Source organism: Vitis riparia, chromosome 19 (assembly GCF_004353265.1).
Source record: "Vitis riparia cultivar Riparia Gloire de Montpellier isolate 1030 chromosome 19, EGFV_Vit.rip_1.0, whole genome shotgun sequence".
NCBI lineage: Eukaryota > Viridiplantae > Streptophyta > Magnoliopsida > Vitales > Vitaceae > Vitis > Vitis riparia.
The window spans coordinates 157613-229001 of NC_048449.1; the positions used below are offsets into that span (position 1 = coordinate 157613).

The 71389-nt window shown below is 34.1% G+C and overlaps 6 protein-coding genes and 1 long non-coding RNA gene across 9 annotated transcripts in view; 4 read left to right on the forward strand and 3 right to left on the reverse strand.

Moving 5' to 3' along the window:
• Positions 1-3078: 3078 nt before the first annotated feature.
• On the reverse strand, positions 3079-6295 carry LOC117908476 (peptide methionine sulfoxide reductase B1, chloroplastic). The gene is made up of 5 exons (XM_034822073.1): positions 6075-6295; positions 4484-4595; positions 3972-4037; positions 3680-3877; positions 3079-3595 (listed from the first exon to the last, which is right to left on the reverse strand). Exons 1-5 carry the CDS (start codon positions 6262-6264, stop codon positions 3568-3570), a joined length of 594 nt encoding a protein of 197 aa, XP_034677964.1. The 5' UTR covers positions 6265-6295; the 3' UTR covers positions 3079-3567.
• A 621-nt stretch (positions 6296-6916) lies between these two features.
• Positions 6917-12924, forward strand: LOC117909637 (ribokinase). Its single transcript, XM_034823723.1, has 4 exons — positions 6917-7641; positions 11697-11882; positions 12306-12501; positions 12588-12924. The coding sequence occupies exons 1-4, from the start codon at positions 7000-7002 to the stop codon at positions 12677-12679; spliced, it is 1116 nt and encodes a 371-aa protein (XP_034679614.1). The 5' UTR covers positions 6917-6999; the 3' UTR covers positions 12680-12924.
• Positions 12925-31899: 18975 nt separating this feature from the next.
• On the forward strand, positions 31900-33961 carry LOC117909017 (putative F-box/LRR-repeat protein At5g54820). Its single transcript, XM_034822915.1, has 3 exons — positions 31900-32808; positions 33046-33105; positions 33656-33961. The coding sequence occupies exons 1-3, from the start codon at positions 31900-31902 to the stop codon at positions 33959-33961; spliced, it is 1275 nt and encodes a 424-aa protein (XP_034678806.1).
• Positions 33962-38249: 4288 nt separating this feature from the next.
• On the reverse strand, positions 38250-43635 carry LOC117908556. The gene is made up of 4 exons (XM_034822201.1): positions 43492-43635; positions 40601-40967; positions 40374-40457; positions 38250-40270 (listed from the first exon to the last, which is right to left on the reverse strand). The coding sequence occupies exons 2-4, from the start codon at positions 40918-40920 to the stop codon at positions 38374-38376; spliced, it is 2301 nt and encodes a 766-aa protein (XP_034678092.1). The 5' UTR covers positions 40921-40967; positions 43492-43635; the 3' UTR covers positions 38250-38373.
• Positions 43636-46882: 3247 nt separating this feature from the next.
• Positions 46883-56042, reverse strand: LOC117908857 (ubiquitin carboxyl-terminal hydrolase 23-like). Of its 3 annotated transcripts, none has more exons than XM_034822650.1 (11): positions 55561-56042; positions 54582-54696; positions 53522-53632; positions 52361-52533; positions 51826-52152; positions 50728-50853; positions 49510-50154; positions 49325-49411; positions 48563-49247; positions 47840-47933; positions 46883-47437 (listed from the first exon to the last, which is right to left on the reverse strand). In XM_034822650.1, exons 1-11 carry the CDS (start codon positions 55876-55878, stop codon positions 47278-47280), a joined length of 2841 nt encoding a protein of 946 aa, XP_034678541.1. In that variant the 5' UTR covers positions 55879-56042; the 3' UTR covers positions 46883-47277. The 3 variants fall into 3 exon arrangements, with proteins under 3 accessions (XP_034678541.1, XP_034678540.1, XP_034678542.1); XM_034822649.1 differs by having other exon boundaries at positions 49483-50154; XM_034822651.1 differs by lacking the exons at positions 53522-53632; positions 54582-54696; positions 55561-56042 and adding an exon at positions 52627-52846 and having other exon boundaries at positions 49483-50154.
• A 1948-nt stretch (positions 56043-57990) lies between these two features.
• Positions 57991-58971, forward strand: LOC117909482. The gene is made up of 3 exons (XR_004650381.1): positions 57991-58375; positions 58484-58533; positions 58624-58971. It is a non-coding gene; the product is annotated as an uncharacterized LOC117909482 (long non-coding RNA).
• Positions 58972-68409: 9438 nt separating this feature from the next.
• The window catches only part of LOC117908779 (mitogen-activated protein kinase 19), a 9957-nt gene continuing 6977 nt past the window's right edge, over positions 68410-71389 (forward strand). Inside the window, exons 1-2 of the mRNA XM_034822509.1 lie at positions 68410-68726; positions 69893-70301. Of these exons, the coding sequence (XP_034678400.1) occupies positions 68703-68726; positions 69893-70301 (433 nt within the window). The 5' untranslated portion in view covers positions 68410-68702. The remainder of the gene's footprint in view (positions 68727-69892; positions 70302-71389) is intronic.

Genomic DNA, 71389 nt, shown 5'->3' on the forward strand with positions numbered 1-71389 from the left:
TATTTTAAAAAATGTATATACAAACAAATGTAACTTTAGCATGTCATAAAAAATAATTTTCGTTGCTCCTTTTGATTATTCTAACCATTGTCAACAGTAAGATTATTTTAAGATAGGCACTAATAAACAAACAGTGAATTGAACTAAGATATGAAGACCCAACTTCTCTTTTCTCTTGGAGTGGTAAATACTACCTAACTTAAAACAAAACTAATAATAATAATAAAAATAAAAAACAAAAATGAGAAATGTAAAACTGAAATGGAAATTAAAAGATTGAAATTAATAGATTAAAAAAAATCATTAAATTAAGAACTAAGAAAGGCTATAAAAGGAAAAAAAAAAAATGAAAGATTACAACTAAAAACTATGTTACTTCTACTCCTACTTCTAAAAAAAAATCTCTAACTTATTTTCCCTATCATTCTCCTTTACTTATATATTCATAGTTCACATTTTTATAACAAAAACTTCTCTTTCCAACTACTTTAGTGCTACCCAATTTGACACTATTGCTTACCTATGCTAATAATCTAATTGTGTCAGTACTTGGAACTTTAAGACAGAACATCATAACAATATCTAGTAAAGTAGGAGGATTTTGTGTCTGATTCGACATAATACTCCAGAACATATATATATATATATATATACACCAAAAACATTGGAATTATGGAACTATAAGACATTCAATAGGAAATAATCCTTCACATTTTATTAAGCTCTGGCCTATACTTACACTAGGTAGAAAACAAATTCTCATTCTCACTCAAACCCTTAGACAATTTCTGTTGGTACTACTATATCAGACATGCCTACAAACTTATTCAAAGAGAATGGAGATATTTAAATATTAATTATAAAGCGTTGCTTTGCAAAATAATATGAAGAGATAATAGCTTAAAAAATGCAAAAAAATACAAAATTCTTTTCTAAACTATCATGTCCTACTTTAGATGATTCATACAAAACCATAAACAATAGTTTAACACATTTAAGGTTTAAGGATCAAAAAAACTAATAGATAAAAAGAGATAAATCTGTTACTTGTGCCTACATCTCAAGCCAAGGCACCATAAGAAAACTTTAGGGGGTCTTTTTAGGTTTTCCATTTCCCTTTTCCATTTTTCCTCTCCCGGTTTTCTAGCAACCAATTAAACAATTATAAATTATTTTCAAGTATATATGACAATTTTTCACAAATATTTTTTTGAATTTAAACTATACAAATAGCATGAAAAAAAATCTAAAAAAAATTACAAAAATAAAATCAGATTGATTAAGCCATGAATCATGAGTTGCAGGTAAAGTGCATTTTCTGTATTCTCAAGGCTTAAAGAAAAAAATATGGTTCAAAATTGTTCCTTCTTTTTCTCATTATTTTCTCAGCATCTGAATAATAATAGCAAACCAAGAAGTCAATTATTGAATGGGAACAATAACTTGAACTCCGGAGATCAAGTTGAACACAGTTTAAAGATTTGGACTAAGAAAATCTAGGCCTTTAGGCAATCTACTAACCTCAAATATGCAATAAGAGACACCCAATTGAAATCGAGAGCTTATTCAAATTTTTGAGAGAGACGAATGCGAGAAAAAATGAAAGAGGCACAGAGATTGAGATGCAAGCGATGGAGGAACTCGGGAGGAAGAGAAGAAAACGACTTCTAGGCTTGAAATGTTGAAGAGAGAGCAAAATTAGGGCAAAATTCCAACATGGATTTTTTTGTTTATTAATTTTTCTTTTCATAATCAGCAAAGGTTATTTTTGAAATTAATAAAAGTACATATCCTTCTTTTTAATTTTGACACTTCCTATGAGTTTTCAGCTTAAATGGGTCAGTTACATGGACCTTCTCTTAATTTTTGGGCCCAGTTGGGCCCAAAACACAATTCTCCCCATGAACAATGAAGGGTGAAGACTAGGATCTTACTCAGATTAGCCTTGTCTGAATTGTTAAGCCTTAACTCAAACTAGAGCTTTCTTAATCAATGAGTGCAGCTCCATGTGTATTGCTGAAGCAATCGTCTGAATTGTATGCTTCTGCTTGGACAAGAAATTCTTTTGAAGTACTTGCCGAGATTAGTATTCCTGTTTCATCAAATTAATGTTTTTTCAAAGAAATCGATTATCCTGAACCATTTTACATTTTACTCTTGAAACTAAGCTTCACTATCTCCAATTCCCAGCTTCCAACACCAGGCCATGGCTCCATGCTGGTATCACTGCAGCAACCAACCGAATCAACCATGTATAACTTCCTCTGATGAGGTACCATCTCTTTCTTACAATCAAACCATACATATTCGAAACAACGAAAGACAGCTGACTCCCTCAACACCCCAGGAATCATTGTCAAATGAAAAAGAAACAGAACTATATCTCCTAAAGATGACAGACTGGGAACAGTTAAATTGCTTGAATTTGAGTTCCAGGACCTGAACTGGCTCTCCCCGGAAAATTTGGTCCCAAAGATACCAACTTCTTTCTAATCTCACCCAGAAGATGTAAGAGAATCAGTTAGTGGATTCAGTACATGACAAACAAAAAATTGAAGAGGATACTGCTGGGAATGAATCAGACAATCCCATTGGAACAAAAGTTAACATGTTCAGTGTTTTGAATTTTGTAGTCTTCAATGCCAATCATTGAGCAGCCCTATAATCATATCAGCTTTGATACCATGTGAAATCCACGACCTATCTACGGCATCATCAACCAGAAAGGAACTTTGTCCAGCCAGGGATTCTTGGTGAAACCTTTAGCAATCATAGAGATTAAAGTGAAGGAGACCAAGGAAGAGCCATGTCCTAAATACCATATACTCTCTAAACAAGTTACGGTCAACAATTTTGTGCTCAATAAGTAAATTGAGTTAGATAAGTTGGTAATTCGGCTGCCCAATATGATTGAAAGTGAATGATTTTATAGGTTGAAAATATATGTGAAAGAAACGAAAAGAAAAAAAAACAAAAAGATTTATCTGCCTCATACATTGATAGTGATAATAAAAAAATGACATTTCTGAGAAGCATGTGCATAGCCTTCCTACTGAATTATTTGGTGGGACTCATGAATGGCGAAACAGAAACATTGCAAGTGCATAGAGTTACAAAAAGAATAAGAATACAATATGTTAAAAACGGGAGGAAAAAAAAAAAAAAACCCATAGGAAGAAGTTGAAATCTAGTGGTTAGAAAAGAGAAGAACAAAAAAGGCTCAGCAGTCTAATAGAAGACAAGAATATCCATTCAGTTTGTTGCTTCTTTGCAGCATTCACTCAAGGGCATCTCAGATATGCCAGTGTTACAAACATCAGATATTCTCCACTAGGCGTATGTTGAGTTTACTTGATTGTTCCATCATATGAGCATTATTCTTATTATTCTCACAAAGCTTGGACATCAATCTGATAGATGTGGAGATAGAAAAATACCAAACAAGGGGTTACAGAGCAAACACTTAAGATCAAGTAGTGTAGAAGGTGCATATGCATATACATACAAGTGGCTCATCCAATTTCAATAGAAAACCCATCATTGCTACACATTGCTTGAAATCATCTCTCACTTTGGTTTCAGTTTCAGGGAAGCACTGCAGATATAGCCATATTTTAGATCAAATCCAACATAAAAGAAATTTGAAAGGGGAAGAGAGCCCCACAATTGAAATATTTACCTATTGATACAGTAACGTTTCCCAGTGGGTGGTGGGCCATCATCAAAGACATGGCCAAGATGAGCATCACAAGCTGCACAAAGAACTTCCTGACGAGGCATGAAAATGATTGACAAGTCTAACTTTGACTTCACATTATTTCCTATGGGCTGATAGTAAGATGGCCAACCAGTTCCACTGTCAAACTTAGTAGATGATCTATACAAGAGTATAATATCCAATCAGTTTTATAGAAAGTTGTTCGAGGGCTTCCCAGTACTCATGAGAAGTCCAATAGAAGTAGAACACTTACTCAAATAGTGGTGTTTCACAACAGATGCAATGGTAAGCTCCAGGGGTTTTGGTGTTCCAATACTCCCTGAAAAAAGGAAGGAAACTAATATGAAATGAAATAGATCCATGATATGACAAAAGTTACAGATCCATAATTATTTCTAGGTTCAGATTCTCAGTTTATTTAGCATAATCACATTCAAAGCTCTTCTAATCTGCACATAATTTTATGTGGCATCGGTATGGCAGAAACCAAACCACATGAGGCACAGATGCCGTCTTGATGCATTAGCAAGCCCACAAATGCATCAGGATAGACCTCTCTTGTACTTGTTCCCCTCATATTTCAGTAGTTCTATATGTTCCCAATTGGAATCAAATTATTCAATGATCATGTCATGTGATATTTTTCAGATATATCTTGCAAGTTTCAACAAATGGGGAAAAATAAAAAAGAAAAGAAGAAGCAGAAAAATTGTTGTGTGAACAACATTTGAGCCTACAGAATGTCAGAGATCCATATAGCCATACCCTGTGAAAGCCCTCTCAGTTCCCTTTTGTCTAGTAATGTAGAATTGTTCTCCTGTGAGGCGTTTCTTCCATTCTTCATCACTAATAGAAGTATAATCTACTTTGCCCGGCTCTGCATGATACAGAAAAAGTTATACCCTTTTTTTTTACTTGGCCTAAGTTCAAAGTTTGAAGAAGAACTACCTAAAAGCAAGGTAGACACACACCCAACAAAAACTTGGTGGGAAGAAATTCTCTTTTCTTTCATTATATCCTTTCAAACTATCCATCTATCTATATATATGTGTTTGTGGGTGTGCACCATATGTGTTGTGTATGTTACATGTATGTTCCTGATAGCAAGTAGAATGCCCACATGGTAGCATCTAAGAGGACCAAACTTTGGGGTACAGAGGAACTGTATTCAATTCTAGTATATTTTGCATGCAGGTATTGTTGCAATATATGTGTTGTCATAAAAAAGAACATAAAAATTATTTTCTTTGAATAATATTTCTTTGTTTCAAATTGAACAAGATAATATATATAGAAAACCACTTTTCTTTTTAAGTAAGGAATTGTTATTTAGAGATTCAATGAGATAAAAAGGTGTAAAATTTTAATAAAAATAAAGAAAAGATTCACAAGTTTCATCCAAATTCCTTTATATAAATTTCAATTCAGCGAGTTTATTTTGCCCATGCTGCCTATACTAGGAAATAAGGTCCATGTGCCTGGTGTCATACTTTTTCATCCCGAAACCCCCGAACCATTGCCCTAAATAACCTAACCAAAGCCACATTTCCCTTTAAACTCTACACTAGCAATCCAAGGTTTCTTCCCCTCAATTCTGCAAAGGACTCCCACAGTCCCACTCCAGTAAACTATTTAAGTAGCAACCTTTCTTGCTAGAAACCCAACCAATACTACTATGGGAATTTCCACAACTTGGAGAACTCAATAAAAGTGGTTACTTCATCATTAAACCGGTATAAATACTCCCTTTAAATTCTAGTATATAAACATGAGTCAAGACACAATCACAAAATTTTGAATGACCATTCAGTTGGGAAAATGGAATAAAGCCAAGAGTGTGGCCAAACAAGATCTTATATTGTACTCCAAAATTTTTGTAGGATAGATTGTTGCAGCACAAATATTTGAATGAGTTCCTGTTTCTCTCAAAACAATTAGTTGCACCGTTGGGTCGATATCGAATTTCCAGACTTCCAAAAATTCAAATTCTGCAATTTTCCCCATTTACAAAACCTACTTCCGGTTTATAAACTGAGAATTTCAGCATAAAATTTCGTTCAAAAGACAGTGGACACACACTAGATAAGATATGGCATATCCCAGAAAAAACTCATGAACACAATCTAAAATTATTATCTCTCTTTAACTCACCAGTATCAATTTTTCCACAGAAACAGCAGAACATAAATAGAACCTATGATTCTTACAACAGAAAACATGGTAAAGGAACGAATCCACAGCAGCATGAATACACAAAAATCAAACAAAGGATCACCTATGAGTGTGTAACTGTCATACAGGATAAAATTAACAATCCGGTTCACGAAAAAGAGGGGAAAAGTGAGGGATAACAGACCTTGGATGCTGTCTGGTTTCCGAGAAGAAGAAGCAGAAGAACCCATTACACGAGTTGAGAATTTCTGCCTTACGGGTTTTCTTAGAGCTCCAGAGAAAGACACAAACTGAGGTTTGGAGCCAAAAACAAATTGGGTTTTCGAAGAAATGTGTGTTGGGAAGCTCAAATTTCCCAGGCTACGAGACGCCATTGCTGACACCAAAGCTACCTCAAATACGTGTTTGACTTTATGCCGTATGAGAATATAAGCTTTTTTTATTTATTTTAATTGTTTTTGGTACGGTTAAATAATTTAAAGGTATTATTAGAAGTGATTAAATTATTTTTTTAGATTCAAACAATTATGGGCATTTCCTCAGATTTCAGAATGTTTTTGGTGCTGATTTAAGAAAAAAAAATTACTATGATATCAATTTATTAACATATTTTAGGAGATTAAGGTATAAATGATATCATTTACGATAAGGTAATAATAGGATATGGATAAGAAGCAATGGAATTCTATCCTATCGGCTATCACTTCAATACCTTTTTTTCTTATTTCTATTTTATTATACCATCACTGAAGAGGTACTAATTTTTATATTGGTCATATTCTGCTTGATAAAACATATATTCCCATTAAAGATACAAGTAATTTCAAGAGAGGTCCAATCTTAGCCACGTAGACAATGTCCTACCCTCTTATGAATTATGATGATGCCCATGGTTCCCAGAGTGGGGCCCAGCTACGGGAGGCCCACAAATTCAAAGCGTGCTAGGCACGCGCTACAAGAAAGTTGTCATTTTAAAGGTGCTGCAAGCCTTCAAATTGAAATTCTCCAATATTTTTCTGGTTTCCAACAGAGTCAAAACGGCAAGGGAGAAGAGAGAGACGGAGAAGAGAGAGAGAGAGAGAGGGACAAAAACTAAAAAGATAAAAGCAATGGCACTTTCATCCTCAAAGCACTGGCCCTTCTCACCAACCCAAGACAGTCTCAACGGAAGCCTCAGAACAACCCCAGTTCAACTTCACTTGATCAGAAACCCGTCTCCATCACAATCAAGATCTCCCTTTCCATCCTTGTCCCTTAATGCTTCCAAGGCCCCGTCCCCACAAACCCAGGTCACCGGTCCGCCTCTGGTGGTTGTGGGATCAGCCAATGCCGACATCTATGTAGAGATTGATAGGCTTCCAAAGGAGGGCGAGACAGTCTCAGCCAAGCATGGCCAGACTCTGGCCGGTGGGAAAGGGGCTAACCAGGCTGCTTGTGGTGGGAAGCTATCATACCCCACATACTTTGTGGGGCAGGTGGGTGAGGATGCTCATGGGAAGTTGATTTCTGAGGCACTTAAGGATGGTGGGGTTTGTCTCGATCATCTCAGCACTGTATCTGCTGCGCCCACTGGCCATGCTGTGGTGATGCTTCAGTCCGATGGCCAGAACTCCATTATCATTGTTGGGGGTGCCAATATGTCTTTTTGGCCTGAGACTCTCTCTGATGAGGATTTGAAGATTGTGAGGAATGCCGGGATTGTATTGCTTCAGAGGGAAATTCCTGATTTCGTCAACATTCAGGTTGCAAAGGTGAGGCCATTAGAGAAATTTTGAATTACTCTTTTTGGATTTATCCTCGTTTAGGTATGTTAAATTTTGTGGAAGATTTTCAAGGAAAACATTTTTTTTTTCCTGAAATATAATCATTCTTTCCTAGTTTACTTTATGCAATAGAGATTCTGTTTGAAATGTAAGAAAGCAAGTTCATTACTAAGTTTGCTCCACTGTTAAGACTGGAAGATGATGAGACTTCTAGGGAATTGGGTTCAATAGGAGTTTATACTATGGGGAATTTGTAAGAAGTTTGGATCAATTTAAGTTTACATTTTTAGTGTTTCATAAGGAATTTGGATCAGTCTGTGTTTACATTATGAGACGTGTGTAAAAGACTTGGGTCAAAGTGAATAAAAGGGAAGGGTTTGCAAATAATTTGTGTGAAATGGAGTTTACGCCCTGGGTTATTTGCAAAGAATTTAAGTTTATTTTATGGGGGCTCCAAGAAATTTGGATCAATTTGAGTATATTATATGGGGATTTTGCAAAGAATTTGGTTCAATTTCAGTTTTTGTTATGGGGATTGGGGCAAAGAATTTGGATCAATTTGAGTTTATACTATGGGTTGCAAAGGATTTGGTTAAATTACGATTTATGCTATGGGGGATTTCCCAATCAATTTGTTTCTATGTTATTTTTTTTATGAGACTATTTGTTTATATGTTATTGGGGCTTGCAAAGAAATTAGATCAATTTGAGGTTATTTTATGGGTGCCCACAATGGAATTTGGATCAACTTGAGTTTATGTTTACAGGGTTTGCAAGGAATTTGAAACAATTTTGGTTCATATTATGGGATTTTAGTGAACTATCTCTCTGGGCATTGGAGAATTGCGATTTTGATTTGAGGAGAGAAACTGATTGATGATATCAAATTAATTATAATATTTCTATTATTTTGTCAATCAGAATATGCTGCAAAGATGGAAGGCAGTAAAATTATGAGGGAGATATCATATTAAAGGATTCCATCATTTTAATATGTGACTGTTTACAGGGGTATTAAGATGGATTGAATTGAAGAGGAACTGAGTTTTCCGAAATAACATTGATGGGGAAGATAGATTGACGTACCTGAAACTCCATACAAAATGCAAGAGAAATATGGTGATAGGAAGATGTCAAAAAATGAAAGTTTAGAGAAATGAGATTCATTAAACTCACTCAGTCCATTGTTTCATTGTTCTTGACTGGTGTTTTTTCATATAGTTACATATTCAAACCCTCTAAAAAGCTAAAGCAATATAAGTTCAAACAAAAACTCTACTGTTATTGATAAAAAGCATTGGTAATTAACAATTGCCTCTCAAAATATAACTCATAAATTATTATCATAATAGGTAGCTGGTTGCAGAACTGCATATTGCAGATTGAAGGCTCTGTTTATGTCTTGATATTTTCATATATTTATCTTTAAGTTTTGGTATTTTCTAAATACTGCACTGACTAGTCTGATTTACCATTATATCGCTAATTGTCCCCACCTTGATTAATGATTGGGCTATATGATCTGTTCAAAAGGCAAGCAGACAAAATGTTAATTCCTTGGATTCATAGCATGATTTTTAGACATTAAGAATTAGCAAGTTGAGAAACAATTTATCTGAAGTTAAACATGTCATGTTATGCACATGATTAATGGAAATGGAATTTATATATGGTTTACTTCAGTTCACGCTGTGAATAGTTTGAGTATTCTGAAAGAGCTTTGAAAATAGTTATATTAAAGAGGAGAGGGAAACAGCCTTATTCATCAGAAGTTCCTTTTGATAGTTCTTAATTAGGTTATATGTTACATGCATATTTCAGATGCTTCATTGTCATAGGACATTTGAACTAACTCAAATATGTCATTCTATCCCTAGGCTTAGAAGGAAAAAAAATCTAATACTACAAGAATAGTATCTCCATCCTAAGGTTTGAGCCCAAATGAATGGAGCATCTAGATATTGATCAACATACAATATGCATGCCCAAGACCATGACATAAACTGGGAATTTTAAAAATACATAGGCATGTTTTGTTATGCATGGAAGGTGATTTCAATGTCATAGGGCTTCTGCAACAAAAGTGAGTAGGATTGGTTCAAGGATGAGAATCTTTCCTTCAATCAAGTTTCATTTTGAGGCTGTGAATTTGATAGGTTTTACGGAGGTGTTCCTTAATGCTAGAAAGACTGTCATTCATGGGCAGTTGATCACACCACAATCACTTGGAATGTTGTGGCAAGTCATGCCAGTCCCTTCTAATTTTTGAATTATGTTCTTTAAGTGGAGAGGGATTCTTCCAAGTTTGAAAGAAACCCAAGATTTTTATTTTGTAAAAAAACTGAAAGTATGAAATAGAGGTTAAGCTGTGAAATTCTAATTAGGAATTTCCTGAGGAGAAAGAGTACTAGCAGAAGTAACTATAGAGGTGGATGCTAAGGCAGGTGCACTCTTTATCTGATGTGGAGCTGGATCCTAGAGATGACCTTATTATAACAGATAAATAGCAAAAGAAATTGAGAATATGATTAAAGAAAATGACAGAGTTAGACCTTTTTTATTTTTATTTGAGTGAGAGAGGTTGTGGGAAAGGAGAAAAAGAAATCATTTCTTCAACCTTTATGTAACAGCAAGGATGATGATTGATATGTTAGTTAAGTTAGAGGAGGTTTTGATTCCTCATACAGATGAGGATTTAATGTAAATGGAGCTCTTCATTTGGATCCAGAGTTATACTTGGAGCAGTTTTATAATGTTGCAGTGGGATAGAGCTAACCAATGATGGAGTTTTTGCTCATTTCTGAGATGGACGTGTAAAATGCCCAAGAAAGATCAAGTGCTACTTTCTTAACTCAGATACAGCCACAGGTGGCAAGAGGGTAAAGCAGTCATTGTAATGGAAAATTAAGCTTTTATGACAGTCTGCTTCTCCTCCTTTTTGTTCCTTTGATTTGAAGTTTCTCTGTTTTTATTTGTATTCTTTTTCCTTCCACTTTTTCCTTTGGAGGTCAGTGGGTAGCCTGTGGAATGAAGTTCAAAGTGGCTTTGGAAAGGGGCAGAATTCTTGTTGATTGATACCTCTTATGTAAACAGAGGAGTTGGCTGACTACATCCTTAGCACCTGCTTGATGGTTCAGAGCCTGTTGGCCTTGCTATTATCCATCTTCATATATCTTGGATGTTGCCTTTTCTGTTAAGAAGTCTTTGACTAGCTATCAAATCAATGTTGTGGGGGAGGATACACAAAGTTTGAAAGTTCAGTACTTCAAGTCTTTTTTGATGCATTTGGAAGTAAATTTTGTTGGAGCACTCAGTGTTAAAGTTGAATACAGTGCTCAAGAAGAGAGTTTGTCTCTTTGATATTTTATTGATAGATTGGAGTTGGCCTAGGCTTGTCATCATTGACTTATTTTGGGATCCTCTTATTCATATTTGCCTTTTCAGATGTCTGGGTATACTGCCTACATCCTAGTAGTCGTCCTTTACTCCTCTACCTGTAAAAATGCTTTAGCTTCAGACAACCTAACTTTTAATAACCATGATTTCTACCTTGCTCGAATTGTTAGTTAAATTTTCCTCTTTACTTTAATCTTATCCTTTTGACTTTTACTAAGACCCTTCAAGTTTTTAATGCAATTAAAACAATCTAAGTCTTTACTCTTCTTCCTCTGTCAACATCTTGAATTACACGAAAATTGTGTCTGTGCATGCCTTTACCACATTTCCCATGTTATAATTTTCTGTTTAACACGGTTGTTGACCAGAATTGTTGCATTCCTTCTGAAAATGCATAACAAGCAATGCTTTGCTTCTTCACTTTGTGAGTGTACATATGCATTTCCTTTTCTAAAATAAACACAAAATACTCTGTTCTCTGTGTTGTGAAACTGTAGATTCTGACGAACTTCTAATGTTATGATCTGCTTCTGATGATAAAATCCCCAGAGTTTGCTTTCTTTTACAATGCAGTTTTCATTTTTGGCAATTTTTTGTGTTGACTATAAGGCAAGATTTTTGTAAATTTCAATGCTGATTATCTTCAGGCCGCAAGGGATGCTGGTGTTCCAGTCATTTTGGATGCAGGAGGGATGGATGCACCAATCCCAGTAGAACTACTGAATGTTGTTGATATTCTAAGCCCAAATGAAAGTGAACTTGCACGACTAACCAGAATGCCAACTGAAAGTTTTGAACAGATTAGCCAAGCTGTGGCAAAATGTCATGAAATGGTGAGTTCTTGTACACCCTAACAATCTTGGTTCTTCCAAGGCTGTATGCCTTAACCCGAGTTTGTATTATTATATAATGGTTCTTTTGGGCTACTTGTGGATGTTCTATGGAAATTCTATTGTCGTTGTGCTTTGTACACCAGGTGTTTGTGTATACTTATGATGAATTGATGATCATGGATTGAACGAGGATGGGAGCTGCTACAAAAAATGCCAGTCTTAATCCAATTGAGAGCTAAAATTTTAACAGCATATAGTGATAAAAACGATCAGATGTTGCTCTGCTTTTCTTTGATGGCCTCTGTTGGGATGATGGATTTGTTGTTTCTTACCTACTAATGCTATGTGAACAAAAGCCGACAATTATTGCTGCTAAACATCACATGTTGGTTATCACAGATCTCCTATTTTTATATATTTTAGGGTGTTAAAGAAGTCCTGGTGAAACTGGGGGAGAAGGGGTCAGCTTTGTTTGTAAAAGGGGAAGAACCAATTAGACAACCAATCATATCTGCTGCAAAAGTTCTCGATACCACCGGAGCAGGCGATACCTTTACTGCTGCATTTGCTGTGGCTTTTGTGGAGGGCAGGTCTAAAAAGGAATGCTTGAGGTTTGCTGGTAAGATTAACTGTGTCCTTTCCCAGTTTTCTCCATGTACAATTCCATATAACTAAGTTTCTCACAATTGCTTGCCATTTGTACAGCTGCTGCAGCTTCTCTCTGTGTTCAAGTGAAGGGGGCCATTCCAAGCATGCCTGACAGACAGTCAGTTTTGGATCTTCTACAGACTTGTTGACAATGAATATGTTTGTTTGTAGGCTAGCCCAGGTACCATAAACTTTGTTCTGAGGATTTGGGTTGTGCTTCTACCTTTGATCTAAAACAAAATATTAAATTAAAAAAAAAAAAAAAAAGCATGTTGAACAGAACCATTTACTTTCCTTTCAGAATGTTACTCCTAGAACTGTTGGTAAAGGTTGATTTCTTATGTTACACTTACCCTTTTCTATTCTCGAAGGTTAAAAGAGAAGCTTAGCAAAATAGATATGCTTTCCATTTGTAGAACAATTTACATAGTATTTTGAGTCAATTTTGATTCTAAAATGCTTCTTTCCATTTGTTGAAAATATGAGGAAACAGAAGGGTGTAAATTTTTTTTTTTTTTCTAGTTTGATTGTTTATGAAAAAGTTGAAAAATAAAAATAAAAATCAGATTGAGGTGTGCATTTTGGGTAACCTTCTCTCGTTTGTATCCTTATTCAAGGAAAATGGGGACGAATGTCTTTTAACATTTTTCTTTTTTTATCCTATATTTGATTATGAGAAAATTTATATGAAAAAATAAGAGGGAAAGAAAATAGAAAAAAAAAAAAGTAAAATGAGAAGGAAAATGAAAAATAGATTTAAAGGTAATAAATCATATTTACATGTATTTTAAAACATATTTCACTTATTTTTTTTTTTTTCTATATTAAATGATTTGAAAATACAAAAATCTCTTAACTAATTTTATTGTTTTTTCAAGTTAAAGAGAATAATTTTTTTAATCTTTCTTTTCTTTCTTTAGTGCCTTTATATCAAATATAATCTTCATATGTTTTTCTCACTTTTATAAAAAAATGGAGGATGAAGGTGAACATGGATCAATGTTCAGTGTTTTTTCACAAATATGCATATATGAATGACTTATAATTTAAATTTCCACCAATATTTCAATTTAACAAGAAAATTTTCCTACATATGTCAAATGTTCATTTGGTACATGTCTTATTCCGGGGAAATCTTTATTTTCATTTATCATAAACTTTGTGTGTGAAACTTAAATTGTTCATTTAAGACAATAATATTCATGGGTGATTTTATTTTCATTTATCATAGATTTTATGTGGGAAGCTTACAATTATGAATTTATGTATGAAAAGTTATTAATGTGATAATTTCACATCAGATAGGGAAAAAAACTCCTAATCTTGAATATGTATGGATTGATCTTTACCTTATAAACGTGTTTCGAAGTTGTTGGGATCTTTTGAGCTCAAAGCAAATAATATTTACATAATTGGAAGAGGTCATTACAAATGGAATTAGAGTTAAACCACAATCCAATGTGATAGTTTGATTGGCCCTTTAAGGATGTTTTTCTATTAGACCCTGTAATCCTATGGGATACAATAAAGATATTGTATTTACATGAAGGTAATTATGACATTCTACATTGAATATAAGAAAAAGTTATGACATTATATATTATAAACTTTTTTTAACCTTGGACACACATTTTAAAATCATAAGAATCCTTTGACGTTGTATAAAGCAATATCTAGGTAGGATTTGTAATTTTTTTATTAGACTTAATAAAATATGGAAAAGAAAGAAATTGATGGGGTAAATAATTTTTTTACTTGTTTCAACTTCCTCTTATTTATTTTTTAGTTTCAAATTATATATTTTGATATTAGAGAATACTAGCATTAATTCTAATTCATAGGTTTTTTTTTTTTTTTTTTTGATAAGTAAAGGAAAAAATTGTATTAAAAAACCGCTAAAGCAGCGACTTAAAGATTACAAAGAAAAAACACCCTCCACTCTCTAACTGGAAGCCAAGGACAAAGGTGCAACCCGAACTCCACCCTCAACGGGTTCCACCCAATCAATAAAATCAACTAAAGTCGAATAACCATCTTTTATAAACAGTTTTGTCTCCGACCAAAGGAAATATACAAAAGAATTCTTAAGTCTTTGGATTGACAAGTTTTTTTTCCTCAAAAGCAACTTTGTTCCTTGCCTTCCAAACCATCCAAAAAAGACACAAAGGGCTTGCTCTCCAAACTTCCTTCCTCTTTTTTTTCCCACAAAAGACCCGTCCCATCCCAAAAGCGTTGCCTTAACTATGGATGACAACACCCACTGCACCCAAAAAAAAGAGCAAAGCAATGCCCAAAGAGCCCTTGCCTTAGCGCAGTGGAAAAGAATGTGATCTATTAATTCTTTGTGCCTTTGACAAATGTAGCATTTGTTCGCTAAAGGTCATTCTCTCTTCTGAAGTTGATCAAGGGTAAGAGTCTTTCCCTACGTTGCTTCCTACCCAAAAAAACTTGCCCTAGGCTGCACATAAACTTTCCAAATGGCTGACGAAGGAAAAGAGATTGGAGGGCCTAAGACTAATGATTTGTAGAGAGACTTAACAAAAACTTCCCACATTTAGTATCTCTCCAAATCACCTTATCTTCCACTACCTGCTAAACACCATTCCCATTAAGGCCCGAAAAGAACCTGCACGCCTTATCCATCTCCCAATCATTAAAAGGTCCGAAGAAATGCGGGCTCCAACTTCCCTCACTGATTACTACTCAAAAAGTGCTATTTGATAGCTTATAAATAATCATTTTAAACACTTTTGAGTAGTAGTTAGTGCCTTTTAACCCAATTAGCATGTTAAGGCCCCTTTCAATCAATTCTAATCAAAATGTGTAAGTTTTGGTGTTTTTGTTAGTATTTTGATCACCAAAGCATTATGAGATTGAGGAGAGTTATTTGGAATCCATGGCAAATCAATGAAGAGCTCAAATTCATGAAGAACCAAGATTTGGAGCTCCATAGCCCTTTGCCAAAGTCGTTCAAAGTATGCAAGGAGAGAAGCAAAGAGGAGAAAAGCAAAGAAGAAAACAGAGGACAGCAGCTGCAGTCTTCTTTAGCACTTTTGGAGCACTTCCCGAAGTCCATTTTCTACATGTTATATACCATTTCAAAGCTCAGGAAGTCAAGAATCCAATGCTTCAAACGGTACACGATTTGGAGCTGAAATGAGGAAGTTACAGCCTTTGGAAGACAACTGCTCCAAGCTGAAGGAAGGCTTCAGAAAAGTGCTGCGAAATCACCATTTTGTTGCGAAGTGATTTCGCAGCCTTTTTGCACAGTGCCATGGATTTCTCCTGAAGCTTCACGCCGCGATGGAAGCCAAACACCTCAAGATGGAAGTTCGCTTTGCAAAGGTGTTGAATCAGCTGGTTGCTATGAGGAAATTTCGCAGCTCTTCTTGTGCACCTGCGAAATCTCGCAGACCTCACTTGTCACTTGCGAAGTGGTCCTGAGTGCTTCCCGATATTTGTAACCGACACTTGGAGATATTTTTCATTAGATTTTTTGTTGCCTAAATGCCCAAATTCTCCTTGTAAGTCACCAATGATAGTTTTCCTTAGCTTTTAAGTTGGGAATTTGGCAAAATATCATGTAATAGCTGTAAGTGTAATTTTTGGTTTAAAAGGGAGCCCGAGGAGCCTGTTCTGGGGGTTCCATATAATCCATCATATAATAAATGTGAAATTGACGAACAGAGCACTTGCTCTGTTTCTTCTTTATATTCTTATTTTCTCTTTCATTTTCATTTTCTTGCTAGCCAAACATTCTCTGAGATGTTTTCTCAGAGGATGAGAGGCTAGGCTCTTTGTCTCTTGGAGCTAAGGTAACCGGGTAAGTTTCCTCAGGCATAAATTGGAAGTTTTGTTGTTTTAGTTTTTAATGAAGAGAAAGTGTGACCCGTTGATGGTTTTTATCTTTTTAGTTAACTTAAAACTCCTTTAAATCACCTGGGCCAACACTTGGTAAGGCAAGTGATCTCCATCCATGGAGATGCATTAGTTTATCCCTTGCGAGCCTTTGGGAGGTGACTTGAAGGTAGGATTTTCTAGAATTGCCAACACTTGGTAAGCTTTTGGACTCTAAGGAGACATCCATTAGTTATCTCTTGCGAGCTTGTGAAGGGAAATCCAAGGTTAAAGATCACCTTGAATGGCAAGTGCTAGGTGAGAGGTATGAGCCATTGCAAGTTGCATCAGTGAAAGGGATTTAGTGTTTGAACCCATTAATGGGAAGCATCTGTACAACACCGGTTGGAGAAGAAACTATATGTTAATTCTCCAATGCGAGGAAACGAAACAAGTGACCGGAACTTTCCTTTTGTATGAGGAATCTGAGCCTAGTGATCTGAAACTCCAAGAAACACTTTTCTAAGTAAAATCAGTTACTATTTTTGGTTAGCTTAAAACCAAACCTTTTCATTCAAACGTCTTTATGTTTTCTTTTAAAGCTAACCTTGAAATGAAAAGACACCAATTCAGCTTTGAATTAATATCATTTGTGAAGTGAAAACCCATCCCAGTGAACGATCCTAGAGCCACTATGCTATAGTAGCTTTGTCTTTGCTACCCTAGTATATGGTGTAATAGGTTATAAATTTTGTTGATTACTCCCTCAATTAAGGAGCACCAGCTGGACACTAATCAGCTGAGACACCAATTAGGCATGAATCAAATGGCGCCGTTGCCGGGGATGGTGCCACTTTGCAGTGATATGATCTTTTGAGAACACTTGTGATCTTCATCACAAGTTTGGTGACTTTTCTTTTCTTTTTACTAACTCTTTTTAGTTGTTTTTTTTTCTTTATTTGTGTTTTAGTTAACCTTTCAGCTAGTTTTAGTTAGTCTTAAGTTTTTGAATTGTTTTTCTTTTGTGTTCTCTGTTCTTAATTCACAAATTGCTAATTGTGCATGCCATATTGAATACGAGATAGCAGAGGAAGCCATGAACTTCATGAGTTATGTGGCTGAATTTTCAAGAAGATGGGATGAACCAAATGCTAGAGATATGGGAAGAATGATGTCTCAACCTAAAGCTAAGGGTGAGATGTATATTTTAAATGATGGCATGGACATGAAGGCAGAGATTGCAGCTATGGAAAGGAGATTGGATGAGCTAGAAATGAAGAATATGCAAGAAGTGCAAGCCATCTCTCAGACACCATTGCAAGCTATGTCTTGTGCCATTTGTCTATCTTATGAGCACTTAGTGGAAGAGTGTCCTATCATTCCAACGGAGAGGGAAATGTTTGGTGATTGCAACACCTACAATTCCAATTGGAGGGACCATCCAAATTTTTCTTGGAAACCACAGCCACCTCAGTATCAGCAACCTACTCAAGTACCACAGCAAGCCTCAAACCTTGAACAAGCTATGATGAATCTTAACAAGGTCATGGAAGACTTTGTTGAAGCTAACAAATCCATCAATCCTCAGCTCAGTCAAAGAAATGACTGTGTAGAGAAAAAGATGGATGAAGTGCAAAATGATCTATCTCAAAAGATAGATAATCTCCAAGATTCAATCTCAAGGTTTGCCAACCTCAACACAGTGCAAGAAAAAGAAAACTCTCCTTCTCAACCTTATCAAAATTCCATGAGTATCCATGAAATGGAGGCTAAGGAGGGAGAATCTTCACAAAAGAGGGAAGTCAAAGAAGTGATCACTTTGAGTGGTAAAGAGGTTGATCTGCCCACATGCAAGCTAGAGCATAAGGTAGAGAGTGAAACAGAGAAAGATAAGAGGGAGGAAATCAAAGGAAAGAGAAAGGGGAAAAGGATAGAGAAAGATGGCTATGATGTTAATGTACAAGGAGAACCACAGAGGATAGTCATCAAGGAAGAAATGAAGAAACACATGCATCCGCTTTTTCTCCAAGCTTTGTATGGCAAAAGGGGAATTGGTTTTGTTGCCATCATACTCAACAAGCCCCAAGTGAAGGATGCAAACTTCATATGGGATCCGGGCAAGCTGAATCAGGATCAAATTTTTTGATGGACTTAGTCTTTTTAAAGACTAGCTAGTCCATACCTTTTTGTTTTACTTTTTACTTGTTTTAATTTTGGTTTCAATGTTTTAATTTTGATTTAAATGCTTTAATTTTGATTTTAATGCTTTAATTCTACTTTGTTTTGATGTAATATAGGTTTTTGGATGATCAAAATCAAGAGGAATTGCAAAGGAAGAAATCGGGAAGAAATCGGAGCGAAAACAGAGCAAAAACAGAGCAAAAACAGGGGAAAAACAGGGGTCTGCGAGATTTCGCAGCCTCTGCGAAATCGGTCTTTTGCTGTAAAACCGTTTCGCAACTCAATTGACTCCTCTGCGAACGGTTTCGCAGCTGCGAAATCGGTGTTTGGCACACGAGTGCCACTCCGCAGCACAGGAGCCCCATTTCGCAGCTGCGAAGTGCTCTGCGAACCACTAAGGCATAAAAAAATGCAATTCCGCAGCGATTTCTCAGCGATTTCTCCATTCCGCAGGGTGTTTCGCAGCTGCGAAACCACCTTTTGGCACACGAGTGCCATTCCGCGGTACAGTGACCCCAATTTCGCAGCTGCGAAGTGGGCTGCGAACACCAAAGCATGAAAGATTCCATTTCCGCAGGAAAATCTCAATTTCGCAGAGGATTTTGAAGCTGCGAAGCCAACTTTTGGCACACGAGTGCCATTTTTGCAGCATGGTGACCCTTATTTCGCAGCTGCGAAACGGTTGTGAAGCATAAAAACTCCCAATTTCGCAGCCAAAGTCCCAATTTCGCAGGGTATTTAAAAGCTGCAAAATGGCTGCGAACGTAAAAACTTCCAATTTCGCAGCTAAAGCTCCATTTTGCAGGGCACTTTTGGGCTGCAAAATCACCTCCAAGCTTCGAAATGGTTATGAAATGATCTCCAAGCTTCAAAATGACTGCCAAATCACCTCCAAGCTTAGAAATGGCCTTCAAATTGTGAAATTGACTTGCAAAATGGAGGGAAGTTTGCAAAAACACCTTGCAAAGCTAAGGGAAGTTGCTAAAATGCCAATAGAGCCCCACGCACCAGCTGAGTACCCTCTGGAACTCATGAATAGCCACCTCTTTCCATTTCAGCCATGGCCAAGACTAGAGGAAAGCCCCGCGGCACCCTGAGATCACACATATAAAGCCTCTCATTCCATTTCTTACCTCCTTAAACCATCAAATCCCATAGCTACCAACTGAGAGCTCCAGTTGAGGAGACTATGCCATCTAAGGAGACTACCAGAACAAAGGCCAAAGTGCTGATCCAGCCCACTCAAGAGGCCACCACAGATGCATCAGCTCCACAGGATTCTACCATTACTTGATCATCTCTTTTTATTTTTTGTATTTACTTATTATATTAGTATAGATAATTCCATGTTTTGATATCTTATATTCTGGGATTGGATGTATTACTGATGATACATCATATATAGACATCATTTTTTGTTTAAACTTGGCATTTTTCTATTTTCTCTACTCACTAACTCTTATGTTTTCTTTGAAACATGTGGTTTCTCCTATACGACTCAGACTCCATGTCACTAAGGAGGTACCACTTCTTCCCTATTTTTTAATCGCTTTTGTCACATTGAGGACAATGTTCAGCTTGGTTGGGGGGAGAGTTGAGGAAGTAAGTATTGCTATTAATGCTAAGTTATTTTGGTAATTTAGTTGTTTTTTGCTTAATTTTTAAAAATTTTAAGTTTTTTATTCTACTCTCCATGGTTATTAAGGAAAAATTTTCAAAATGAAAAGGGAGAAATTGAATTTTTATCTTTTTACTTGACTTAGAGTTTGTATTATGCTTACTAAAGTTGATGAATTGTTGAAACATCTATTGAATTCAACCTTAGTTCTTCCACTTTAAGCTATTCACACACTGTGCACACTAGGTTCCGATTATAAGATGAAAAACTATTTCCCTCTTGACTTAGGAAAATTTTAGACTTGGTACCTTTGACCTCATTTAATAGTGTTGGGACACCTTATGAAAGGCCAATGAGCCTTTGAAAAAAAAAAAGAAGGAAAAATGTTTGCTTGCCTTGAAACCCGAGCAAGGTCTGAGGGGTATATGGTGAAAATCTTTAAAACCTGGTGCCCTAAGCCTTCAATGGTTGGGAGTCACCGACCTCAATGCTCGTTACAAGGGTGGATAGGTGGAGTTTAGCATACTGTAGGTGTTTGGGTATTAAAATTCATTCTCAAAAGTCCGGGGTGAAATCCGAGGAGTTAGTGGTTGAAAGATCCTTAAAGCTTGATGCCCTAAACCTTGATTGGTTGGGAGTCATCGATGGACCCCCGTTACATGGACAATTTAAAAAAGAATACCTTTAAGCCTTGTACTCTTACAATGAAAAAAATTGTGAAAAAAGAGGTACGTTCTTAGCCTATTGGAGGTTGATTAGTTTGCTAAGCTTTGAAAAGAACTAGGTTGAGGGGAGAGATTAGTTCAACATACTATATTCGGAAACTAATAAGTAACACATAGATTTTTGTGGAAGAGTAAGGTTTGGTCCTTTGGAAGTGGAAATGATTTTAAAGCTTAAATTTGCATAATGCATTCTCTTTAAGAATTGTGATTAGACAAGTTATTTGATAACTCTTGTTGAAGTTTGAGTTTTATTTCTTTAATGTTCCATGTGAGAGTTTGATCAGTCATGCCACTTAAACATTTTTTGAAGTGATCAGCATGATGTTGTAAATTATGGTACTTTTATTTTATTTTTCTCTCCTTCATTGCTAAGGGACTAGCAATATGTCGGTTGGGGGGAGTGATTACTACTCAAAAAGTGCTATTTGATAGCTTATAAATAATCATTTTAAACACTTTTGAGTAGTAGTTAGTGCCTTTTAACCCAATTAGCATGTTAAGGCCCCTTTCAATCAATTCTAATCAAAATGTGTAAGTTTTGGTGTTTTTGTTAGTATTTTGATCACCAAAGCATTATGAGATTGAGAAGAGTTATTTGGAATCCATGGCAAATCAATGAAGAGCTCAAATTCATGAAGAACCAAGATTTGGAGCTCCATAGCCCTTTGCCAAAGTCGTTCAAAGTATGCAAGGAGAGAAGCAAAGAGGAGAAAAGCAAAGAAGAAAACAGAGGACAGCAGCTGCAGTCTTCTTTAGCACTTTTGGAGCACTTCCCGAAGTCCATTTTCTACATGTTATATACCATTTCAAAGCTCAGGAAGTCAAGAATCCAATGCTTCAAACGGTACACGATTTGGAGCTGAAATGAGGAAGTTACAGCCTTTGGAAGACAACTGCTCCAAGCTGAAGGAAGGCTTCAGAAAAGTGCTGCGAAATCACCATTTTGTTGCGAAGTGATTTCGCAGCCTTTTTGCACAGTGCCATGGATTTCTCCTGAAGCTTCACGCCGCGATGGAAGCCAAACACCTCAAGATGGAAGTTCGCTTTGCAAAGGTGTTGAATCAGCTGGTTGCTATGAGGAAATTTCGCAGCTCTTCTTGTGCACCTGCGAAATCTCGCAGACCTCACTTGTCACTTGCGAAGTGGTCCTGAGTGCTTCCCGATATTTGTAACCGACACTTGGAGATATTTTTCATTAGATTTTTTGTTGCCTAAATGCCCAAATTCTCCTTGTAAGTCACCAATGATAGTTTTCCTTAGCTTTTAAGTTGGGAATTTGGCAAAATATCATGTAATAGCTGTAAGTGTAATTTTTGGTTTAAAAGGGAGCCCGAGGAGCCTGTTCTGGGGGTTCCATATAATCCATCATATAATATATGTGAAATTGACGAACAGAGCACTTGCTCTGTTTCTTCTTTATATTCTTATTTTCTCTTTCCAAACCATTTTCATTTTCTTGCTAGCCAAACATTCTCTGAGATGTTTTCTCAGAGGATGAGAGGCTAGGCTCTTTGTCTCTTGGAGCTAAGGTAACCGGGTAAGTTTCCTCAGGCATAAATTGGAAGTTTTGTTGTTTTAGTTTTTAATGAAGAGAAAGTGTGACCCGTTGATGGTTTTTATCTTTTTAGTTAACTTAAAACTCCTTTAAATCACCTGGGCCAACACTTGGTAAGGCAAGTGATCTCCATCCATGGAGATGCATTAGTTTACCCCTTGCGAGCCTTTGGGAGGTGACTTGAAGGTAGGATTTTCTAGAATTGCCAACACTTGGTAAGCTTTTGGACTCTAAGGAGACATCCATTAGTTATCTCTTGCGAGCTTGTGAAGGGAAATCCAAGGTTAAAGATCACCTTGAATGGCAAGTGCTAGGTGAGAGGTATGAGCCATTGCAAGTTGCATCAGTGAGAGGGATTTAGTGTTTGAACCCATTAATGGGAAGCATCTGTACAACACCGGTTGGAGAAGAAACTATATGTTAATTCTCCAATGCGAGGAAAAGAAACAAGTGACCGGAACTTTCCTTTTTGTATGAGGAATCTGAGCCTAGTGATCTGAAACTCCAAGAAACACTTTTCTAAGTAAAATCAGTTACTATTTTTGGTTAGCTTAAAACCAAACCTTTTTCATTCAAACGTCTTTATGTTTTCTTTTAAAGCTAACCTTGAAATGAAAAGACACCAATTCAGCTTTGAATTAATATCATTTGTGAAGTGAAAACCCATCCCAGTGAACGATCCTAGAGCCACTATGCTATAGTAGCTTTGTCTTTGCTACCCTAGTATATGGTGTAATAGGTTATAAATTTTGTTGATTACTCCCTCAATTAAGGAGCACCAGCTGGACACTAATCAGCTGAGACACCAATTAGGCATGAATCACTCACCCTCATTGGAACACCACACATATTTTACCCAAGCATCTTTGAAGACAACTAAAGCAAATAAAAAGGGAAAAGAAACACATAGAGGTTCATCCTCACACCATCTATCTTTCTAGAATTTCATCATTTCCACATTCCCCACCATAAAATAGAGCCTACTGCTCACAACAGTCCACTCCTTCCTAAAAGTTTTCCACAACCCCACACTATACCCATCCCCATTTCCTTAGAACACCAGCCCCCTTACTTCTCCCCATACTTTTCCTTAAATCACTTGATTCCAAAAGGTCTCTCTCTTATTTGCAAATTTCCAGGTTCATTTACATAAAAGAACCTTACTGAGGGTAGAAAGACATTTTACCCCCAACCCCCCTTTGTTTTTATCTAGGCAAAGCAAACACCACCGAACAAGATGAGGTTTTCGCTTAAGGGTCCCATTTCCCCACAAAAAATCCCTCTGAATTTGTTTTATCCTCAATCTGACCTTTCTGGGCATAGAAAGCACAGACATGAAGTAAATGGGCATACTCGCCAAAGTGCTCCGAATCAAGGTGATCCTTCCTCATTTGAAAATGTATTGGCTCTTCCATCTAGCCAACTTCTTTCGCATTTTCTCCCCACTCCATCCTAGATAGTCACAGATCTATGAAGTGCACCTAATGCCAATCCCAAATAAGTGGATGGAAGACTTCCAACCTTACATCCAAGATCTGCAGCCAAGGGCTTCGTGTTTTCCACACCACCCATCGGGATTAGCTCATTTTTGTCCAGATTAATTCTCAACCCAAACATGGCCTTAAACCACATTAGAATCCAACTTAAATACAACAATTGATCCTTAGGAGCCCATAAAAAACCAAAGTATCATAAGCGAAAAGTAAGTGAGACACCTGAACCCCTTCACCACCTCCCCACCTTGCAAGCTAACAAAAAACCCCCATTTACTGTACTCTTTAGGAGACAACTAAGAGCCTCCATAGTCAACACAAATAGGTACGGAGAGAGGGGGTCTTCTTACCTTAAACCCCTAAAACTTTGGAAAAAACCTGAAGAAGACCCATTAACCAAAACAGAAAAACTGGTTGTGGAAATATACCATTGCATCCACTGAATCCATTTATCCCCAAAACCCATCATACTCATGACTGAAAACAAGAAGGACCAGTCCTCATGATCATACGTTTTTTCTATATCTAGCTTACACATCATCGCCCTTTCATTACTCTTCAAAATCGAATCTATAACTTCATTAGCAACAAGGATAACATCCAGAATTTGTCTTCCTTCCACAAAGGCATTTTGAGCCTTAATGACCACCTTACCCACCACCAACTTTACCCTATTGGCTAGAACTTTAGCCAGCCACTTATACAACCCTCCCACCAAACTAATAGGCCTGAAGTCCCTTAAGTCTTCTGTTCCCCCTTTTTTTGGATCAAATTAAGGAAAATTGTATTCAGACTTTTAACAAACTGACTATTGTCATGAAACTCCCTAAAAAACCCCATGACCCTCCTCCTTCACAAAATCCCAAGCAAATTGCCAAAAAGCCATAGTAAAACCATCAGGCTCAAGCGCTTTGTCCCCACAAAAGCCCTTAAGAACTTCCAACACCTCCTACTCCAAAAATGACTCCTCCAGCCTAGCTGCTTCCACAACCTCCAACCTCTCAAAAGACATCCCACTTATGTTGGGTCTCAATCCTCCTACAACGGACAACAACTTAAACTCATTCACCATCCTATCTCTCACCTCATTCTCCTTTGTTAACCAAGAACCAATTTTGACTCAGGACATCATGTTCCTCCTCTTGTGAGCATTAGTCATCTTATGGAAGTAATTAGTGTTCCTATCCCTCTCTCTCAACCAAACTTCCCTTGATTTCTGCCTCCATGAAATTTCTTCCAGAAAAACCCACTTTTTAAATTCTTCATTTGCTTTTATCCTTTCTTCCAATTCATGAACAGTAAGAGGTCGAGTTAACTTTACTTTGTCCCAGAAGTCCACCTGATTCAAAGCCAAAACCTTATTGACTTCCACTTTACCGAAATCCAACATATTCTAGTCTTTCAATAACAGCTTCAGAGCTTTCAACTTAGCTGCCAACACAAAGCTAGTAGACCCACTAAAACTGAGACCTTCACACCAAGCGTGCACCTTATCCTTGAAGCCCTTCTCATTCAACCACATATTTTCGAATCTAAAAGGCATCGGGTCTCTCCTCATTCATTCCCCATCTAGAAGAATTGGAAAATGATTTGAAACCGGTTTAGGAAGAACACACTGTACAACCCCTGTAAAGTGAACTTCTCACTCATTCGAGACCAGAAACCGATCAAGCCTAGAATGAGACTGATTATTCAACCTACCCTTCCAAGTGAAAGAACCTCTCTACAAAGGCAAGTCCCTCAACTCTAAATCCTTGATAATCTCCGAGATTATCCTCATTAAGTAGGTTAGTCTACCTTTCCTACTGCTTTCCACAAGGAACCTAACCACATTAAAATCACCTGCCACGCACCAAGGGCCACCCCATAACTCTCTCACCGTACCTAATTCATCCCAGAAATCTTCTTTCTCTTTCTTCAGCGTAGGACCATAAACCCCAATGAAGTTCCAACAAAAATCATCCTCACAGCTTTTAAACCGGCAAGACATTGAGAAAGTCCCCACTTCCGCCTCCAATAACTGTAACACCCTATTATCCCAGAACACCAACACTCCTCCAGAGGCTCCCCTCGAGTTGACGACCCCCCATTCTAAACATCTTCCCATGTCGAGGCTCCTGACTATCCTCTTGGACATCTCCTACATCTTAGTCTCCAACAAGCACACCAAATCCACTTTTTCATCCTTAATGAACGTCTGGATCACCTTTCTTTTCTCATAATCATTAGCTCCTCTTACGTTCCATGATAATAATCTTAACTTCATTACACAAGCATAGAAAAACCCTGCTCACCTCTCAGTACCAACAAGACACCAACTTCAGTTAGCAAATTGAAGTACCTCTGCATTCTTCCTAGCACCACTGCAATTCACTGAGCACTCTAGTTTTTTCAATTCCCTCTATGATCTAGAAGCCTTTTGGATTATTTTTTTGGCCCAATTACCCTTAAAATTTTTCCTCTTTTCCATTGTTATCAAAAACAACAAAATTTCCCTCTCAAACCCCTCAATAGACATACCCAGACAACAACAAAGTTTCACGAAACTACGGTCCATCCATGAACCCAAAACACTCATTTCTTTCTCCTCCAAAAGTCTTTCCACATCTTTTGCCAGCAACACTCTCCCATCATACTCCTTAGCTCCCTTTTCTAGATCGATCGAAACTCCTCTCTCACTCTCAGCTACCCATATTACCCTCAATGGGTCAACCGACCCCTTGAATGCCACAAGGTCCCGATCGGCAACCACCACCTCTTCCCCCCCCCCCCCCCCCCCCCCCCCCCCCCACAGAAAGAAGAAGAAGAAGAAGCTCGACCCTAAGGCTAAGAAAAAAGCAAGACTCGAAATGGGAGTACCTAAAAGTTTCCTCCAACAAGAACTCATCTACTCCAGACTTCCCTCTTGTTTCAGCCAACGACGCAGCACTGAGAATTGCTTCAACGAGCCTTTTCTCCAAACACGAAGTCTCAACAACAGGAGCCCTAACCCCATTTAAGCCTTCAGCGACAGTCATCTAGTCCAGACCCACTTGACTAACGGTTGGAGAGTTGGCCTGGCTCAAGCCCCCAGGCCCACTGGCCCTTAAAGAGGGCCACGGGCCCAATCTTGACAACAACCCGCTAACAAGAAACCTAGGCTCCCAATTGCTCGTTGCTTTTCATCTTATCTAACTTGGCCCAAAACCTAGGCCCACTTCCTTTTCCCCTTAATGTCACTCCAACATCTGAACAAACACTCGTATCCTCAACTACTCCATTTCTCTTCCCATCTTTTCTTGCACATGCCTTAGCACCCTCATCCATACCCATGCCATACAAATCAAAAACAACTCTCACTTGCTCAGCTCTGCCTTCACCAACTAGTCCCACTACTCCATCCCCTAGAGTCTGCACTTGCTCCCGCGATGGCCTCATGCTACTCCCCACATGTGAATCCAAAACTCCCTCATCTCTAATCTTCGACCACTCCTTCAATTGCGCCAACACCACCATCGACACCCAAGATGGCACTTCCCATCATGGTTGGATTGTAAAACATAAGGAACCCACCACCAACTGTAACTACCTAGGTAAATCTTTCCATTCCGTCCTCACTAAAAGCCTAGCCCACTAAAGCTGCTCGAACTTAGTTGTGTCATCATCCACAGTAACCAACTCTTCGCAGCTATCCCCCAACTTTCTGAACACCTCATGGTTCCAGAAATTTAAAGGTAGCCCCACCGCCCTCACCTAGTAGTGATTTGCATGAACTCCAAGTTGAAGACAACCTACCTTGGGTCCCCACCTCTCTAGATGAAACGTCTTATCCTTAAAACGTTGAATCCTCTTTCGTAGCACTCTTTCAGCTTTCTCTGCAACCTCAAATTATGTAAGAAATAAGCCACCTCCCAAATTTGAAAATCTCACTCCCTCTTTCAAATTCCAGAGACGCATTCCCCATCTCCTTAACCAAGCTAAATCCGGACACTAAGCTGCCTCTTCTCCCCACCGTGCCACCAAACAGCGTCCCAATTGCTCATCCCTACTCCTCAAGGCTCTGCCCCCAAGTTGAAGCCACATTGCATCTCCTATTCTTCCCGCCTTTGCCTTCGCAACCTCAACGAAAAACCGTTTTTCTCCTCTTCCTCAGCCTGGACTTCATCTCTCCTTCCTTCTTTAACATCTGCAATGCCTAAGCCCACCTCGTCTTCAATAGGGAGAAAAATACCAAGAGAAAGAAGTTTGTCAGCTAGCAAAACCCATCCCTCTAGAATCCCTCTGCCCTCCAAAAATACCAAACAGAACCTCTTCGCTTCCAGCTCATGAATAAAGGAAAAAATGTATATCCCCGCCTCGTTAGCTAGCCTTTCCAATCTAAATCTTCTTCCCTTATTTTCCCAACTTTTTACAACTTTCCCAAGCCTCTCCTCCCTACAGCAAACTGTCACCCCCTCCAACAAGCACCTCAAACTAGAATTTCCAAACCTTATCCAAGAGGAGAAGCCTCTACTTCTCTCCAAGATGATACCACGAAGCTTCTCCCCAACAAAGTTGATTGAAATCTTGAAAGACTTCGAATCCACAACGAACCAACACCTACCACCTCCCATTCTCTCCATTTCATATCAACTGCTTATCTAACCATATTTGTTAAGTACAAGAAGCCAAACTTATTTCACGGGTAAATTTCACTCACCTCATTTCATTAATTTAGGCAAAATGCATTTAACCACCATTAATTATAAATTTTGTTAAATATCTTCTTTATTTAAAATCAAAAGGAAGCTAGAGAATGAAATTGATAAAGAAGAAAGGTTGTTTGCAGAACATTTGGTTTTTAACGATCTAAAGACCCTTATTAGACCCTTACACAAAAAGTGTGGAGCCACACATATGTTGGTAAGCTCTTTAGTAGCATAGGTAAATGGATGGGGGCTTTATTAATGAAACCACACATGATTGAACGTTAATTCCATTCCTAGTCATCGATTATTGATCTTAATTAAGATTGACACTAGGCTCTTGCATATATAATATTGCACCTTTTCATAATCAAGATCCGATATCAGTATTTTTATGATCAAGAAGCCTATAATTGACATTTTTTATCGAAAAACTAAAATAATATTGTTATATCAACTGTTCTTAATGTGTTAAATATGGGGCACCAGGGACCAAAATGTTCTAATTCTGTTATATACTAAAGAAACGAAATTGTTAAAGATTGGTCCTATACTTGTTCAATTAACTTTCTGCACATCCCTAGCTATATGACCTGCTTGCTTCCTTCTTAACAATGATATTTAACGTCTCCATGACATGGCTACGGAGTGGCAGGTATTTTTACAAAAGTTGCATTTCATTTGGCTCCAAGCCCTTAATCTCCACTACGTACCCTCAGGTTTCTATCATGCTTTATGCCAGGGGAAACTGGTTCCTGTTGCCTACGGAATGAATAGATTTCCGAGAAGCTCAAATGGAGGTGCGTAATCCTGATGTAGAAGGGAACCAATAATAATAACAAAAAGGCATGCAAATAATTATTTGTGAGATAATGCTTCAAAATTTAACATGAAACAATCTTTTTTTGTCAATCTTTTACAGAGATAACCACAGGAAAAGTTCTTCCTGGGACGATTTCAATGGTTAGAATCTGAATTCTTGGGCAATCCATAAGATTCAAATTCAGACTATGTTATTTTACAGAGCATACATCCATGGCGCATGCATTTCAGAATCTTGAAGGAGTTTGTGAATAACATCACCATATGTGATATGTGCCAGTCAGTCTATGTCAGTCTCAAGCCCAAAGTCAAGTTGATACTCCCTGGGGTTTAAGGAAGCTAGACAAAACTTCTCTTCCTCCGGTTCTTCGTAATTTATAAGAATCCACTGCCCCAGAAAATCAGTGAAATTCCACCTGCACATTTTCTTTTTTCCTCCCTTGATACTACTCCCTTCTTGTCAACATTAATGGTTTTTGTTGCCTGCCATCTCTGAGACAAGACGCTGGCTCTTGCACGGTTCCACCAACCTTAAAAGCCCAAGTAAGATGGTAAGGAAGACAAAGGGGCCGGGCCTAGCAAAAATGTGAAATAGTCAGCCGTATGAAGAATAATGGAGTAGAAAGAATCCTGAATATATATATATATATATATATGGAGATTAATAGATAGAACATTGATGCACAAATTAAGGTGAAAGCAATAGTAGTGTTTTTGTGGTGAATGTTGGATGAGACACATCTGTATTTGGTTTTGCCATGGATAATAGCTTCAAGGGTGCACACCTCGTGTTTATTTCGAGAATCGCGTCCTCTGGATTTTTGTTCTTAAATTACATTCTATTTGAGAATTTAATTTCCTTTCCTATGTATAATATGCATCCTTAATTGTATTAGTTTTCATGTATTTGTGTTTCCTTTCAAGTTACATGAGATTTGGTGTATCCTTTTCTTTCTTTAGACATTTATATGGTAAAGTAACGAAGGACATGGCTTGTATTACCATACTTGTTCTGTGATTGCTCAAATGTTTTAAATCCAATAAAGTTCTTAATATCATCCTATTCTTTGAGTTGAAGGTATTTAGTGTGTTTGATAGTAATTCTAAAAAACGTTTTTAACCATTATAACATTTTAATAATAAAAAAATTTCAAGTATTAAAAATATTAGAAGCGCTTCCCAAAATCACTATCAAATGAGTTTTTAACTTATAACAAATTTATGAATTTTTCTTTTAAATTTATATATTTAGGCTAATTAATTTTTTTTTTTGTAGACATAAGAGAAGGATTTATTAGGTTTTGAGTGCATTTAGGAATATTTGTATTCAAAATGTTTTCTCTTAAAGTGTTCTTAGAAGAATCAATAGTTAAATGTTGCTCTAAAAAAAAACTATAAATGATTTACCAACATTATTAGTTATTTTTCAAATTTTTGAAAGTGTTTCCTTAATTTTGTTAAACACCAATGTTTTTTCATAAATACTTTTTAAGTTAAAAAGGTTAGTTTGAAAATACTTTGAAAATGATTATTTTCAAATTATTGTTTAAGTCAGATTAGATTAGGTTAGTTTCCCACCCCCAATATAGATTTCCTAGATTTTATGGCCTCATTTGTAAATTTAAGAAATCTATATTAAATGTCCTTAATTAAAAAACATCCTCGAGTGCCATTATGGTATTAATACCTCCATTTCTTCACAAAGTTTTAGTAAATGTAAAAAAGGTATGATTCTAAATCAAATTCATATAATTAAAAAATTGTTCTTATCTATAGTTTAAAAGAGGTAAATTACAAAAGTCATGACTCCTTATATTCACCTGTAGTTCAATTCAACTCTTGAACTTCTTTACAAGTAACATCAACCCTCAACCCTAAATCATAATGGTTATCTAATAAACCATTTTATCAGGAATTTTTTTGTCAAAAATTAATAAGAAACTCATGTACCTAATGAACAAATTAATTGAACACATCTAAATATCTATTGTATTAGAAACTTATTTAGTATGGGAATGGGGGTAGTCTGAATCAAATTTGACAGAACTTAGTACACATTTGGATACAATTTATGATTGAATTTTTTTTTTTTCAAAAAAGTTAATGGACTGAATTAATGATATATATATGCATATAAAAGTGAGTTCTTAATTTACCTAAGAAGAAACACCCCGTATATATGGTAAGTGATAGAAGGAATATATATTGTTTTCCCTTGTAATTTTAAGAAATATTATACATTTTTAGAAATAAATTAAAGACCCAAATAGAAAATAATTTAAGAATAAATGCAGAGGAGCAATTCTGGAAATAAACTAGAGATGAACCCTTGAATATATTACAGATAGATGCTGAATTACAGATGTGTTACACCCCATCCTTCACTATAAAATCACTACTATTCTGCATCAATACCTATCCAATAATTCTCCATAGATTTTTTTCAATATTCTTTCTACTTCATTCATCTTCCCATGGAAGACTACTTCTCATTTTTGCCAGACCCCATTATCGTGCTTATCATCTCCTACTTGGCCTTTAGGGACGCTGCCAGAACCAGCGTCTTGTCCCAGAGATGGCGCCATCTATGGCGTTCAACAAAGAACATCGAATTTGACGAGACCCTATTCATGAGAGAAGTGGAATCAAGAGAGGAAAGAGAATTATGTAGGAGGGATTTCATCTATTTTGTGAGGCAGTGGATACTTGACTACCAAGAGCCAGTGGTAGACATGTTCCGCCTAGCTTTCTCGCACCCCAAACAGTACCAGCTTGAGATGGAGAACTGTGTTAGGTTTGCTATTGCCCATGGCGTCAAAAGGCTGGATCTTGACTTCTGTGATCCAGCATGGGGTGAATACAATTCTGATGAACCTCCTCCCTCATTTGCTTTACCATCTTGCGTTTACAGAAATAGGGTTCTTGAGTCTTTGAGGCTCTATTCTTGCAGTTTCCATGTTTCGAGGTTTAATACTTTTACTGCACTCAAGGATCTGTCAATTGGATGGAGTGAACTTAAAAGTTTTGCTCTGAGTGCCTTGTTGGTGAACTGTCCATTGCTTGAGAGTCTGAGCTTGAAAAAGTGTTGGAATTTAGATGATCCTGTCATTTCTGGGCCGAAGCTGAAGCTTCGGAGTCTGGTCATGGATAAGTGCGCTTTTATCTATCGGTTCACTGTTGGGGCGCCATTGTTGCGATCCTTGAGCTACTCAGGAGCAGTGTCTGAGTTCGTCTTTTTGAACCAACCTCCTGTGGAGAAGGTAGAGCTGGACTTCGGGCTTGAGCCTGATATCGACTATGAGGGCACTTATGGTGATGTTATTCGGGAACTCCTTGGAGATCTCAAATGCACTACTTTAACTGTTTGTAGTTTCATGCTTCAGGTACAACTTCCTCTACTGATCCTGGATTTTCTTTTTTCCATCTTTTTTTTTTTCTCGGTAAGCAAACATATATAGTCTGAAGAAACTGATACATATACATGTTTGAAGTTTGTTCTCCATTAACACCAAAACACACGCAGGATATATACGAATTCATTCAAACATGTCTTTTCCTTTAGATTTAAAACATACCCGAGTCCATTTTGATTTTGTTGAAGATGTATGGATCTTCTTAAGGCTGTGGAGGGCACCATCTTTCTCAGTATTCTCCCTGGTGATGGAAGCGGGAGAGAACGGGTACTGTTCTTTATTCAAAAGATGTAATCATCCGAAGAACAGACACTTAACCTTTATATACCCTCCTACCTTAAGGACTATACCCTTTGGGTTATTGGGCCTCACGAGTCTTAGGCTCATCATTTAAGGCTTGTGATGACATTCCATACTCTAGATCAATCAATAATCATATATATATATATATATATATAGCTAAATCCTTAACAATGGTTAATATGATGTGAATCCACATTTATTCTAACAATATATACACAGCAATCCACATTTATTCTAACAATATATACAGCAACTGCCTTTTTCATCGGAGAGGATGCCATTGTGGCAGCATCTTCAATTTCTAACACACTTGACAGTGAGGACAGCAGTCCATGAATATGAATCTTATGGATTCGCTTTCTTACTGAGTAGCTGCCGAAGATTACAGATTCTAACCATTGAAATAGTCCCTGGAAGAATATTCCCTGTGAGTATCCATCTCTGTGAATGATTGACAAAGAATTTCTTTCATGTTGAACTCATAAATAATAATCTCGTTTTTTTTCTTTTCTAGGATTATGCGCCACCATCTGAGCTTCGAGGTAACAATGTATTCTGGAGGCAACAGGAACCGGTTTCCCCCTGTATGATAGAAACCCTAAGGATAGTGGAGATGAAGGGCTTTGGAGGGGAACCTAATGAACTGCTACTTGTAAAATACCTGCTTCGCCATGGCCATGTCATGGAGACATTAAATATCATTGTGAAGAGGCAAATGGGTCATGGAGACGCTGATACTGAATCGAATTCTCGATCGTGGGCAGAAATGTTGCAATATTATGCAAGAGCCTCTTCTGGGCTGCAGATATTGATTTCATAAATGGGGTCGAGAATCAGTAATTAGTTATTAATATTATTTGCTCAATCATGTTATTGTAATTTTTTCATGAATTTTCTCAATATATTTAAATATATATTAGATGATAGATTTCTCGATAAATAGATCAATAAAGCTTTTGTTCATTTACTTATGCTACTAAAGAGCTTGCGAACAACCTATAGCTCATATTATAGATGTGAGACTATGGACTAGTATACAAATCCAAAAAGGGTAATGATCTCTATACCGTTGTTCAAACTGTTTTAACGGTTTTCTAGGTCATTAAAAGTCATATTTCATATATACATCAGTTTAATATATTGATCATTTTTTATTATGATTTGTAGAGTTTTTAAAAAATTATTCTTTCTACTACAAAACTTACCATTAGACATCTATATAACCCCGATGCCGTGAATGTGAAACTATGAACTATTTTGGAAGTCAAGAAAAATAATGATTTGACCAAAAAAATTCTTTCTCTAATGGTATTCTATGTCATGTGTAAGAGTTTAATGATTATTCATAATTTCAAATTATAATTGTAATCTTTATTATTTACTTTTATGATGGTTTTAATCATTCTACTATGCACTAAAGAGAACTCTATTCTATTGATTAAACCATACACTACTTCAAAAGTCAAGAAAGAATAATATTATCATCAAATCCTTTTGTATAACCATCATCTTTGTTATACAAGTTCAAGTAAAGAGCTTAATATACATGTATGAGACAATGTACTATTATAAAAGTCAAGAAAGATAATGATTTTTTATCATTTTTGAAATCCTTTAATTTCTATAATATATAGGTTTTTAGGTCCTCATGAAGGGTGTATATGTTTTATATATACATGATCAAGTTCATTGATGATATGTCATTTTTTATTACGATGGTAACTCTAACTATAGATAGGGGATCATGCACTAACTCTACACTATAGATAGAGCACCATGCACTACACAAGTCAAGAAAGATAATTATTTTTTACCAGTATAGAAATCCTTTTATATAACGGTTTTAAGTCATTGTAACCATATGTCATATAAAAGAGTCTAATAGATTCGGTATTTTCAATTATAATTTTATAACCGTTATTTTTTATGATGGTCTTAACCATTACCTTATGCTATTAAATAGCTTAATATATGCTTAGCTCAAATGCTAGTTATGGATGTGGGACTACGCACTACTATAGAAGTAAAAAAAGATAATATTTTTTTATGGTTATTGAAATCTTGTTATTTAACGATTAATTTTTAAGTCATCGAAAATATCCGTACATAAGAATTTAATATGATTTGCCATTTTAGTTTATAATTGCAATCTTTATTAATTACATTCATGATGGTTTTACATTATCTTATGCACTAAAGTGCCTAAGAAAACATTCATGTAATTCTATATTGTAGATGTGAGGCTATGTATTACATTAAAAGTTAAGAAAGATATATTATTATTTTTTATTATGATTGAAATGTTTTTGTATAATGGTTCTTAAATCATTAAGGCTATGTTTGGTTCAAGAAAAATTGAGAGAAAATGTTAGGGGAAAAAAATAAAAAGGAAAAATAAAAGGAAAGAAAAAGTGAAGAAAAAAAAATTTTAAATTAATAAATTATTTTCATATATTATTTCAAACTTATTTCACTTATTTTTTCTACTCTACATAAAGATTAAATAATTTAAACATATATAAATTTTTAATTATATTTTATTTTTTTTTCATATTATCCATAATGAAATCAAACATGAAAAAATAACTTTTATTTATTTTTTTGTTATCTTCTCTTCATATTTTTCGGCAAAAAGTCTCATGTTATAAATAAGATTTTAATAGATTTATTGTTTTTTTATTATGATTTTTTGACCTTTTATTATTTACTTTTGTGATGGCTTTAACCATTGTTTTATGCAACTAAAGAGCTTAATAACACATAAGAGTTCAAATGCTATAAATTTGAGACTATATATTATGATATAAAAGTCAAGAAAGACATTTATGGTTTACCCTTACCAAAAGTCTTTAACTGTCTTTTAGGTCATTATAAACTTTATGTCATATATGAGTTTCATAATTCAGCATTTTTTTAATTAAATTATGATTTTATCACCTTCATCAATTACTTTGATAGTGGTTTTGAGGGTTATTGATGTATGCTAGTAACAAGCTTGATAAACATATAGTTATAACGCAGTAGATGTGAGACTATGTAATACAATAAAAGCTATATAAAAAAAGGAAAAAAAAAAACATTTTTAACCATCATGGAAAGCCTTCAAGGAAACCAACTTTTAGGTTGTTAAAAATTGTATCATCTATAAGAGTTTAATAGATTTATCATTTTTTATTGTGATTTTATAACCTTTGTAATTTACTAGGATGATATTTTAAACCATTATTAAAACAAATTGTGATAATCTTTTATCCTATAACCATTATTAATTAGCTAGCTTGGTCATTGGATCATAAAGATTTTTACAAAATCTTTATTATTAATGGTCATTTAAGTCCATCTTAAAACTAAATTTATGATAATTCATACATAATGGAGTTGATGTTACAATATAATCTATATGCATCATCCACCTCTGTGTTCCAAACATTTCCAATGATAGACAAATTTTCAATGAACTCTTAGTCTTGGTTAAGATTTTTTTTTTTTTTTTAATTATGATTTTCTCATCTTATAGATCATGACCATGCACTATTTCAGAAGTCAAGAAAGATAATTAATTTTTATGTACCATTATAGAAATCGTTTCATATAACGGTTTTAGGTCATTTATTAAAAGCCACATATCATATACGAGAATCCAATAGATTTGGCATTTTCAATTATGATATGCGACTAGAAGTTATGTACCTCTTTAAAAGATAAAAAAGATCATTATTGTTTATGGTTATGATCCTTTTGTATAGTTTTTAGGACATTAAGGTCATATTTGGTTCTTGAAAAATTAGAAGGAAAATACAAAGACACAAAGTGGAAGGAAAAATAAATAAAGAAAAAAAATATTTAAATTCAATAAAATATTTTTATATGTTATTTCAAACTCATTTCATTTATTTTAACTAATTTATATAAAAATTAAATAATTTAAAAACATATAAGTTTGTAACTAATTTTATCTATCTCCACCCCCACCAATTCATTTCCTATCTCCACCACTGATTAATTATTAACATGTTCATTATCTATTAATTCAGTTAATTATTAACATATTCATTATCGTTTTAACTCAGTTAGAACATGGCTAACAAAATACTCCTTTGATATAATCTTATTATAGTTATCTTTTGGTAAAACTTTATGTGGGATGGTTATATTTGACTTCATCCAAAACCAAAATCTTAATAACTAGATATGACTTATGAGAGATGACTTAAATTTAATCAAGTCAACAAGCATATTAAAACCTTGTTGGGAATAATTTTTAAGAAGCCAAAAAATCTTTTTCAAATTCAATTGAAGTTTTGTGTTTAATGTAATTAAACAAGCATATAACTTAGAAACTAGCCTAATATATAAGTTAAGAAAATATTGCTACTTAGAAACTAGTCTAATATATAAGTTAAGAAAATATTTTTTTTTTTTGTATATTTCATGTGTAATAAGAAGTTTCAATATTATATTTCAAAAATTATGTGCTTCACTTTAACTTAAACTTTCAACTAAAACAAAAAAATAAAAACTTAGAGCCTATTTGGTAACTATTTTTAAAAACAATTTTTAAGAACTATTCTCTTTTTATATAACAAAAATCTTTTTGGGAACATGAAATGTTTTTAACCTGTTGTTAATTATTTAAAATATATTTTTTAAAAACTTTTTATATATGTAGTATTTTGTTTTTAATCATTCTCAATGCTTATATAATTATTTTTTTAAACACCTCTAGAAAAACAAGTAAAAATAATTAAAAGATGTTTTTTGAAAAGATCATATTTTTAAGGAAAAAAAAATTATATTTGGTAAAGTGGTTGCCAAACAGGGTTTTAAGCAACTTATCCAAACAGTGCCTAGGTAACTATAATAGAATGTCTTAATATAATGTGATTTTATGTCAAATTGAGGGTTTCTACCTTAAACTTTCAACTTTTTATACATTCTCTGCCACAATTATAGGTTTTTTTTCTTTCCTAATAGGAACAAAAAAGCTAGATTAGGTCTAGTGAAAATCATAGATATATATCTGGCTTCATAAAGAATCCAACCTAATGGAAATTGTGCAAATTTTTTTATCTTGCCGTGCTTGATGTTATTTTCACATGCATTCAAGTGCTTTAAGTAACCAAACTGCCATAGTCCATTACTTCTGAACTTTTTGCACATGATTAAACCATATATTCTGATTATTTTTGTGGACTGAATGATAATCAATAAAAATGGAAACATATGCACTGCCTAGCATGATGGCTGTTCCTTGCAGGTACTTCTGTTATGACCAGCTTTATGGCAACGGGAACAATGCAGTTTCCTCTTGTCCTGAAGTTGAGAGTCAATCTGCTTCTTCCTCGGTCGACCAGGAGGTCTTTTATCTGGGGGTGGATGAAGAATACTCATGCTTCCAACCAGAGAGTTGGGGTCATTTCCATGGAGCTCAGACAAGGTGGGCATATCATGGATTGGCACTGAAGGCATGTTGGAGGCATATATTTGCTCCTGTGTCTCCTTCATATAGCATTTCTCCACATAATCATAAATATTAGTGTTTGCAGCAGTTACAGCACAACAAGCATGTCGGCAAGGGATACCCGTCATTTCCCACTCGCGGCAGCTGCATGATTTCATGTCCAATGCCACTGCAAAAGTCTCCCCATTCTCGTGTACCTCCATATTAGTAGGCGAGATAGTATGGTGATTCAAACCAACTGCTAGGTTCTGGTTTTCTTTGATTTTCATTTCAATCTTTCCACCCACAGGAGTTTCCCACTTCGCCACCTCTGACTGCTTTCTCAATAGAAGCTCACTTAACTTTAGACGATGAGCAGTAATGAAGCCTACAACTGGTAAATCTCTTTCCTCCTGCACAAATCTGTTAAAGGACTCTACCTGACTTGTGAAGATCTTATCCCATCGCCTTCCAGGGAACAAAGAATTAGCCCAATGCTCTGGTCCAGTGGACACAACCCAATCATATAACTCCTCCTTTAACAACCGCATCTTTCCTAACATTGCTTCATATTTATCAGTTGTTCTTGCATATGCAATGTCGTTGAGAAGTTTCAGTGCTATTTTCTTTTTGTCAGTTCCCATCTTTAAGACCGGATTACTACTTATGAAGTAGTCTAGGCTCTCCTTCAAATGGCTGAGACAGTGAGCATTGTAATCACTGCCAAACACTTTATTAGCTGCTGAAAGAAAGCTTGGGTTCCTGTCTGAAACTAGAACCACGTGACGATCCATCAGAATAGACTTTAGATGCTCTAGGAACCACAACCAGTTTTCATCATTATCAGTATTAACTACCCCATAAGCTAGAGGATATAAGCCATCATCTGCATCTAAGGCAGATGCAGACAACAAAGTGTCTTTATATGGCCCACTCAAGTGATAGGCATCAACAAACAGCAACTCCCTACATCCATTATGGAAACCGGTTATGGAGCATCCATATGCAACAAATAACTGCCTGAATTTATTCTCATCACTACATGTCCATTTGGCAACTGTACCTGGAATTGACTCCATAAGTCGCTTGCACATCCATGGAATTAGCTTGTAGGAGTCCTCTGGCTTCCCATTAATTGCCTCTTTTGCCTTCTTCCTTGCCCTCCATAATTTTTGATAGTTCGCTTCAACATCAAAGTCTGATTGATCTTTATGTATCCTTTTAGACAAAGAGCAAGGATCAGCACTTGGCTTCTCTACAATCAATCCTGAAACCAAATTAGAACTCAAACCCAGTTTGCAACCCATCTGATCCTGCACAGAATGTTTGTGAATGTTGATAAATCTTTTCACCATGACTAATCTTGTGTTTCCTTCACAAACAGCTGTTACTTTCCATGGACAACCATCAACCTTGCATCGAGCGCTCATATATTCATAACTGTTGTCTTTGACTGTATATTCAAAATTATTTTCAAGTGAGTGTTTCTCAACAGCAGACTGAAACTCTTCTGGGCTGTCAAATAATTGGCCTTTTTCAAAAATGGCCTTTTTATGCATAGCAGCCACAAGTGGGGAATTTTCAATGTGCTTTGGGATAGAAGCCATGATATCATTGCCGCAAAGATTGGTATTGGGCTCTTCATTACTCCTGTTTGGTATTGGTTGCATAGCAATGTTTGACGAGGACCTTCAAAATTCAGTGATACAACAAGCATTTTCAGTATCATATTTAATAGCCATACAAATTAAAATTTAATCTGATTACAGGTCGTGGGGGCTGAAAATCATACCCAGAACTGCCATCATTTGCATGGTCCACATACCCGTTAGCACCACTCTCAACTGGTATTTGTTGCAAAGCTGGGTTTGAGCACCTACAAAAATGTAACATCCCAGAAAACGATTCATCATAGACAAAACTAATGGCAACATAAATTATAACAATAACAGTAATAATACCTAATCCGAGTAAGTATGTCATTGGGCCAAAAAGAAAATGAAAAAGAAAAATTCATACCTCAAGACACCATCAGCATGAGCCACATACACATCAGCTATTTCATCATTCAATTCCAACATGGCCTTTAATTGAGAATCATTTTTCAAACAAATATATTGTGTCTTATCAAGCTTAGCAGAATAGTATAGTACTTTTCCTTTTGGGTCAATGCCAAGATGCTCGCACACAAGCGGTACAAAAGCATTGTAGCTTGTACCTTCAGTAAGGAGAACAGCCACTGTAATTCCTCCTTCATAAGTCACATTTCTTGCAGTGTCAATTTTACGCTTTCCCCCCCAATGACAAAAACAATACAGTCGCTTCCCAACACCAGTCATCTATAAAGTAGCGGTAGCAAAAGATGCATTCCTGAATTATCAATCACCTACATTGCAAATTATCAATGAGTAAATTGTCAGCTATCAATCAAAGACAAGTATTATCCTAAAAAAATGGCATTAGAGCACTCCAAATATTGGGGATCTATCCACAGGTCAATAATCTATTTCATCATGACTCAACCTATCAGATAAAAGTATTTAACACGAAAAACATGTGGTGCCTTTGGCTGTTTAGATAATATGAGAAAGTGAGCCTTCTCTCTTTCACATACAATTCTACCTTGTCATTTTATCAGTTATGCTATATGACTCTTTATTGTTTTCCTTTATGTACATTCTATTAATGTTCATGAATCAGGGGATTTGAAATTTCTTCTTTTCCTTTAATGCTCTCTTCTGTTGCTGAAAAAGGTAGGAAAGAAAAGTATAGTAAATTTATTTTAATCCAAAATTTTAATTTTTAAGAAATTTAAACCTAAGGAAGACAAAAAGGAAAATGCAAATAGAAAAATAAAACCTTGAGTTTCTTCTCTTTTCCTTTAATGCTGTAGTAGGATTGGGAATTCCTATCAAAAGGAAAAGAAAAAAAAAAAGAAATAAACTGCAAAAAATTTATCCCTTGAAACATCATAATAGCAAATGGTTCATCGTCCAATAAGCATGGAAAATATAAATGATTCATGATGTAACATAACAGAGAGAGAATTGTTTAGACAAATAAGACAAAATTATATTCATGATTCTGTTCATTACATGAATTTCTGTTCCAGTTTTATTTCTTTTCATGGTTGAAAATGACTTGGGGCAAACCATTACCAGAGGTGTAGAAAATCTGATGTACCAATCAGTTTTAAAATAGCTATTTACATAGTGGGTATGAAAATTACTGCTATGGCAGCAAAACAAGTTGAATGCCATAAATTGTGGATCCAGGTTCCCCCATAAATACATTGGACACAATGACTAAAGGATTATTTTTTTTCAAATAGAACATGTAAACTATGGTCCATTGCAAAAACTAAACAGGGGGTTACCAATATCTGAAACATAAATATCAGGTCATCACTGTTGGGAATTTCAATAGCCAGCTAATTCTAAATGGATAAATTGTAAACTTCTCAGCTTGACAATCGACAAGCACACCCTTAGGATGACAAGTGATTTACAGATCTTAGGCATTAGGTGGTTGAACATTAGCCTAGTGACCCTTGATATTCTTAGCTTAGTCATGCTTTGACACTGGAAAACAAATGACAGCATCTAGAAATTGCTAAACTAATCAAGACTTCAATTTTGTGAATTGAAGCATGTTTTTTGGATTTAGTATACTAAACTCCACGAGCAAAAGTCTAAATTAATCAAATGAGAATGCACCGCTTGCAGTTTCCTTTCTCGGTGGAACTCCTAATCCTGAGAGGAATGCTTTCCTGACTAAAACAGAGAATCCTAACCCTATCTAAACACGATATCTGGTCGTAACTCCCATGGTTCTCATTGTCCTGAAAGAGAGATACCACCTAGAAAGACTGTATTGTTAAGTTGGCTTATAAGAGAATTAATTAAATAATCCTTTACACATCTTTGATTTATTTACTCTCATTCTGTTCATCACTTAATCTAATTCAACCAGATCAAAATTGAAACTGATAATTGTCTGTATAATCTTTTTAATCATTTGTTGGATTTTATTGACTAGATCACCTGAAACTGATTCCTGGAGGACATCTCCTAACAAGAAAACTAAAAGAGCGAAAATTGTAACAGCTAATCAGGAAAAGATGATCACGCAGATTTGACCAATGTGGTAGACGATGAATGAAAAAAAATGGGAGCCAAAATCTCATTGAATCATGTACTCCTCCATAGGACCAAAAAAACGAAATTTAAATCTTGAAAAACTCCCAAATCACTCATAATCCCTAATCAACAAGACCCAGCCTGAGTATACATTTCTTATGTGACTTTACCCACCATTGACAACCAACATCACAAAAACACCATAAAAATTCATGGGTAGGATGAAACCATTGAACAAATAGACTCGTATTTCGAGAATCAAAACCATTACACACATTCCTTTTCTAAGGAATCAACCACAAAGAAAATCAAAATCATGGGAAGCTATGATCCTAAAACATCTATCACAACCCTGATCTCGAAAAAACATTCCTACATTTGCAAAAATTGCCAATACAAGCAGGGGTCCAAGCATAATGCAGATACGAGAAGCCACACTCATTGCAAATTTCATTCACCGGCAATTCAAAACAAAATGTCAACCTTAAACAGAACTCAATAAAACCCACTATATATATAGAGAGAGATATATTGAACGACAGATATACATGCAGGAAAGCATGAAAGATATCTGCATATTCAAATTTCTTCCCAACAAAATATTAGCAAACCCACTACAAACCAAACCCACATAACATCCCACACAGAAGAGCATGATCCCACCAAAATATTAGTATTACCCACAACACAAACAAACCCATAGAACATCACAATTGCACACAAAAAAAAGGGGAAAAAAATACAAAAAATCGGAAGAAGAAAGAAACTCACTTTGAATTGAATGAAGGTTTTGGATGGGTTTTGGGAATTGAGAGGGAGAGGGAGGGAGACAAAGGGAGTTAGGACGGAGACTATTTCTGAATTTTAAGAATGGAAGCTCACGGGATCATGCTATTGGTATTTGGGTTTTTTTTTTTTTTTTTTTTTTGGAGTGGGGAGGAGTGGGGAGTTATAACAGGTTTCCGCAACTGCTTTGTTTGAGCATCAAAGAAAAGCAATTAACTCCTTTTTCTTAACGTATTTGTAAATAAATATATTGTTCAATTTGATGAGATTTTTTATCCATATTTGTTTTTATATTTTTTTATTATTATTATAGAGAAAAATAAATAAAAAGGATTCTAGAGTTTTTTTTTTCTTTCCAAATTTGCATTATTTCTTCCCAATTTCTAATATAAATAAATTATGGATAACAATGAATTGATTTTTTAACAAAAAAAATATTCATAACTCCAAAAAAAATATTTTAATCCTTTTTAAGTCAGAAAATTAATTTTGGAAACAAAAAAAAAAAAAAAAAAGAGAAAACAATTTGTTCTACATATAAGATCTTAGCATAATTTTTATTTTTATGATTTTATCATATTCACTCAAATTCAATAACAAGGACAAAACACAATTCCGGTAAAGTAATTGGATCTATCATGTCATTAAAATTAATTTTTTAATCTAAAAAATATATTTGATAAATTTTTTGTTCAAAATAGTTTTCGAATAATTTGTTTTAAAAAAATATATTTGAAATATTTACTGGTGTTTTCTTAGGATATTCCGAGAAAGATTTGAATGAAGAACAATTAAAAAATATGTATTTTTAAAAAAAAATTAAGTTTCAACTAAAATTTTGTTTCCAAAACCAATTTTTCAAAAATTGGCTTTTGAGACTCCAAAAATATAAAGGATTATGATAAATAAAAAATAAGTATTTGTGTATATTTCAAATCAGAAGGTTAGATGAAGTTTACAAATTATAATTTTCTAAATTTGTTAAAAAAAATTAATAAAGTTTTCGACAAATCATAAGATTCCTTTTGTAAGAAATTTTCCTATTTCAAAAAAGTCCATGAAGCATTCGTACAAGTTCCAGTTTGGACACCACAATTAATGCAGACTCGTTACTATGTATGACTTAATATTTCTCATATATATATATAATAAAATAAATTATTGCAAAATATTTTACAAATTATAATTTTCTAGTATTTTTTAAAATTTTAAGTCAAGTTTTCAACGAATCATAAAAGGAATTTAATGGACATAATTTGTTTAATAATGTTCTAATTTCAAATATTCATTATGAAATTTTGTTAAATAGGAGTCTTTTTACTTGAAAATTTTATTTAATAGTGATTTTAATAAGAGTTTTTTATATTTTTAAATTTTTTATTTGAAAGATAGAAAAATTTTATCTTTCAAATATTAAAAATATTATAAACGTTCGCTATCAAATATATTCAAAATATTTTTAAGAGAATTATTTATAAGCGCTTATCCAAAAATTATATTAAGGGATTTTTTAATAATAGAAATAATTTTTCAAAAATTTAATAATATTTCCTAAATTTTACCAAATATCATATTTTTTCAAAAACATTTTTTGACTCACACCACTTCCTATTCTACGAATTTAAGTCTATTTAGGAAAGGTTTCAAAAAAATCTTTTTTCTAATTTTAAATATGTATTTAACAAAATTCTTATTAAAATTTATTTTTAAAATCGGATTATTTTTTAAAACAAATTTACGATAATTTTATTTATATTTTAATAGATTATTCTGAAAACCAAATGTTTTAAATATGGGACCTTGACTTGGTTCGATTTACCTAATTGGATCTGTTGGACCGGCACAAACTTTTTGCCCACCCAATGAACGGGCACAACACGAAGCCCTGACCCAATTCATAGGATGAGTTTCCGATGTGGGATTCAAAGGGGCCTCTTTTTTAAGGGCTGAAAACCTTGTGGGTGCACTAGAATCAGGATTGAACCTGTCATGCACGGCTAAGGTGTGTCAAGCATCTTTGCATTGTAAATCATTTAAAATATATACGATATAATTCCAAAACTTAAAAGTAAATATAAGGATTTATGATTTATCTAATATTATAGGATAATAAATATCAAAATAATATAGATAAAATAACTCATAATTTTGAAAATAATAAAATTTATAACTATTAAAATCCAAACAATTTTAAATAATAAAATCTTATAACACAAGAATAATTACAAGTTAAATATATTTATTAAAATTAGAAATAATATCATTTTAATAAATATTCTTGTTATCTTTATTATAATCTAATCTATCAATATTAATAATAAAATGCATTTAAGACTTTAAACTTTTAATAATATATAAATTATATAGTTGTGACATCATCATCATCTACCTTTAGTCCAATTATTGAATAACTAGTAACTTTTGTGCTTTAATAATTGATCTAGTTTTAAAAACATTATATATATAATTTTTTTATAATAAATTTCATTTATTTTTCATACTGTTTTCTTTAGAAACGTGGAGAAAAATATATATAAAATTTATAGCATTTTTCATTTGCAAGGGTCATTCAAACAATAAAGATGAAAATAAAAGAGCATGCTAGCTTTTTTTTTTTCATTCTATCAATTTTCTCTATATATTTTTTTCTCATCATTTCTCACATGTTTTAAAAATCAAAGATTAAACCTCAAGGGGAGTGGGCATGGAAACAGCACCCAACGGGATTGAGAAATTGATCATGAACCTAGGCCCAAACCTCTAATCCTTGGAGAGCTATCCACAAGTGGGATACTGGAAAATCAACTTTATCTCTGAAACAAAAATATCGTTCCCCTCTACAAAGAGAAGCATACTATCCATGGTCTGCGTCAGAGTTCCCTCAATTGGGAAGACAATAGGCAAATACATGCAACACCACCAAATGGTCACCTGTTTTTGCCTCTGAACAGATTCTTTAGCTATGAATCATAATCATGGGATTTATAAGCTAACTGGGATTTAGTTTATATAGATTTTGGGTAACAAAACAACATCTATAATTCTACACTGAAGACCATTAATATTAATGGCCCAAATGCTTCAGTAATGGTGATTATCATTTGGTTCGCTTTTAGGCTGATAAGAGATGGTTATTTGAAAGATTCTATGCTCAAAATTGATACTTGTTAATTTCCCAACTAATTTTTACTCATTTTCCCAAGATCTTTTCTCTGTAGAAAAAAAGGAGAAAGGGAATGGTAGATTGTGTGAATTTTTCTTGGGTTTGGACTTTGGAGAAGCACTGTTAGGTGGCATAAGTAAACAGAAAGAAACTTCTTTAATTATGTCAAGCACTAAACCTTCGGGATTAATTTGGCAATATAATGAAGGAAGCTAAGGTAACAAGCAATTGATTAAAGGAAAGAAATATGTGGTTGTAAGCCAACCAACAGAATACACTCCTGTTAAAAGTGTTGCGATTGATACACTCCCTTAACAACAAAGTAGCTCTTTCAGCTAAAAGTCTTCAAACATGATGAACCGTAATTTAATAAAGGTCAATTACCAGTTCAATAACTTCCTTACCAGACCAAACAACAAAACTTTCTTCTAAGAGAAGAAAGACAAAAAAATAAAAAATATATATTGTAAATGGGAAAACAAAAATGCTCGAATTCAGTTTATTTCTGAGTACTTCTCTGTTAAAATATCAGCTCAGATCAGCACAGCATTGCAATGGTCAGGGAAACAGGTCAAGCTTCCTCACCCATTCATGTATATTTCATTTCTTCACATCCTGAGTGGTTGGTTTCTGGAGCTGGACCGATCCATCTTTGCCTTTTTAAAATGTGCCTTCTTGGTCGCAATTTCTTGAAAAGGATTAGGTTCACCAAAGCTACCTTTGGAGCTCCTTACTTTCTTTCTCTTGCCCCGATCATATTCTTCGTCCCTGTAAGAGTTGAAAAGGTCATACCGCAGATCAACACACATATAGAAGAAAGGGAATAAAGAGTAATCAGGCTGATCATCTACAACTAGCAATGGGGTGACTGCCTACTCTCAGCTTAAACCCATTTATCACACAGGATGGAGAACCCATGTGGATCCAGCTAAAACAGTTTTTGAGTTACAAACACAGATGAAAATAAATCAAAATCATCAACAAAAATCCATAACATTAACCTGAAGACTTTTCCCTCCCTTTCACCTAAAAGTTCCAAACCCAAACACAATTAATGCGTTAACTCTTATCATCTTTCAAGCTGTCGATGCAAGAGGGCACCTCAGCTATCATCAGTAATCACTAATAGACTATACAGCAACAGAATAAGTAATACTATTCAAAACTCACCATTCATCTGGTACATAACCGATGGTTACACCCTCCACACTTCTTGATTCCATAACCCGGTTTGAAGGCCATTCTATCTCATCCCACCGAGCAACTGCAATCAACAATACGAGGCCAAAAACATCATTCACAAAACTGAATCACTCAAGGGTTATGCTATCATATTATTATCATAATGAATGCACATTTCCAACCTGTAATTTTTAGGCATATTAGTGTAGTAGAGAAATTTCACTAGCAAATGTGTATTAATTTGGACCACTTTCAAACATTTGGGATCTGTTAGTGGGAGAACAACATGAAGAAGATGGCCAACCAGATTTGGACCGCAGGGAAAGATGTCCCATGTGAGTTTTTGTTAGGGATGGATATTAATATCACAAACCCTTCAGCACACACAGCCTCTTAAGGTCACTTTGCACAAACGGATGGATTGTTAATACCAGTGTGAATGCAACAATTGATGGGTCTCATCTAGATCTCAGCAACTTAACGAGGCTAAAATCAGCAATCTAACCAACCAAGCAATTAAAGTTTATTTTAAACAGAAAGGAAATTTCCCAAGGACATCTCCTTGATTAAATGCAATGAATGTAGATCCCAGAAGCTATTTGCCCACAGATGTACCAAGTGAAGGGTTCAGAAATAGTGCAGCTTATGAAAGGTTAAAACATATTCTTGAAGTTGATAATACAAATAATATATGAACAAATAAAAATTTACCAATTGTCTTGTCTAGACCTCTGGTAAGCATACTCATCAATCCATTCTGCATCCGATCTCTCTTACTATCATTTAAACTATCAGAACCTTGTGCATCCCACTGTTTTGCAACTGAGCTAGAGCTCTTTTGTGGTTCTTTATCTGTTGCAAGCATTGCTCCCTCCTGACCAATTCTGTCTCTGATCTCCATATCCATGGTATCTATCAGACATTCACTATTAGAGGTTTTTACATCCTTCCCAGCAGTTCTCTTATCTCCCTTTTTGGTACCATGCTTAACCCTTTTTCCCTGAGGATTAGTTGGACCCACAGAAATTGTCTGGGTTTTATCAGATGTGGATGGGCCCTGATCAATAGATAAACAACCTGCTTCCAGTAAGCGTTCTTGAGTGAGATTCTTGATGTCAGAAGTGTGCCGTTTGCTCCTTCTCTGCTTTTTCTTCTTTCGCAGGCTCAAGGATGCTCGGAAGAGGTTGTTTGAGACAAGATGCATGCTTCTCTTCATGTGCTTCTTTTTTAATTTTCTGTGAGGCTTGCAATCAAGTGTTTTCATGTGGATAGATCCATTCATCATGCTTGGCGGGCTAGAAAATTCTACTGACTTGGTTGATAATTTCTGGCCACCATCATCAACCTTTTCAATAAGTAAGTCACCAGCAGCACTCCCTTTGGGTATACTACCAACCTGCAATGAAGGAAAACGTCAATGTTTGACCAAACAATTAATTTGACTTTAAGGTATTCAATAAATAAAATAACTACCTGAAAACTTTCACCACCAGGACCATTTGGCAACTTAACAGGTTCTATTTTCTCCAATGTTCCATTTGCATTTGAAATAATACCAACCTGCATAAAAAAGGTATCATGGGTTAAGAATAAGGTGTAAAATCCACCATAGCATATATATATATATATACCGCAAAGGGAATGGAATTTCCAATTGCCTTCGGAGAGGTCTTCTCTGAGTCAGGCTTATCGGCAGCAGAATTATGGGAACCGAGGCAGTTGGCTTGTATGACATCTAAGATGCCCTGATCTTTCTTAGAAATTTCATCCTCACTGCGCACATTAAATTTGGCACCAGTTGAAGCTGCAACAGCATTGTCAAGATTGGTGATACCACTTCCCTTAACAGATGGAGCTGATGGTGGCATGGATTTCTCCAGAGTAGGGTTCAGAACAGAAGGCTCCTTCACTCGCTGTTTTGATAATGCTACATTAGGTGGAGGTTCAGACATGGGACCATTTTTCAATGCCAAGCATTCAGATGAGAACCTGCTACTTTTTGGAGCTGATGCTTCTTTTGATAGAATCTCCTTTGACAAGCCAACATTAGATACATCATTTGTGGTTACAGTAGCAGAAGCAACGGCACCACTTAAACTTTTCTCGACTGGTCGATTTTGAATGGTTTCCTTTATACCTTGACTTATACTGGAACATGTTTTCTTTGCTATGGCACTCACAACCAAGTTTTGTTTCTGAACAACATCAATGGATTTCTTTGGAGTGAAGTTTTTTCTATCACGAACATAAAACAACATGTAGGCCTTCTGATCCAAAACAGTCCTCTCACTAACCTGGACAACCTGTATGCCAAATTAGGGTAAAATCATAAGGAAGTCATCCCCCTATCTAAAAAAAATGAAGGTGCACGCATTAGGAGGTGTCCACACAGTGTATGGAACCATGAATCCGTTTTTTGCTTTATACAGCATTTTAAGGGATAAGCACACTGCAGAATGGAGTCACCAATAGATGAAGACATGAAATATGAGGCCTTCACCAATATATTTTCATGTGTGAAATGATATGTTTAAAACTGAGGAACTTGGAGTTGTAATACTGAACTCCAAGGGGAAGCCTAAATTATGTTGGAAATTACAAGAGGTGCACATATATTTGATAGGTAAACTTTTCCCCATTGGGACTTGAACCCGGACCCTACCACAATCCTCCCCATACCTTTACCACTTGAGCCAGGCCTCAAGGGCTAGGTAGTTAAGATCATATTTAAATAACATTTTTTCAAATCATAAAAAGATCATACCATAAAATGACACATTCATTTCAAATGGAATGATGTCATCTGTGCATGGTTTACAAACATACTCCCAGAATACCCATGAGTATAGACTTGAAAATGTTAAGTTACTTCCTACCCGATTGTCATCAAGGGAGTACCACATGCCAGTTGAAGTGCGAACAAAGCAGTAGTAGTGGCCAGAATGGGTGCTCCAACCGGCATGGACCAAAACCCCATAAAGAGTATACTTCAAATTTTCTTCCTGCCCAGTAAAGAAAATTAACCGTAAATAAATAATACAACAGCACAAGCTGCAAGTTACCACTGGCACATACAGAAATATCAGAATGTCAAACAAAACAACAAATTCAGTGCAAGAGAAGGACGAAAAGTTCTCAATAGATGGTAGCACCTGAGAGGTCTATCAAGCATACAGGACACATGCAGTTAGATAAAATCTGTCTACATATATGATATATGGAAAGTAAAAATTAATGTTATATCGGTACCACCTAACAATTTGGTATGGAAATGCTTGATACAATTAATAAGCCTGATAATCATCAAGAAATCTTTTGGAACCAAATTTTAATTTTACTTCAGCCATCAATGATAATAAAGCACTGTCAAACACATAAGGGGTTCTACATGAGATTCAGCAAAAACATAAAATCCAGAGCACCAAGTACCTACCATATGTGCCACTTTTCCATTGCGTACCTAATTCATTATAACAACAATGGTACCAGGGACTTAATTTTCAATTTCGACTTTGACCAAACTTTCCAACTGCTATTGAACTGCTACATAGAAATGTTTTTGCAAAATGGATGTAAAACAGTTTCTTCATTGGGGACAGATGAAATAATGAAGAGAAAAAATGTCAGGGACACCTGTGGAAAATTTTTAAGAAAGGCATAGAGAAGTGAATTTATTTACAAGTAAAATTAATTTTTTTAATACACTTCTCTTACCATTTGCAGCCTGCTTAACCGAACTATTTCAGCCCATTTTTTCCTTCATCATTTGTATTTATTTCAATTTCTGGCATTCTGCAATAATTTCTTTCAAGTGATGCATCCTGTTTCTATATCATGAATTGTTTTTCAAACTCACTTTCCCCCATGGAAACTACTATTAGTAAAAATTAGATTGAAACTGTGGACCATGTGCAACATGTGAAAGTTGACCAAGTTTCCAAAATCAGTTGAAGAAATTAAAAAAAGTCACTCACATAGGAACCACTGACAAAAGGTTTTAAGTCCATTGTAGGACCAAAATGAACTTTCTTGTCAATCTTTTGTCCAGGATCATGTGCACCAAACCGCTTTAGATGGATGGTCAGAACATAAGGTGCCTTGTGAACTGTGAGCTGTTTAAGAGCCTTAACTTTCTGTTTGCACCGCTGACATTGGTACTGTCTCTCACCACCATCTAATTGTTCTGTTGCTGTGAAGTGCACAAGGGCCTTATGCAAGGAATCTGCTTTGAAGATTTCAAGACTCAAATCTAGAAATGGATCAAATTTGTTGGAGCAGTAGGAGCACTGCATGCATTTCACCTGAAAATGCAACAAGTAGCCATCAAAGAATGATATAATAGGAGCTTCCTACATCGGAACATTTTAATAGCATTGTCGAGTCCCTTCTAGAACATATAGCTTATTCACAAGATCTCAAGAATAACTCCTAATTCTGGATTTTTCATAGAGGTAAATAATTCCTGTTTGCCAACATTATCATTGTGCTCCAATGGCAACTAAAGGTTACCTGACTACGAAGGAGACCACCAAAGATCTTGTGCACCAAACTTTTCTCATAAGCACTAGGGGATTCACTTGGCACACCTGAAGGTAAGCAACATTTGTGCATTGTTTCAAGCAAATGTACCATATACTCATGTGCATCCTCCTGTCTCGCATTTCTGAAGTTACGAGATATGCCTAATTGTACAGTCAAGAATAACTAATTTTGTAAGATCAAAATAACAACAAAGGCCTTATACATAAAGAACAGAGTAAACCATTGAGCTATACCCTCACAGAATCTGACATGGCAGGACATGTCCTTCAGCACTCAGGTATGTCAGAAAATTGTGTCTTTCACTTGGAGCTCATTGGAATCAGAAATTTTAATGTTTTGATAAATAAAAGCAAATTCACTAAAGGCTCCATTAGATCTCAAGAAGTTGTAGGGAAGGGGGGCAAAAGGAAGGAATCTCAAATTCTTTTATTTTATTTCTCATTAAAAATATGAAGGAAAATAAAATATGATGAAAATTCTTTATAGAAGGATGGAGGAAAAAAGTGTATTGAGCTTATAGTTTTTTATATATTTAAAAACTATAATATGTTATTATGGATACTATATACTAATAGCATATAATAAAAAAAACCCTATACAGCACCACTCGGTGATTTTGATTGCTTCCTCCAAATATAGACTAAATAAGGGTAATCAATTTTACCTATTATAAGCTATTAGTATATAGCATACATAATAACATATTAATTAATACATAGCTTTCCTTTATACTTTTCCTCAAGTTTTGCATGATCCACATTGACCCTAAACGTGCTTAAAAGGGAGGTTTGTAGCTACACCTAGTTTGTATCTAGATATTTGAATTTAAACCCATCATACAATAAGGAAACTTGCTTAGCATTGTTGATAACTCACTATATATCATTTAGAAGAAGAAAATATGGAAAATCCAAAAGGATGTTAAGAACAAATAACATAAATTGGAGACAGCACTCAAATTTTGGAACCTAAACACCAACCTCCTCTTTGTCATCATACGACCAAAAACAAGGGAAAGAAAATCCAAGAAACTTAGTAGATGAGTAACAGAAAAAGACAATCAATATGACAATATCATTAACCGAAGATACAAAAAGTGCAATCACTATGACACTTCAAAAAGGATACACCGTAAGTTAGAGACAAGATCCTTGGGTACTAATATTCTTCCAGTTGACTGAAGAGCACGGCTGACATGCTTCTGGATAGCACATAAAGCACAAAATCCAGCAATACGACCTTCATTCACATTAAGACAGACATTAGAAATAAAGCATGGCTACAACATACTGGCCTCCTAAACTCAGGTTCAAAGTGAAACAGTCACAAATTAGATAAATAACAAAATGATACAAATACTAAAAAAATATAATTTAGAAAAAATAGAACAGGGGGCAAAATTACTAACAGAATCTTAGTAAAGATAGTTCAATCAAGAACTTGTTTACTCAATCTAGATTATCTTGATTATAGGGGTTGCAATAAAAACAACAAATAGAACCCAGGGACTACATCAAAACTTCAAGCACATTACTATGCCTGTCCAAGCTCAATCAGTTACAATGTCAATTACGCAAGAACAAGTGAAACATGTGAAGTACAATAAATTCAAAATTTTATTCACTTTGATGGAAATTTAGATAAATCTTAAAATCCTAAAGTCGTAAACAGGAAGAGTAGAACAAGGGCTCATTATAAATGTTAAATTCTTTACTCAGTAGTCCACTCCATCTTGCCCTCAAAGGAACAATTCTGGAACAAGTTAATCCAAGAAACCCTACATGTTTAAAGCATGCATAGAGGGAGTTGGGCACGTTTGAGCACAATTCTGTTTATGCATATATGGGATTTAGGGACTATGGACTTATCAGATCCCATAGTTTGTACTTCTAGTATATACTCTATGCATAGCATAATATTCAGAATAATTCCTAATGAGGACACTTTAAAACAAATTGAAGTCTAATGCAAAATCTATCGGAAGCATGAAGTAAAGAGTAAAATATAACCAATTTCAAGAAAAATAGTAGGATTTAAAGAGTTAAAACTATGTCATACCATACGAAAAATCAAATACTAAAGTTCAGTCTAAAAAAACATGAATTGAATATATTAAACCATGTGTGTGTGTGTGTCTGTGTGTGTGTGTGTGTGTGTGAGAGAGAGAGAGAGAGAGAGAGAGACTTACAAGAATTTTGATGCTTTCCACTTTGCAAATATGCTGCTAAAGGCTCTGTATAAGTCAGGCATTGCAATACTGAATTAAGATAACAGGTATTTCCCAGATTTTCCAAACCAGCACCCTGTAAAATTATTTATGCCACCTACATATATAGTTAAGCCATTGGATAACTCCATGTACCAAGTGCAACAGAATTGAATAGAGACGCCAAATTCAACAAAATAACTTAGTTCCAAATAAATTTGAACTGAAGACCACCAACTTAACAGAAGTCATACAACAAAAGGAAAACATTGATCCAAAGAGGAAATGACTTGTGAAGAAGTTGATCAGAAGCAAAAACACAACAAAATATTCAACAGTTGAAACAAATTCAAAAGGAACAAAATTTACTCAACGGCAGAGCACATGCCAACAAGAAAACTATTACTATCAATCAATAGCTGCAGAAAACGACATTTAACTGAAATGTGAGAAGTTATACATAAAGCCACTGACTGAAGAAACAAGCTTGTTTTTTTTTTTTTTTTTTTTTCAAAATAGTATAGAAATATTATCTTTCTTATGGTTGATGACTCAAAAGACATCGAGTAATAGTGTGAACAAAACCATAATCAACTAAAATAGCAAAGAACATAATAAAATATTTTCACAAATGGTTGAAACTTGAAAGAAGAAGACGTTTTAAACAAAACCCAAATTGAGCATATACCAAAAGAAAACAAGTTGAGCAAAATCAAACTCAACAAAATATTAAAAACCCAAAAGAATTATAGAAGACGTTTTAAACAAACTCAAATTGACGAACAATCCCTATGAAGTATGACATATACAGAAAAGGAGATGAAAAAAAATTCAATCAAAACCTCCCAAACTTCTAAAACTAAACAAAACCTATCTGAAAAGCTCATACAGACAAGAAAGTCCATAGTAGAAAATATCGCAAACCGGAAATAATTTCCAAAAACACACAAAAACAGCTTACAATTCTCCTAAATGTGATCCCAATACTGAGCTCCGGATCCAACCCGTTCTCCACATGATCAGACCCATCTTGCTTCTTCCCATTCGAAGCCGCCGGACCCGTACTGTGACCGGGCCGCTTCGGATCCGTGGTGGGGTTCAGAGTCTCTAGTCGAAAACCTCCGCCGCCGTTAGTGAAGCCGGAGAAAGGCTTTCTTGCGAGATGAAACTCGATTCTTCTGTGGAAGAAGGACCCAGTTGAAGACGGGTCCGGCGAAGCCGAGTAGGGACCATTTTCCTGAGTATTGGCTTCCGGGTTGGAGATCAACGCTTCCGCCATGACACCTCCGTAATTGAGTCAACAGAGCTCCAAGATTTGACCTTTCTATTCTCTCCAGACTCTCCTCCGTCTTTTGTATGCGCTTGGTGTTTCGGCTTCTGCGAAAGAGAGAGAAAAAGGGAAGAGAATGATGCTATTAAACCCCACACTCCCCCGAGTCGGCACTTCGTGGTTTACGCAGAAGGATGAAAAGTAGAGAAAAGTCTCAATCTGTAAAGCCCATTTCCACTAACTATATTCCTAACGCTCACCCAACCCACAGGCCCAATACGAATCCCTCGCCCAATACCTAGTTTGAGTTTAGAGGGTAGTTTTGGTCACTCACTCTCCGATGTGGGATTCGAAGGAGCCTTATTGAACCGGGGTCTTGCAAAACAGAAATTAAAAAAAAAAAAAAATATATATATATATATATATATATATATATATATATAATATAATTCCAGAAGTTAAAAATAAAGATAATAATTTATTATTTATCTAATTTTATAGGACATATCAAAATAAGATAAATTAATTTTAAAAATAATAAAATATATAGTTATTAAAATCTAAACAACTTTATATAATAAAATCTTATCAAACAAGAATAATTACAAGTTAAATATATTTAATAAAAACAGAAATGCTATAATTTTAATAAATCTTCGTGTTATTTTTTTGTAATTTAATCTATCAATATTAATAATAAAATGATGAAATGTAATATATTGTTAATTTTTAAGAATACATAAATTATATATTTGTAACCGCATTAGATTAACGATGATTCAATCACAGGTCTAACTATTAAACCATAAATTAATAGATTTCTTTATTTAATGATCGGATTGGTTGCGAAAACATTCCTAAAACCTAAGGAATTACAAAGAATAGTCTTTTTATAATAAGTTTCATTTATTTTCCATAATGTTTTGCTTTGACACATGGAGAAAAAATATATATAAAATTTACAGCATTTTAAATTGGAGAACAACTTTCCAAGAAGAAAGATGAAAATAAAAGAGCAGACTAGCTTTTTTTTCCTTGTATCAATTTTCTCCTTTTCTTTTCTTCTCAACCTTTTTTTTTCAAAATCAAAGATTAAAATAAGGGATATATAAAGGGTGGAATTAGAGTAACGGGCAGTGGGCATGGAAAGAGTAGCCAATGGGATTCGGAAATATTAATTGATCAACCTGCTAGGCCTAAACCTCTACATGGAATCCTTGGAGAGTTGTCCACAAGTGGCCAACCGTGTAAAATGTTTCTCATCTGCAGTGTTTCCGGCTTGATTCCAACACAACCTGCAGGAGAATCATGAACAATTCTTTTGTAGGCAAATTTCCATCAGTGACCTTGATCTTGATCAGTGAGGGAGGTGAAGACCATGACCTACTTCATTTCAACTCCCCACCCAAATATACAACAGTAGCAAAGAGCGTATTCTTGAGGCAAGCTAGGTTTGTAGCATTATGAATAAATGAAAGGGGTTCAACTTCATCTCTGAAACAAAAATATTAATTGTTCCCTTTATAAAGAGAAGCATACTAAGCTATAGTCAGCTTCAGAGTTCCTCATTTTGGAAGACAATATTAGACAAATACATGCAACACCACCAAATGATCTCCACCTGTTTTTGGCTCTCTGAACACATCCTTTAGCTATGAATCATAATCATGATGGTATTAAGCTAACTGGGATTTAGTTTGTGCAACAAAACAACATCTATAATTCTAAACTAAAGACGTACCATTGATGGCCCCAAATGCTTCGGTTCAAATCAGTAATGGTGATTAGCATTTGGTTCACTTCTACGCTGATAAGAGACAGTTATTTGAAAGATTCTATGTTCAAAATTGTTTCTTCTTAATTTCCCAAGTAATTTTAGTCGTTTTCCCAAGATTTTTTCTTTGTAGAGGAGGGGAGGAAAAAACAAAATATTGAAAAGGGCATAGTGGGTTGTGTAATTTTTCTTGGGTTTGGAGAAGCACTGTTAGATGGTATAAGTAAACAGAAAGAAGCTTCTTTAATTATGTCAAGTAATAAAGCTTTAATTGGGATTTTGGGCATATAATGAAGCTAAGGTAAGAAGGAATTAATTAAAGGAAAGAAATATGAGGTTGGGTGAGAGAGAAGAGTGGCTATGGAGTCATGGTTTTTGTTGAGTTGCACAGTTCGGCCATGGATGACAAGTGTTGAAGGCATCAAAAACGTAACTCCACTGTCTTGTTGCTCAGTCTTGTCCACCTCTTCTTCCCCTAAAAGACGCCCCTTTTTTGTTACTGTCTGCAAACCCATCTCATCACTTGGATCCATCACCCTTGTTTCACTCCATTAACCCTCTCTCTCTCTCTCTCTCTCTCTGAGCTTTCCTTTTTCCCTCAACCAACCCTGCATCTCTCTAATCTTCCTAATGAAAACAAAATGACTTCCCCTTCATCATCTCTCTTCCTCATCTTTTTGCTACTCTCTCATCTGTTTACCCATCAAAGTTATGCCATGAGAAAACTTCAAGGTTCAATCTCTCTCTCTCTCTCTCTCTCTCTCTCTCTCTCGCTCTCTCTCAATGACTGCTGTTTGGATGCTGAGACTTTTTTTTGGTTTCTTTCTTTTGGTGATTTAGGTTCTGAGATAAAAAAAGAGAGGGAGCCATTAATGGATCTTGCCGAGAAGGTAACCAATCACCCTATTATCTCTCTTTTTTTTTTTTTTTTGAGAATTTCCTTTTTCTGAGTGTAAAAATTGTGTTCTTTTTCACATCAGTTACCAGTTGAAGGTGGCGGTGATGATATTCAAAGAAAAGAGTTGCATGAAGTACATTCAGGACCCAACCCCATCAGCAATTCTACCCCTCAACAATGGTGGAAAACAAAGTTAGAAAGAAAACCATAACTCTCATCTCTCAAAACCTTTTCTTTCTTAATTTCCATCTATATATACATATTTTATTGAGTGGGAGATTGGAATTTTGATAGTAGTTGATCAATAAAGGCCTTGTTTCGTTCATCATCATCACTCATGTTTATTCCCATTATCATCTTGTTATCATGTCATCTATGAAAAGAATATTAGAAAGGCAAATGATGTATTTCTTATTTGTTGCCCACCCTTTTTTCTTTTTTGATTAAAAAAAAAGAGAGAGAGTTTCAATCATGTTGTTGCATATTGGAGAATAATTAATTGGATGAAGCTTAGCAAAGTTGGATCATATGGTTTTTTTCTATTTCCTGGTAAGATTAATATATTAGAAAGGTAATCAGTAGATTAGAAAGTGATGCTAATTTTAAATTATAAGATAATATATACATACTCCTAATTTTTTTAAATTAATATCACCTCATTTTGTGTAAAGAAACACATTTGATAGAAGTAGGTTTTCAATCATACACCGAATCTTAGGGCAAATAGTCTAAGCTAGATTGTTGGTCCTTATTATTGATTTTGAAGCCTAAACTTTAGAATAGATTCCTTTATAAAGGAAATAGCAAGATACTATTGGTCAAAGAAAACCATTCAACTTTAATTTTTAAGAGTATCCTAAGTTTTAGAAAATAAAAATTGGATAAGAGTAAAAAATTAATCATTTTGAAGACTTTTTATATTAGAACTATTACAATCTTTCGGCTGTGATATTTTTGAGTGTTTGTACTTGTTTCATTCATAATGAGTGTTCACTCACGTGTATAACATGTATACTCGTTTTAAAGGACAAAGTAAATTAAATTGTCTTCTAATAATTCTTCTTAATATGTCATTTTTTCGAAAATTAGAAAAATAATTTATTTTGTTTTTTGTTTTTACCACTTGATATAACATTTGTTTAATACAATCATTCAAAAGCAAACGACCAAAATGTCATTTAAAACTACTTTTTCTTCCTTTTTGAAAGACTATTATCATATCATAGCAACATACTTATTTTACTTTCTTGGGAAAAGAGAAGATTGAAATCACAGCAATACCGACACAAATGATAATTGAAGATGCAATTTTTGAGGATGTAGGAAGTTTCGAATTTTGTAATTTATTATAGCGTTGGTGTAGGTGTTGGTGGTATCGGTGATAATGAAAAAGACGGGATCATATTATAACAACGATTGTAATAATAATGATGATGATGGCAATGATGGTAACAAAATTGGTAAGAAGGGAAGACAAAAAGGACTTGATTTTGATTCTAGGACCCTATAAAAATGTTTTGAATTATTGCATTGTCTTTGATAAAGATTTTCTTGGTCTAGTCATAGTTGCTAAAAAGAAGGGAAAAGGGACATATTGAAAAGCAAACTGAAAAAAGGAAAGCAAATGTTGGCTTTTGGAAAAGTTTAAAGTGATTCAAAGAAATGTTACCAACTCTGATCCACACTGCCTTTGTGAAAAGCACAGTCAAACTCTGCTCCCTAATCTTCTTTGTCTCGGACTCTTGGCTCTTAACTCAAAATGTGTCTCAACTCCCTAATCTTCAAAGTATGCATGTATAACGTATTTGAACGTGTCTCGAGGAAGTCTAATATATTATGCCCCCTTGGTAGTAACATTTTTGAAAATAATGCTTAAAAATTAATTTTCAAGAACAGGTTTTATAAATGATTATATATTTTCAAGAACAAAATTTTGAGTGTGTCTCAACTCAAGTAATTTTCTCGATTTTTTCTTTGTGAATGCATTGTACACCAATAGATAATGTAAAATTTCTTCCAATTATTTCATAGAGTATTATTTGTCACCATATTTAAAAATAGAAGTTCTATTTAAAAATCACCATATTTTCATAGCAACTACTCAAAATTCATTTGTCATCCCAAAATTGTCCAACATGTTTTTAGAGGTATAAAATTATTTTCTATTTTTTTTATAAAAAAAATGGTTTTAAAAGCAATTTTCAAATAAACTTGCGTCTCTCATTCAGTTTTTTAAATAGGAAATTATAAACCAAATGGGTCTAATTTGATTTTATACTTAGAAATTGAAATTGTTAAAAAAAAAAAATTTTAAAGTGATCGGTTCAACCAATAACTGGCTTTGATTCTATTGATTCGATCAGTTTTTGTCACATCCCTAATTTTATTATCATTGTGGGTTGAATCTTCAATTTAATCATACCCTAACATGGTTAGTCTCATTTTCTTTGAAGCCCAAGCCCATTCATGGGGCCTATTGCAACCCTCACAAGCATGACTGAGGCTCAAACTAGAGATTTGGGTTGGCTCAGGTTCTTAGTCAAGGTCCTAATTATATAGATGTTCCCTCTAAAACCAAAAACAGCATTAAAAATAGCTTAAGAGTGTCTGGAATTTCTCTCCTAATGGATATTACAAAAAATATTTTTAATCCTTTTTTTTAATTTTTTTATTTACTTTTATGAAAAAGGTTTTCAAATTAAATTGGGTGGAATGATTTGATGAAGTTGATCTCTATAATTGTTAAGTGGGCACATCTAATAATACAATGATCATTAATTGGTAGCTAGATGTCCTTATAACAATAAAAAAATTGTGTCTAACATATTTAAATGCCAAATATTAATTTGTTTCAATAATTTAATATCTATGTCATTAATTAATTCATTTCCTTGTTTTCTCTTTTTAATTAAAAACGTCATACTCACTTTTTTTTTCTTTTTTTTCTATGCAGGATTTCAAAAGACGTAAACTAAAGAGTGTGTTTAACAGTGATTTTAAAACAGGTTTCGAACATTTCTAACATTTGAATGATAAAAATTTTCAAGTGTTGAAAATACTATAAATACTTCTTAAAATCACTATCAAACTAATTCTAATAGTGCATTTAGTAGTATTTTGATTTGAAGTGTTTTTAGTGAAAGTATTTTCTCTACAAGTGTTTTTAGGAGAATTATTTATCAAATGTTTTTTCATAAAATACTATTAGTAATTTTTCATCACTAAAAGTTATTTTTCATATTTTTAAAAGTGTTTCCTAAAATTTGTTAAACATCTGAGAGTATGTCTGATAGTGATTATAGGAAGCATTTTTAACTCTTTTAACATTTGAAAAATAAATTTTTTTTGAGGAAGCAACTAGAAATGAAGCAATTTAGCTAGACTGCTAATCTTTTGGAGTAGTCTGAGCCTGGGAAAGAGAAAGTAATCATCGACGAGAAGAAAGATGTTGTGTCAGGTGACTGGAATCCTCTAAGGTCAACTGAACAGGCTAACAATCAGTAGAAGATACAAGTATTAAAAATGCTAAAAATGTTTCCTATAATCACTACCAAATGCACTCTAATTTTTTTTTTCATAAACACTTTTTTAAGTCAAAAGCCCCTTCTTATAATCAATGTGAAACAGACTCTAAAAACCAAATAATTGAAAAATAATAATAATGGTCGAATATTAACATTAAACATCCTTTGGTATTCATTTTTTAAAATTTATCTCGACTCATTTTTTTCACTCAACTCTAATAAAATAAAATAATAAAATATTTATTATAAATTAACACTTCATTTTTTTCTTTCATTTGTAAAATTATACATGTTCACCTTCCAAACAAATAGAAAATTTTAAAGCTAATACACTTTAAATGCTAAAAATAATGGTTGAATCTCTACACTAAGTTTTAAATATTTGGGAAAAACTAGATAAGGTTGTTGTATGTAATTTTTGGAAGTTTTTGTCAAGATTAATGTGGAGCAAGTTTGAACTAACGTTAAATTATAATAAATAAAATTAATCATTCAAATAAATTATCTTTAGTTTTACTTTGACAATAAATAAAATTAATGGTTTAGATAACATTATCTTTGCTTTTACTTCTATTGTTTAACAACAAAAATTAATAATTATTTGGAAAAGATATTTAGGTTTTACTTCTATCAGTTTAACTTTAATAATTAATAAAATTAATAATTTAGATAACATTATCTTTGCTTTTACTTCTATTATTCAATGCGCATAATAAAATTTAGATCATTGGATAATGTTACACACCGGGACACAAAGTACAAAAACCAAATTGTATAAGTGGGTGATAGTCTCCCTTTTATATATATATATATATAGTTTTTGAGTAGAATGATACACATAAAACATATCTATCAATCCAAAAGGGATATAAGTGGTTGTTCCTTTCACGTATGAATATGACTCGTATCTGAAAACGGATGTTAAGATAAACCTAAATCCTTAACGATTTTAGGAAACTTAGATATCCCGACAAAAGAAAAGATATTGACATTGATTAAGAGAAATCCATTGAACAATCTTGAAGAGTGAAGAAGGGAGGAGGATACCCTGGTGCGCAAGGTGCCATATACGAGTGGCCGATATTGCCATTCTCTGCAAACAATTTAGTGCACATTTAGGATCATTGGACCCCAAAACCCCAAGGGGTTACCCACCCAAAAGGGCAACCAACTGCACCAAAAGCGACCCAACGTATGTTCCTTGAATGTAACCATTTCTGCACCATAGCTTTGAATCCTTTATAGTAATCATATTTAATGCCATTGCGTCTTTGGATGAATGACCAACGCCATCTCAAACACATTATCATCCACACCCAAAAATATCAAAGCCATGTTTGGTTTTAAAACGAACGAGACAAAGAAAATAATATAGAAAGAAAAAATAAAATAAAAATAAAAAATAGATTTATATTCAATAAATTATTTTTATTTGTCACTTTAAATTTATTTCAAATATTTAAAATTTTTGATATAAGATTAAATAATTTGAAAATTCATAAGCTTCTAATTAATTTGAATTATATTTGATTTTTTGATATTTTTATAATTCTATCAAATATGGAAAATCATTTTTTTATTATTTTTTATTTTTTTAAGGTTATGTTTAGTTCTTGAAAAAATTGAAAGAAAATAAAGTATAAAAGTAGAAAGAAATAAATAAAAAATATATTAAAAGTTAATAATTTTTTTTTTTTTTTTTTTTTTATGTTAGTTCAAACTTATTTAGTCTATTTTAACTTTTTAGATATACAAATTAAATAATTTTAAAATATATAATTTTTTTAAATTAATCTTTATTATATTTTATTTTTATTTTTTATATTTTTCATAGAATAACTAAACATGATAAAATCATTTTCTTTAGTATTCTTTTTCTTTTCTTACTAATTTTTGGAACCAAACATAACGTAAGACTATATTTGGTTCCTATAAAGTTTGAAGGCAAATGTAAGAAAAAAAATAAATGAAAATAAATTAGATAGAAATACAAAACAATTGAAAATATATATATATATATATATATATATATATATATATATATATATATATATATATATATATATAATTAATAAATTATTTTTATATATTACTTTAAACTCATTTCATTTCTTTCAACTCTTCTATATAAAAATTAAATAATTTTAAAATATGTAAACTTTCAACTAATTTTAATTTTTTTTTCGTATATTTTTTGGTAAAATCAAATATGAAAAAAATCATTTTTCTTAAAATTATTTTTTTCTTAATACTTTATACAAATCAGAGATAACCTAATGCTCTTCCAAAACTAAACATAACACTACGCTACTATGACCCTTCAACACATGATGGCACCTGGCAGCATACAATCCACATTCAAACTGGATAGAGATTGTATAGATATTGTACGGTCCACATTCAAATCGGATAGAGATTGTATAGATATTGTGTAGTATGAGATATTAGATCAATGAGGGTGTTGGAAAGCGTTCCAAATTCTAGTAAATATTTCTCTTGTATACAAAATATTATATAGAATATTTCATAGGTTGGTATATTATTATGAGAGAAAAATATTATGAGATGAAGATATAATTGTTAATATTATATAAAGTAGGTAGAGATGTGAGGAATAATAAGAGACACCCGATAGAGTAAGAGACTTGTAATTCAAACTGTAGATACAAGAAGTAAAGAAACATAAGATGTTTTAAAAATCCAATAATTGTATTTAATTTTATCCTCTATAATATTTTTATGGTGTAGTGAATTTTTTTTTTTTTCTAATTCGTAGACGTAGGCATAGTTAACCGAATCATATTAAAACATTTTATACTTTTGTGTTGATTGTTTTATTTTTATATTCTTCATCTAAATTATTTACACTAAACCTTTGGTAGTACAAATTAAGAATAAGAGAAACAATTTTTTTTTTTTTTAAAAAAAAAAAACTTTTAGAAGAAGATAAAGAAGACCGACACATGAATGCAAGGAAAAGCAAAAGGAAAAAAAAAAAAAAAAAAGGGAAAAACAAAAAATTGAAGGAGCAAGGGGAGAATATGAACACGTAAAGTTTCAGCTCTCACTTTCAAGGTCATCATGCCTGATAAGAGCATCACGAGACAATTTGGTCAAATGGGTTCTAGGTTTTTCATTGATTCACATTTTTTTAAAAATATTCTTTGAAAAAGAATTTCATCATAAAAATTTTTAATATACATGATTAAATGCTAAATTTTGACTGATAAAACTGATTAACTCTTATGCATAATATGATATATATAGAAGGCTCCATTCCATGAGGGTAGAGAATTTTATTCCTATTTTCTAAAAATACATTAATGTCAATAGTATAAATTGATTAAAGTCATTCTCTTAAATAGCCCTTTAACAAAACTTGCATTATGCATAAATATTTTAAAATTTTAACATTATTGAGGTAGAATTTTCATTCTACGGGTCAAAGTATGAGAGATTTATTTTAGAAAAAAGAATATATATATATATATATAAAAAGATAGTAACATTTAACTCAATGTTAAACACATTTTATCTCATAAAAGAGTTTAATAGCATGTGTAATCCATTTTATTTTTCCACATTTTGCACATATTATTCATGTTTCCTCTATTTCTCGAAGCAAACAAAGTTTTTTCCATCATAGTTTGTAATGTGTCAATTTGACTTTAATAATCGGCCATAAAACCATAATAAATAGTCATACTAATTACCCCGATTCAACCTACTTCAATTATAGGTTAAGAGTTGATATCCTTATTTTCTTTCCCGTTATGATATTATTATTTGATAAAAAATATCTATTTCTCTTAAAATATTTGTTATTTACCTTTTTATATGTCTTTTTTTTATAAATGTTTTGGAGCTTTTTTGTTTTTTTATTTTTTCTATTTCTAGATACGTGTGTGTATATAATTTTCAACGCTTCTATGTGAATATGATTTAGAGGAAAAGAAATGGAGTGAAAAAGAGCTTAGAAACAGAGATGTGTGTATGATTATAGAGAAATTATTGGATAGGGGGGTGGGACAGATGTAGGCATGAGGGACAGCTGTGGGATCAATTTTAAGGACACCCCACGAGGACCTTTGCAAACTGGCCTGCCAAATGCCAAATTGGAAGTATGCAACTTGTCCTTTTTTCTCTTTGCGTTCTTTCTTCTTCATCTGCTTCTTCTTTCCTTTTCTTCTGTTTTTTCTCGATTCAAGAAAATAGTAAAATGGAGAATGGAGGACAGTCCATTGTCCTTCAGTTGTGGTCCTTGTGTCTTAAAAAGGTCAGGACAACATTGTTTAGTCCCCACAACTGGGAGACCACTCTCTACTCTCTACCTATCTCCTTTAATGGACCCTACTAAAAATAATAAAAATATAATTATTAGTAAATATAATTTAATTTCAAAAGATCTCTCTTAAACTATGTTGAGGGAGATAAAATAAGAAAGAAAAATAAAAAAAAAAAACATGAAAATGAATTCGAAGCCAATAAATTATTTTTATACTTTTTAAATTTATTTCATTTAATTTCCTCCAATGCATAAGAATTAAATAAACTTAAAATGCATAAAATTTTAGTTAATTTTAATTATATTTGATTTTATTTTATATTTTTTACAGTAAAACCAAATATGAGAAAATCAATTTTGTATTTTTTTTATTCCCTTGCTACTTTATGGGAATCAAACATAGCTTTGAGATTTGAAGTACTTTAATTTTGAGTAGATTTTATATTTGTGAAATATAATTTTATAAAAAATAAAGAATAAATTTGAAGTTTCACATAGCATATTTTTGTAAGTATGAAAATTAAAAAATGATGGTCATTTCACATATCATCCTAGTAATAACTCTTACAATGGATTTATAGGAATTTTGCGATATCAAATATTAAAATTTTTGTTTGATTTACCCTAGATGAGATGGTTAAAATCTCATTTAAGATAAATAATTTTTTAGCTAAGATAATTAAAATTATTAAAAATATTTATAATACAAGTATTATACACTAAAAATGTTTATCTAAATCACTCTCAAACGAATTTTCAATATCATCAACCAAACATCATGCTCCGATACATTTTATTTCATCAATTTATATTTTTACACGGATAACAACACAAAATCCAACAAAATTTGACAAAATTTGAATGATCAAGGAGTCAATGCAATTCTTATAACATAGTGAAGCCTTTGTTTTCTGCCTAATGACAATTACATTCCACTTCCTTAGTGATTATGACATACCAACAATCTCCCATTTATTTTTTATTTTTTATTTTTTTGTCTCTCTAATTTAGAAAAGATTTTGGACTTAGGTAACCATATTTATTGACACCACTCCCAAGTGATAAATACTACAATATTTGGCTTTAAAAGTGAAGTGGACGTAGACATATGACCACAAAATCAAGTAACAACATGACCTAATTGGCAGGGGCGGTATAGTACCTCTCAATCCTACTATCTCTCTCTCGTACACACAAAAGTTTGGTATAAAATTATTTTTTGAATTCCTGGAAAAAGCCCAGATGACGATGAGGATCGAGTGGGTGTGACCGTGTCCGTGTGAGCTACCCTTGAGCTCGGACGCTTGTTGGGTTGGAGTCTTTGGAAATGCCCAACCACAAGCTGCCATATAAAACTCACATTTATATTAAGTTTATTGCTTTGGGGGGAAAAGGACCAACTTGCAATTTTTATTTTTTTTTATTCCTTAATGGTAAAATCCAATTGGATTGAGGTGGTCAAAAGTTTTTCTTTTTCTTTTTTAAATTCCAATAAGTCAAATGTGTAAAATCAAAAGTTTGCTGTACCATTCAAAATTAAGATCATACTTTAAAAGATAAAATGAAACAACATAAATAATGAGATTAAGATATAACCGACTATTTTCGGATATTGATGATATAGATAAAGATTTTTTTTTTCTTTTAAAATAAGTCAAAATCTGGATAATTGGGATCCTTCTTTTAATTTATAATAAAAATTATTTATATTTAATAAATATTTATAATATTTTATATTTTTAAAATTAATTTTTTTCATATCTTTCATTTTTTTCCATTTCTCATGAAATAATTTTTTTTCCATTGGCTTTTATTCTTTTTAGAGCCAACTCTTATATTACTTTATAATAAAATTAATTATAGTGTAAATAAAAAATTATTTTGTAGGATTATAAAAAATGAAAAAGCCAAGAATTTAGAATTCATAAAACACGGCTAGTTCCGCGTTCCTCCGTAACAAGTTTCTGCATATAAAATAAATAAAAATATATAATATAATATAATAAAAAATAAAAAGGGAAAAATACGTATTTAAAGAGACACACACCGCACAAACTTCGTATCGAACTCTTTCTCTCCCTTCTGTGATTAGGTCTGTTTGGTTTCTGGGAAAATTCCTAGAAAGTGGGGCTGAGGTGAAGTGATTTGGGAGGGGAGAGGTTCTTATCTGGTGACGACTTCAAAGGGAATTGTTCTTGGGAAGGGATAAATGTGGATGATTTTCTTGCATTAATTTCTTTATATTTTTTAATAAAATTTTTGTTATAGATTCACTGCTGTGCTGTGATCAGAATCAGAAGAAGAACAACAAGAGGGAGCGGAGGAGTTTCAGTTTTTTTTGGTTGTGGAAAGATGCAGAAAGATCTGCCAAAGAAGGTTTCTGATTTTGTGAATCTTGCCATAGTTTAAGAAACATAAGATCTGGTTAAGCTTGTTGTGCTAAGTTTGCTTGCTGAGAAATTGAAGGAAAAGAAAGGAATTGGAGTTTTGAGTCTTGGGTTTTTCGTTCCTTGGGGAACTCTTGAGAAAGCAAAAACATCGTTTCAACTATTTGGCATAGTTGAGTTGGAGTTTTCAATTTTTGGGAACTGCAAACTACATAAGACATAAACAGTCGAAATTTTCTTTTCTTTCCAAGTTTTTCTCAGCAACCAAAAGGGGGTTTACGATTTTTTTTTATTTTTTATTTTTTGGTTCTTTTGTTAGCTGTGAAGGACTCAACTATTTTGTTTTTGGTTCAATGGTTGAGATTATTGTGTTTTGCCTTAGTTTTTGCAGTAAAGATTGATCTTCTGGTTCTAAGATGTTTAATACAATTAAGCTTTAATTTGACCTTTTTTCCATTTCTGAGGTTTCAATGAGTGCTTGAAATCATAATTTGGTTACAATAACAAATGCTTATGATTATAATTTGGTTTTTTTCCCCTCCGATGTAGCATTCTTTACTTGAAAATTGGACTGTATCTTGTTACTGGTTTTGTTAGAATTCATATCCAAGAAAAGAATCTAGTCTCTTAGATTCTGATGTTTGATGCTGCACTATTGCAAATTGCTTGCTAATGACCTTTATTTAGAACCAAGTTCTGTTCCCTAAGGTGAAAGCTTTTATAGATTCATATGTTCCTTCAATTTCCTGATGGACTTTCTTAGCTTTGGTACAGTGTGAGAGCAAGAATTTAACCTTTTTTTCGGGTGTGATGGTGATGAAACAATGAACTGATTACTGATTTTTTCTTGGTTGGTACAGTTCAAAGTTTGGACACTACTAGGCTTTTACTTTGTTTTCTTAAGTGATTAAATTAGTCTGGTTTGGACTTTCTTTCAGTATCAACTAATTTTGTCGGTGTGGAATTACGTGGATTCTCACTATAAGACGAATTTAGTTAAATTTATTCTTGATCTTGTTAATAAGTCAATTGTTGCATATATTTTTATATGTGTGTGTGTATTTTTAATATGTTTTCATTGGCCTACCTTTAGTGAGTTATGGGCATCCATGGATCTGAATTTCCTTTTTTATTTTCGTTTTCTAAAATCTACAGGGCCTAAAAGAGAAGGACTTCTTCACTGGGTATGGTGAGGCCAATCGGTATAAAATTCTTGAAGTTGTAGGGAAGGGAAGCTATGGAGTTGTTTGCTCTGCCATAGACACACACACTGGGGAAAAGGTGGCTATAAAGAAAATAAATGATATTTTCGAGCACATTTCTGATGCTATTCGGATCCTGCGTGAAATCAAGTTGCTAAGGCTTTTACGTCATCCTGATATTGTTGAAATCAAACGCATCATGTTGCCACCGTCAAGTAGGGAGTTCAAAGACATATATGTTGTTTTTGAGCTTATGGAGTCTGATCTTCACCAAGTGATCAAAGCTAATGATGATTTGACTCGTGAACATCAACAGTTTTTCCTTTACCAACTGCTACGCGCCTTAAAATATATGCACACAGGTAATGTTTCTCTGTATGCATTTTGCTTATGCCATGAAATATACATACATGTAAATGTCTCTTCTATATATTCAGGTTTATGCCTATATTTATTTGGTAATACATGTGGCAGTCATCCTTGTTAGCAGCATATTTGTTGCCTTCATTGTTGCAACCTATCTTTTTTTTGATAGATAAAAAGGGAAATATATTAAAAAGGGCTGCCAATAAAGCAGCCCAAGGTATACAAAAAGTATACAGCTACCACCAGCCTCCACCACAAAAACACCAATATACAAAAAAAGAAATACAACCAGCCCGCCCTCACCAATGACCCAACCAATCTAGAAAGCAAAAAAGAGTTAAGAGGAACATCATCTAAGTGCCCCTTTGCTTCCGACCAAAGATAAGAAACAAACGAACTTTTTAGCCTTTGGATGGAGAGCTCTTCCCCTTCAAAGGCGATTCTATTTCTCGCATTCCACACTATCCAAAACAAACATAAAGGTTCAGCTTTCCACACCTTCCTACGCTTCTTGTCCTCAAACGACCCATGCCATCCTAGAAGAGTTTCTCTAACTGACTCAAGTAGCACCCAGGACACCTTAAAAAGGGCAAACAATAGCTCCCACAAGACTCGTCTTTATACAATGGACTAGGAGATGGTCTATGGATTCTTCCTCAGCACGACAGAAAAAACATCTATTCGCCAAAGACCACCCCCTTTTCTGGACTTGATCCAAAGTTAAGGCTTTTCCCCAAGTCGCCTCCCAAGCGAAGAAGCTATCTCTAGGATGCACCCACACCTTCCATATATTGCTCCAAGGAAAAGAAATCAAAGTCCCCTGTTCCAAATCCATATAGAGCGACTTCATAGTAAATCATCCTTAGTCTTTATCCAACACACCCTATCTTCCTTGTCCTTGTTCACCGTCATCCCATCCAAGCAAGAAAGAAACCTCTCCGCACTTCCCACTTGCCAATCATTTAGGGGTTTAGAAAAAGAAGGGCTTCAACCCCCCTTCCCAAGGATAGGAAAATCCCAAACATCCTCCACCCACGCATCCTTAGAACATGCTAAGGAAAATAAAGACGGAAAAGAGTCTCAC

Coding starts and splice junctions, on each gene's coding strand:
- LOC117909017 (XM_034822915.1), top strand. CDS start 31,900: ATGGAAGACTACTTCTCATTTTTGCCAGACCCCATTATCGTGCTTATC. Junction 32,809..33,045: donor TTTGTAGTTTCATGCTTCAG/GTACAACTTCCT, acceptor GATCTTCTTAAG/GCTGTGGAGGGCACCATCTT. Junction 33,106..33,655: donor ATGGAAGCGGGAGAGAACGG/GTACTGTTCTTT, acceptor TTTCTTTTCTAG/GATTATGCGCCACCATCTGA.
- LOC117908857 (XM_034822649.1), bottom strand. CDS start 55,878: ATGGCGGAAGCGTTGATCTCCAACCCGGAAGCCAATACTCAGGAAAAT. Junction 52,534..53,521: donor TCTTGTCTCTAACTTACGGT/GTATCCTTTTTG, acceptor CTGTACAATTAG/GCATATCTCGTAACTTCAGA. Junction 49,412..49,482: donor GAAATTCCATTCCCTTTGCG/GTATATATATAT, acceptor TTTTTTATGCAG/GTTGGTATTATTTCAAATGC.
- LOC117909637 (XM_034823723.1), top strand. CDS start 7,000: ATGGCACTTTCATCCTCAAAGCACTGGCCCTTCTCACCAACCCAAGAC. Junction 7,642..11,696: donor TCAACATTCAGGTTGCAAAG/GTGAGGCCATTA, acceptor GATTATCTTCAG/GCCGCAAGGGATGCTGGTGT. Junction 11,883..12,305: donor TGGCAAAATGTCATGAAATG/GTGAGTTCTTGT, acceptor TATATATTTTAG/GGTGTTAAAGAAGTCCTGGT.
- LOC117908556 (XM_034822201.1), bottom strand. CDS start 40,920: ATGACTGGTGTTGGGAAGCGACTGTATTGTTTTTGTCATTGGGGGGGA. Junction 40,458..40,600: donor CATGCTGATGGTGTCTTGAG/GTATGAATTTTT, acceptor ACATTTTTGTAG/GTGCTCAAACCCAGCTTTGC. Junction 40,271..40,373: donor GCAAATGATGGCAGTTCTGG/GTATGATTTTCA, acceptor TGAATTTTGAAG/GTCCTCGTCAAACATTGCTA.
- LOC117908476 (XM_034822073.1), bottom strand. CDS start 6,264: ATGGCGTCTCGTAGCCTGGGAAATTTGAGCTTCCCAACACACATTTCT. Junction 4,596..6,074: donor GAAACCAGACAGCATCCAAG/GTCTGTTATCCC, acceptor TGTATCATGCAG/AGCCGGGCAAAGTAGATTAT. Junction 3,596..3,679: donor AAACGTTACTGTATCAATAG/GTAAATATTTCA, acceptor CTATATCTGCAG/TGCTTCCCTGAAACTGAAAC.